This window comes from Aquarana catesbeiana, linkage group LG06, assembly GCF_042186555.1.
Source record: "Aquarana catesbeiana isolate 2022-GZ linkage group LG06, ASM4218655v1, whole genome shotgun sequence".
Lineage (NCBI taxonomy): Eukaryota > Metazoa > Chordata > Amphibia > Anura > Ranidae > Aquarana > Aquarana catesbeiana.
In genome coordinates, this window is record NC_133329.1 from 143,636,639 (window position 1) to 143,708,727 (window position 72,089).

The following is a 72,089-nucleotide window of genomic DNA, read 5'->3' on the forward strand; positions in this document are numbered from 1 at the left end:
AAAGTCTATGGGAGAAATCAAAAGTGCTAATTTTAAAGGCTTATATGCATGGTATTGTCACAAAAAGTGTTTGGGGACCTGAGTCCTGCCCCAAGCGATATGTGTCAATGCAAAAAAAGTTTTAAAAACGGCCGTTTTTTCGGGAGCAGTGATTTTAATAATGCTTAAAGTGAAACAATAAAACTGAAATATTCCTTTAAATTTCGTACCTGGGGGGTGTCTATAGTATGCCTGTAAAGTGGCGCATGTTTCCCGTGTTTAGAACAGTCCGAGAGCAAAATGACATTTCTAAAGGAAATAAAGTCATTTAAAAGTACTCGTGGCTATAATGAATTGTCGGTCCCGGCAATACACATAAAAGTCATTGAAAAAAATGGCATGGGATTCCCCCACAGTCCATTACCAGGTCCATTGGGTCTGGTATGAATATTAAGGGGAAACCTGAACCAAAAATTTTTAAAAAATTGCATGGGGGTCACCCCAAATTCCATACCAGGCCCTTCAGGTCTGGTATGGATATTAAGGGGAACCCCATGCCAAAATTAAAAGAAAAATGGCATGGGGTTCCCCCCAAAAATCCATACCAGACCCTTATCCGAGCACGCAACCTGGCAGAGGGGGGATGAGAGAGCACCCCCCCGAACGGTACCAGGCCACATGCCCTTAACACGGGGAGGGTGCTTTGGGGTAGCGGCCCCCCAAAGTACCTTGTCCCCATGTTGATGGGGACAAGGGCCTCATCCCCACAACCCTTGCCCGGTGGTTGTGGGGGTCTGCGGGCGGGGGGCTTATCGGAATCTGGAAGCCCTCTTTAACAAGGGGACCCCCAGATCCCGGCCTCCCCCCTGTGTGAAATGGTTACGGGGTACAAATGTACCCCTACCATTTCACAAACAAGTGTGAAAATGGTATGAACAACAATACATGCCTTGGGACAAGTCCTTTATTAAATAATAAAAATAATAAAAGTGTCCCACAAAGTCCATTCATCTTCTCTCGCTCCGACGGACCAAAAAAGAAAAAAAAAAAAGCCACACGCCGCCATGGATCTAATGACCGGCCTCTCAGGTGACAGCTCTTTTATAACTTAGGGCGGGGCCACATGATGACGTCGCGGGGTGACCCCGTCCCCCTCTGACACACGGGGACATCCCTATGGCCTATAGGGTCTGGAATGGATTTTGAGGTGGACCCCACGCCATTTTTTAAAACATTTTGGTTCGGGGTTCCCCTTAATATTCATACCAGACCCAAAGGGCCTGGTAATGGACTGTGGGGGAAACGCATGCCGTTTTTTTCAATGACTTTTATGTGTATTGCCGGGACCGACAATTCATTATAGCCGCAAGTACTTTTAAATGACTTATTTTTCTTAAGAAATGTCATTTTGCTCTCGGACTGTTCTAAACACGGGAAACGTGCCACTTTACAGGCATACTATAGACACCCCCAGGTATGAAATGTAAAGGAATATTTCACTTTTATTGTTTCTTTTTAAGCATTATTAAAATCGCTGCTCCAGAAAAAAACGTTTTTAAAACTTTTTTTTGCATTGATACATGCCCCCTGGGGCAGGACCCAGGTCCCCGACACTTTTTATGACAATAACTTGCATATAAGCCTTTAAAATTAGCACTTTTGATTATTCATGTTGGTGTCCCATAGACTTTAACGGCGTTCGCGTGTTCGAACAAATTTTTTGCCTGTTCGCATGTTCTGCTGCGAACCAAACCAGGGGGTGTTCGGCTCATCCCTACTCTAGAGTACATTGTCTGTATATTCATATGGATAATACATTAGAGGCTATTCATATAGACAAACACAGTATCACCATGGCTGTGTCATCAGCTCCTAGCAGAGCAGAAGGTGCCAAGGTCAAAGTTGAGGGGGAATTTGCCCACCAAAATAATGGTAAAAGCATAGCTACTCCTCTTAAATCGGGGGGAGGGGCGTAGAGTTATAGGTAAATGCACCAATTTCCTAAAGTTCTTCTTGTGTCTCTAACTTGACATTGATACATTGAATCATTTTGATTATGTGCCTTTTTATGCTCTTATAGTTAAAGTTCTATGTGCCTATTTTAAGAACATTGTATAAGTGGTGAAGCCAGTGACTGTAAAAGAGAGAATGTTATTCACACACTGAGCTATTCATTCAGTCCCGTGTTTATTCGCTTAACTGGCCAGGACTCTTTAACTGGGTGTTACCGTTCTTAGCCTATAAATAGCAATCACTATATCAATACACAAGCTGCGTGAATAGTAAATGACTCACTAACCACTTTTTGGGTTTATCACTGACCAAATAAGAATAAGACCCCAATGCAATTTAAAAAATGCAATTTAAAAGGCTAATATAACCAAGCCTGATATAGCCCATGGGTGTTATGATTTCTCATATTATACCAAAAAAATCAGAAGACTGTTTCCCCTTGTAAAGGCTGCTACTGATGTAAAGACACTTGCCACTGGAGTCCCTAAATGATATAAGGCCCTATTCACACTATGTACTGCTTTAAAGCACGTACTTTAAAATTTAAGTTTATTGATTTTTTTTTTTTTTAACAGAATGTGGGCAGAGCTTACTGCACCCATGTGGGGGACCCAGAATAACATTTGCTAGTGCCCTAAATGCAGACTGAGGCCAACATTCACACTGATACAGAGTTAAGGTGGCAGCCCATCTTAAAAGTAATGCTATTCCATTCAGTATATAACACTTTGTAATCCACAGCACAGTTCGTTATTCTCTCTATGCTCTGGGCAGTAGATTACTATGAATGGAGGATGGGGGGGATGAATGAAAAATCCACTTCCTCCAATAATGGAATGCTTTTCAGTGTGGGAACCGAAAGTACGACTTCTATGAATGGAGCGGGGGCTAAAAGGGCAATTTATCCCCCAGACGAAGCCAAGAGGTTGGTAGCATAATGCGTAGAGGTGGAGCATGACGATGGAATTATCTATACATTCATGAGATCTGCTGGATTATGTTTCTATGCTTTTTTAAATTAATTTAATGTGAGTGCATTGTATGAAGCTGGGGTGGTGAGGTTTGTTCTGATTAACACCCTGGTACTGCACTACTGGGAGCATTCTTGTCTTTTTATGTCATCTTGGAGCTGTCGGTGATCAGTGTGGAGCCACTTTTAAAGGGGAATTATACAGTGTTCTATGCTTACTTGACCCTGCTAGGGTCTAAGATGGAGGTGAGCCTTCATTGCATTCGGTGAAGGGGGCACAAAGCACGGAGTGGAATACATTGGGGTTTTTTTTACTAAAGGCAACTCCACTTTGCACTACAAGTACACTGCAAGTGCACTTGGAAGTGCAGTCGCTTTAGATCTGAGGGGAAGAGCTGAAATGAGGGGAAGCTCTGCTGATTTTATCATTCAATCATGTACAAGCAAAAATGCTGTTTTATTTTCCTTGTATGTCCCCCTCAGATCTACAGCGACTGTACTTCCAAGTGCCCTGCATGCAGTTTTATATAATAAAAACTGTTCTGCCTGGAAACTGGAGATTGTCCATAGCAACCAAAACCGTCCCTTTACATCAAAAGTGGTTTTAGACCAAAACAGCAATAATAATTTAGAATCACTTGCAGAAATTGAGCGATAGTGATTTGTGGGGAGATCCGTCATCAAACACTGAAAGTAATGACAGCGACAATTCTGCAACTGAGCAAATTTCAGTGCTTTTGATTTGATTACATTATTAAATAATTTTTATTATTATTATATTATTATTTGGTATAATTATTTATAGTTATTTATTATATTATAATTTATGATTTCGTGTTTCAAACTTTATCATACCCGGGATGTCTACTAGAATCTTGTTTGGACAGATTTAAGTGAGTTATTCCTAAGAATTACAGGCCTACAATATAAAACGCCAAATTTCCATGCAAAATAATGGTACCGCTTTCAGCATCAAAAATATGAAATAGTCATACTGCCAGGGAGGTTAAGAGAAAGTTTTCAGCTGTAAAAACGCTGAAAAAATGCAGCTATTCAGCATTTATCATCATTTTTGAGCTATAAGCTTTTGTGGGAGTATAGTTTTGCTAAAAAAAAAAGCTAAAAAATGCTACAGCTAAAAATCACTACTGCAAAAACGCTGCAAAACTCATTCTACAGCAACAGCTTTCTACAGCTAATGGCTAAATGCTAAAATGCTACTGGCATTTTTATAACGTCCAGTGTGCATGAGGCCTAATTCATTCCCATGGCCAGAATAAATTATTTTTGCTGACCAATTAAATTAATTAACTGCCTTAATGCCTGTAAAAGCTCCTAAAAGCTTGTAAAAGCTTTAGACCAAGGGTCTCAAACTGGCGGCCCTCCAGCTGTTGCCTCTGCCTGTGGGAGTCATGTTTGTAACTGTCAGCCTTGCAATGGCTCGTGGTAGAGCTGCACGATTAATCGTTAAGAATCGAAATTGCAATCTTTTTCCCTTCCCAATCTTCAAATCAGCATGTCACGATTCTTTTTAACAAGTGCAGAGAGTTCTCACAGCTGGGAAAAAAAAAAAAAATCCAGGCAGTCTGCCAAGTTTTATCACAATACTGGAATAAGTAGAAACAAAGGGGGCTATTTACGAAAGGCAAATCCACTTTGCACTGCAATGCAAACTACAAGTGCAAAGTGCACTTGAAATTGCACTGAAAGTGGACTTGGAAGTGCAGTCGCTGTAGATCTGAGGGAGACATGCAAGGAAAATAAAAAACAGCATTTTTAGCTTGCACATGCTTGGATGATAAAATCAGCAGAGTTTCCCCTCATTTCAGATCTACCCCTCAGATTTACAGAGACTGCACTTCTAAGTGCACTTTCAGTACAATTTCAATTGCACTTGTAGTGCAAAGTGGACTTGCCATTCGTAAATAAGCCCCAAAGTATCTTTTCATTCTTTTATCAAAGGAAAGAACTCCGGCGTGTAAAGGAAGGAAGTTTAACCATTTAAAGACCAAACCTTTTCTGACATTTATTGCTTACAAGTAAAAATCATTATTTTCTGCTAGAAAATTACTTGGAAGACCCAAACACGATATATAAATATATATATTTTAGCAGAGACCCTAGAGCAGTGGTCATCAACCCTGTCCTCAAGGCCCACTAACAGGCTAGATTTTATGTATTACCTTGGGGAGATGCAGACTAGAATACTGCAATCACTGAGCAGCAAATTGATATCACCTGTCATGTATTTCAGTTATCTTGCAAACCTGGCCTGTTAGGCTCGATTCACACCTATGCATGTTGCTTTTGAGCGTTTTTGGAGGTTTTTTTTTCATGCTTGGCACGTTTTTGAGCAGCGTTTTTGCCGTGTTTTTGCCGCGATTTGCGTTTTGCTTTTTTTTTTTCTTTTTTTTTTTACAGTCTTAAAAAAAAATTACAAAAAAAAAAAAAAAAAAAAAGGCAAAAACGCACCAAAAACGGTGCAAAAACGGTGCACTTGCGTTTTTGATGCTTGTCCATTGAAATCCATTACATGCAAAACGCTGCTTTTTGCATGAAAAAAAGTCCCCGACCTTTTCCAAAAACGCAGAGATACAAAAAAGCATTGGTGTGAACATGTTCCATAGGAACCCATGTTAAAAAATTCCCATGCATTTCTGCAAAATGCAAAATGCATCAAAAAACGCGCTAGTGTGAATGGAGCCTTAGTGGGCCCTGAGGACAGGGTTGATGACCACTGTCCTAGAGAATAAAATGGTTGTTGCAATATTTTATGTCACACCGTATTTGCACAGCGGTTTTTAAAACGCAATTTTAAAAAGAAATACACTTTAATGAATTAAAAGAAACTAAACAGTAAAGGCAGCCAAATTTTTTTAGTATAATGTAAAAGAAGATGTTACACTGCGAGAATCGTGAGAGAATCGTGATCTTTATTCTAAGCAAAAAAAATCGTGATTCTCATTTTAGCCAGAATCGTGCAGCTCTACCTCATTGGACTTTTTTTTTCTGCCAAAACCCTGCTGCCAAGTGGAAAGGCTTCTAGGAGAATTTGCAAAACGTTCAGTGTGCATGAGGCCTAAAAATCAAAACACCAATCGATTTTTAGACTCAAACATTGCATTTATATCCCAAGGTTTCTGTGGCAGTTTGTCAGGGTATGGAAGCAGCCAACATATCACTCAGATGCCCCATTGGAGGATTATCAGTACAGTTGTAGTAAAATTACTCTCAAGTACTAAAGCACCATCCACCCAACTTTTTTGTACAAGCAGAGCATTGCAACATACAGATATTTTACATGTGTGCGTTGCTGTGCGCTACAGCGCGAGTGTAATGTGCTGCACTAGATAGGTGCATTGGGGTAACACTCAAAATAAATGGTACCACAAAACACCTCATGTGTGTAAAGCGTTGTGATAATGTGATGGTGTGAATGGGCCCTGAGAAATGATCAGGTTATTAAACTTTACAGCATTTGACAAAAACAGTAAGCACTTCTCTTATCTTGTATGTTTGCTTTATTGTCAGTCAACATAATAAGGAAGGACAATATTTTCTATTGATCTTCTCTGTGTTTTCTGTCAACAGTCTATATTACCCTCTGTATAGCTGAAACTCTATGTGGTTGATTTACTAAAGGCAAATAGACTGTGCACAAAGTGCAGTTGCTCCAGAGCTTAGTAATTGAGCAAAAGCTCTCCTGACTTCCATCATCCAATCATGTGCAACAAAAATGCTGTTTTTTTATTTTCCTGGCATATGATTGGGTACTCTTTGCAAAGTGAAGCTTTACCTTATTTACTAAGCTCTGGAGCAACTGCAGTTTGCCTTTAGTATTTAGTAAATCAACCCCTATATCTCTCTAATCTGGAATTATAAACTGTGTTGCAATAACAACATTATCCCCAAGAAATAGATGCACAATTGTCCATCCCAACATACCTAAAGCAAACCTGTCATGAGAGAAGTAAAGAGCCTCCGTTGCTCACCTTCTTCCGGAGGTTTGCTTAGCCTTCTTACTGGACTTGGTACTTTTGAGTCACAGACTTCGAACAAGTATTGGGTGGACTATTCCTCTAAAAAAAGTGAAAGCTAACTGGTTTGTAAACCAATTACAATTTGTTTTATTATAGTCAGGAAGATTTAGAGGGAAACATACACATGATGTCCCTTATTAGTTTGGTCCATTTTAATTTTCAATATATAAATTTAAAGCATTACTGTGCATTCTTCTCCAGGACTCCCCTATCCCCAGCAGCAGGGGCGTTGCTAGGGGGTGGCTTTTGGGGCTATAGCCCCGAATCTAGGGCCAATAGCCCCGAGTCTCTGCAGGGGTCCCCAAAGGGGAGGGGAGGCTCTCTGGGGACCCTGATGCAAGGGAGAGGCTCTCTGGGGACCCTGATTTTAAAGCAGAGGCTCTCTAAGGACCCAGATTTAAGGGGGAGGCTCTCAGGGGACCCTAATGTAAGGAGGGGCTCTCTAGGAACCCTGATGTAAATGGGGGGCCCTCTGGGTACCCTGATGAAAGGGGGAGGCTCTTTGAGGACTCTGATGTAAGGAGGGGCTCTCTGGGGACCCTGATGTAAGGGGGCTCTCTGGGGACCCTGATGTAAGGGGGCTCTCTGGGGACCCTGATGTAAGGGGGCTCTCTGGGGACCCTGATGTAAGGGGGCTCTCTGGGGACCCTGATGTAAGGGGGCTCTCTGGGGACCCTGATGTAAGGGGGCTCTCTGGGGACCCTGATGTAAGGGGGCTCTCTGGGGACCCTGATGTAAGGGGGCTCTCTGGGGACCCTGATGTAAGGGGGCTCTCTGGGGACCCTGATGTAAGGGGGCTCTCTGGGGACCCTGATGTAAGGGGGCTCTCTGGGGACCCTGATGTAAGTGGGGGGCTCTCTGGGGATATATACACACACGTATATTACTGTATATACATGTGTATGCCCGCCCAAGCTTATGACTTTCTTTACTATGCTGCTATGGGCTCTAGCCCCAGATCTTTTGTAGACCTAGCAACGCCCCTGCCCAGCAGTATACTGTATACTCAGCTTTACCACTATGCAGCACAGGAACAGGAAAATTAAGAACATTTCAGGTACTTCCAGGTATGAAGGAGCATGTGACTCACTCTATGTGATAATACTGGGCACATTCACATTGGGGGAGATTTACTAAAACTGGTGCACACCGAATCTGGTGCAGCTTTGTATATTAACCAATCAGCTTCTAACTTCAGCTTTGACAATAAAAACCAGAAGCTGGTTACTGTGCACAGCTGCACCAGATTCTGTGTGCACCAGTTTTAGTGAGACTAGGGGGGGTATTATCCACTTTGCACTGCAAGTGCACTTGGAAGTGCAGTCGCTCTAAATCTAAGGGGAAGATCTGAAATGAGGGGAAGCTCTGCTGATTTTTTCATCCAATCATGTGCAAGCTAAAATGCTGTTTTTTATTTTCTTTGCATGTCCCCCTCGGATCTACAGCAACTTAATTCCAAGTGCACTTGCAGTGCAAAGTGGATTTGTCTTTAGTAAATATTATAGACATGTGCACACTGAAATATTTCGTTTCAGAATTTCTTTTTCGTCTGAAAAATAAATATGTTTAGTTACTCCCGAAATTCAAGAAAAAATGTAAAGAAAAAATTGGAGGGGTGTACGGGTAGTATGTCTGTCTGCATAGTATCCTGTGAAAAAAATCAAGCGATGTAAAAGGGTGAATATCTATCCTGTATCGGTGCAGTGTGTGCAGGGAACCAATAGGTATAATCCTCTTGCACACCTAGTGCTAATAAAGCTTGTGCAGATGAACCTTAAAGTGCTATAGTGTCACTGTGCAACCCGTATCACTAAAATGTAATCGTAAAACATGTGCAACAAATAATAAATATCACAGAAATAACATATGCAAAAAATAAAAATAAAATATATGGATAAAAAGAGTGCAAATTCTGCAAGGTGAATATAAATGGACACAAAGTGAAAAACTATACAGAATAAATATTGTGCAAAAAACTGTGCAAAAAACGCATCAGTGCAACATAGGTGTGTGGCATCACTCTATATGACCCAAGTAGAAAATGCCACTAGAAATAAAGCCACGTGAAGTCCAGACCAAATTATTTTGCAAGTACAATGAAGCATATGTGCCAGTGCAGACTCAAAAGGAGATATTCAGTGATCCTTTTAAAATCCAAATGTGCAACAAATAATCGGTGGGGTGCCGAAAGAGAGGGTGTAGGCACTGACACAGATCGGGTTTGACGAGCTCGCCGCTCGTAGGATATACATGTGATGTACATCTGCTCCATGTGAGTACATGCTGTTGACTTGAATAAAAGTATTATCTTGCTCAAAATACTACACTATCTGGCACCCCCTTTTTTTGTTCCTCCATATGCTGACTCTGCTATTGTTGATGCTGGTACTGAGGGATTAAAGCGCACCATCGGCTCTGGCCCCGGGGACCCCAAAGAGAGACCATCTCCTCCATTTACACTTTATGCGGTTGTCTCATTGCCGCAAGGTAAGGGGCCACTACCTATCTGCGTGTGTTTGAGCACGAAGAGGATAAACACCCTCTCTCTTTCGGCACCCCACCGATTATTTGTTGCACATTTGGATACAAATACTCCCGAAATTCGTTTTTATTTATTTCGTTTCGTTTAAAAAAATGCATTCGTCCGAAAATCCGATATAATTAAGTTCGAATCTGTCATTGAAGGCTTATGGTGTCTGTCGAATGTTCTAAGAAGATTCGATGGAGCAGCTAAACTGTGACGCCGCAATCGTACATTTCCGGTCGAATGTTCCGCCTACAAGCTATAGTAGAATTCTAATGTTGTATGACACTAGTAATAATTATATTTATTAATTATTATTACTAGTCAACCAACATTAGAATTCTTCTATAGCCTATGGGCGGAGCATTTGACCATAAATGTCCACTCGCGGCGACTGCTTCGTCGAATCTTTATGTTGATTCTTTTCTCTCTATGTTGAATAATCTTGGACTAATAGAGTTAGGTTAGGCACATTCGACCTTTTTTGCTATATTCTCTATAATGTCAAATCTTTTCTCTCTATGTCGAATCTTTTCTCTCTGTGTAGAATAATCTTGGACTAATAGAGCTAAGGTCAGGCACATTCGACCACAGGTTTGATGGACACAGATCGCTATTGTCAGCATCATGTCGAATCTCCTATCTATATCGAACTGTTGTTGCAACCAAAACGAAAATAAAGCATTTCTTTATGTCTGATGTTTTGGTTTTCGGATTCTGCACGTTCGTTACCGTTTGTTAAAACGATAACGAAAATACCCGAAATTCGGGCAAAAATGCATTCGGATGAAAACGAATGCACATGTCTAGTACATAACCCCCTAGGTTCACACCTAATGCCACGTACACACAATCGGATTTTCCGACAACAAATGTTGGATGTGAGCTTGTTGGCAGAAAGTCCGACCATGTGTATGCTCCATCGAACATTTGTTGTCGGACTTTCCGCCAACAAATGTTGGCTAGCAGGTTCTCAAATTTTTCTCCAGCAAATTTTTGTTGTCGGACTTTGATCGTGTGTACACAAGTCCGTCGCACAAAAGTCCACGCATGCTCAGAATCAATGCTCACCAAACACAACATTAGAAGAAGGAGCCCAAAGGGGTGGCGCATGACTATTGAACTTCCCTTTTATTGGCTCGCCGTACGTCACTACGTTCGTAATTGTTGGCTAACATTTGTGTGACCGTGTGTATGCAAGACAAGTTGGAGTCAACAACCTTTGAACAAAATTCCACGGTTTTGTTGTTGGAAAGTCCGATCGTGTGTACGAGTAATTAGTGTTTTTTGGGTTCTGCGTTGCATGCACCTTTTCAAAAACGCAGCCAGCAGGGAAATCGCACGGTCTTTTGTGACCCTGCAATTTCCCTGCACTTCCCATTCAAGCACTGCGATTCTACATGCGTGGGGGTGCCATTCAGAGATGTGAACGTAGGGTAAATCTCAGCCATAGAGTCCATATTCCTGTGTATGCTACAACTCTGGCTTCTTGTTGCTTAAACAGGGCTTTCCTTTTCCTTCCAGCAGCTGAACAGAGAAGCAGAAGAGTCAAAGGAAGGAAGGCATATGCGTTTGTGAAGGCCAACATGGAAGTGAACCTGTTGTTTTGCCCTACATGGGTAAAACACAGATTCACATTAAAGAGGAGCTCTATTCGTTTCTATGTTTATTAAAAGTCAGCAGCTACAAAAAGTGTAGCTGCTGACTCTTAAACACACACTCACCTGTCCCAGGATCCAGTGATATGCTCGCCAGAGCCATCGCTTGTCTCCCTCTTTCCTCCCATTGGCATTTCAACTGTGGGCACCCGGCTGTGACAGCTTGCGGCTTCACGGCTGAGTGTTCACTGGGCATGCGTGAGTTGCGCTCTATGTCCTGAATGGTTCGGCAGTCATCTGGGACCTGTGAATTGTCTCAGATGACTGCAGGGAGGGAGGAGGAGAGAAGAACTTCAGAAATGGGAGCAGGTACCTGTCAAAACTATAGGCTCTATACTGGCCTTGTGATGTCACATGACCTATGGCTATAGGCTCTGCATTGGTCTTGTGATGTCAGAAAACTTGGGATGGTCAGGGCTTAGGAGAAAAGAGGCTGTGGGTACCGGTCTTACAGGAGTTCATAGGGCAGAGCTATAGGCTCTACATTGATCTTGTGATGTCAGAAGACTTGCGATGGTCAGAGCTTAGGAGAGAAGAGGCTGTGGGGACTGGTCTCACAGTGCTTAGGAGCCTGCTGGAATGGAGGAAAAGTGATATTCTTGTTCCCCTAGACCTAGCTGAACTTTTAATCCTTGCACTACAGGGCAGCCCCACTGTAGGGGAGGAATTTTACTTTCTCTGAAGTCTAGCTTTATGAACAGTGAGTGTAAAAATATTGTATATTTCCTGCCTTTCAGATCCTTTCTTTAGGCTTTGTTCACACCAGTGAGATTTCAGAGGCGACTTGAGTCACACAAAATCACTTGATAATGGAAACAACATTGTTTCAATGGTGTCCATTCACATCAATGCAATTTAGCACAGCACAATATTTGGAAAAGGTTATTGCACTACTTTGTTTTGAGTACACACAATTTGGGCCTCATAAAATATGAAAACCCCATCCAAGTTGCATCATAATTGCACTACATAATCGCACTGAAAATCGAATCACAGCAGTGTGAACCTAACCTCAGAAAGTAATATCATCCTTTCTAATGGTGTTTTATTATGGTGTATTAATCATCACTTATCTGTAAATACTCTCTTCCTACACATGTCATTTCTTGTATCTGTATATTTCATAGGTGAGTCATGTGTGTTTTCTCCAATAGCCTTCTAGCTGTGATCTAACGGAGGTGTGTGATGACGTGTGACATTTGCTGTATAAACTCAGTCACAGAGTATGTAACCAGAGGCTTTCTCTGTCTGCTTCCCCCACCCCGATACACACGTCAGTCTCCTTAAAGAACAAGCTGCCCTTGTCCTCTGAAGTTTCTCTATCTCATTACTGCCCTAGATGTGAACCTGGAAACTTACTATAGAATATTGGCAACTTCTGGATTTATATGTCTATGATTCAGACACATAATGCATCAGCCCTCACTCTTCTCATCAGTCCTGCCTCTAATCTGGAGGCAGCCTGAGAACAATCAGGCTGGTTTCTTAACATTTTCCTAGTAGTAGTTTTGCTTTGTTACCGATGCCTTTAATGTGAATAGACTGGTCCTAAACTCTAAGTAACATTACTGTACAATTGTAGACACCTTGTATTGTTGCAAGTACAGTACATGTGATCAACTTAAAAACATGCTGGCATTCAACAGTCCAATGCCTGAGCCTCTACTGGCCATTGACATTCTAGCAGTGTCCGTTTGGTGTACAAGATATTTTTATTGAATTTTGAAAAATAGCAAAGCTAAGTACAGTAAAATCCAAAAAGAGCGGCAGGTTAAAGCAGTGAAGACAATAATAGTAATGGTACATTAGCAAAATGAAAAAAATTAGTTGTAAAAAAAGGTTGAACAATACAAATCATGAGTAGTTTTCCATCAGTTGGTGGGTGATCGGACAGGGCAAAAGGAGGGTGAATGAAAATCAAAATGTGGTCAAGTCAGCTGGGCCAGATGATGTAAAAGATATTAAAGTAAAGGAAAAGGGATAGAGAAAGAGAAAAAAAAAATATTATTTATGTATATTATACATAAGAAATGAGGGAGGGTGAGGGGAGAAGGTTGGGGTCATGTGGGGGAGGGGGGATGTTTTATTTTTATTTTTTATTTTTTAATAACAAACATGTTATCCTTACCTCCTCTGTGCAAGGGTTTTGCACAGAGCGGCCCTGATTCTCTTCTGGGGTCCTCCAGCGGCGCTCCTGGCTTTTGCTCTTCTCAAGTGCCCCCATGGAGAGCTGCTTTCCATGGGGGCACTCGTGCAGGTGCGCTCCCGAGTCCTGGTGCTGCAGTCCAAGTCCAGACCTAAATCCAATTGAGAATCTCTGGCAGGACGTGAAAATTGCTGTTCACAGACGCTCTCCATCCAATCTAACAGAGCTTGAGCTATTTTGCAAAGAAGAATGGGCAAAAATTCACTCTCTAGATGTGCAAAGTTGGTAGAGACATCCCCAAAAAGACTTGCAGCTGTAATTGCAGGGAAAGGTGGTTCTGCAAAGTATAAACTCAAGGGGGCTGAATACAAATGCACGCCACACTTTTCTTATACAAGTTTTTATTAGGTTTTGAAATACAGTGGAACCTTGGTTAATGAGTAACGCGGTTAACGAGTGTTTTGAAAGACGAGCAACTTTTTTTTTTTAAATCCTGACTCGGTTTGCGAGTGTTGTCTCACAAATCGAGCAGAATTCAAGCCAATGTGGTGTGCAGTATCGCATTTGGCCAGAGGTGCTGGGGCGCCGGTGACACTTGGAACGGTTCGGAGCCGTTTGGAAATACTCTGAAACACTCGTAAATACTCGGAAATACTCGGTTCCCGAGTGTTTCCGAGCCTTTCCGAGGGTTTCCGAGTTCAGCCGAGCTGTCCCCGAGTATTTCCAAGGCTCTCCAGCGCGCCCCCCACTTCTGGCCACATGTGGTATTGCATGCAATAGAAGTCAGTGTGGAACAAATTATCTTTGTTTACATTGACTTCTGTGGGGAACTCACTTTGATATGCGAGCGCTTTGGATTACAAGCATTCTCCTGGAACAGATTATGCTCGTAATCCAAGGTTCCACTGTACAATAGAAAGTTACTGACAGATCAATGACAGTTGTAAGAGAACGAAGGTTACAAATTTCGTATACAGTGTTGCCAGAGTACAGAGAAATTACGTATGCGTCTACCATTGGATCTGTTCCGTAATAAACATACAATCCTGAACATTTGCCTCAAGAGAGGGAAACATTGTGCAACAACAATGAAAAAAATTATAAAACATAGACAGTATATTTACTGTGTAAACAACCGTGGAGAAGGGAAGAGTTTTCACATTGCTATATAGATGCCTAGTGAGGGATAGTTGGGAGCGAATGTGCAAACCAACCCCAAGGCCAAGTTCCAGCTATGTGGCTTGGCACAGTCCTGGGGATGGATGACCGACCTAGTCTATCCCAAGGTGGTCCTGAAGCTGGTAGGTCACTCGATTTTATGACCATCTGATACTAAACAACCAAGTGCACATGACCCACGTAGCCACAGGGCGGGTGGGGAGGAAGGGAATGGGGTGCGGCAGATGGGTAGGGGGGGAATTAAAGGGCTGGCATGAGGGGGTAGGGGGGAATGGCAGAATGAGAGGTGATCTCTCCAGAGGGGATTGGAGGTTCAGTGAGTCAGCTGCAAATGAGGAGCCATGGTGTGGCAAGGGTCGAGTACCCTTAAAGCTTTAATAGTGAGTTGTTGAAGCCTGGAGGAAGGCCATGGTCGAACTCAAATTTAGACACTTTGTCTAGATAGATTGCTTCAGTTTTGACATGAATCATTGCCTGCGTAAATCTATTGGTTGTAGGTCAAGAACTTTTTCCCATTTGGTAGTGTAAGTTGGGGGGGATGAGGTGGTGTGTGAGAGCCGTTGCGCGTATCAGAGATGAGTCCCCGTTTATGCGGGTCAGATTTACAAGCATGTTGTAACGGCTTACCTTGGTTGTAGTCCATAGTGTAGAGATGCATGCTCACCCTTGCAAATACACACAGCCCACGGTAACTAGGAAAAAGTACCTGGGCTGTAAATCTGAGCATGGGGGCTTGACAGGGAATTTACCAAAGGATTGTTGAGGTGAAGTCCTAGTCAGGGATTCCAGAAGTCAGAGTTAACGATGAACAGAGCCAGGGTCAGAAGCCAGGGTCAGTCTTGGAACACTGAAACTTGAAAATAAGAACACAGGAACCTTTGGCAATACAAGAGACAATGAACTGACCCAGCCTTCAGGGTGAGGCAGTGTTTTATACCCAGCTGATTTGATAAACTGCCTCAGCTGAACCAGGAGTGACAGGCGCCATTTGCAAAGCAAGATCCAGAGTATAGCCCTCAGTGCTGCATGCAGGACAAGGCATAGCTGGAAACCAGGCTGAATAATGAACTGAGGTGTGGCTCAGAGGCAATACAGCAGGAGCAGTACACAGAAAGTCATGGGTTCAATACTTCCTTGAGCCACTTGAGGCGTGACCATGCCTGGCTGTTTGCATGGCACGGTAGGAACCGTGTCAGTTCCCCCCCCCTTAGAAATGCCCTCTGGGCATGAACAGGTAGTTCGTCATAGGCATCCATGCCATATGTACAGTTTTCATCTAGTTCACGAGGAAACAATGCACCAACAGTAGTGTTATGCCGCGTACACATGATCGCACATTCCTACAACAAAATCCATGTTTTTTTCCGACGGATGTTGGCTCAAACTTGTCTTGCATACACACGGTCACACAAAGTTGGTTGGATATTCCGAACGTCAAGAACGCGGTGACGTACAACACGTACGACAAGCCGAGAAAAATTAAGTTCAATAGCCAGTGCTGCTCTCCTGCTTGATTCCGAGCATGTGTGGCCCTTTGTGCATTGGAATTGTGTACACACGATCGGTATTTACGACAACAGATTTTGTTGTCTGAAAATTTGAGATCCAGATCTCAAACTTTGTGCAACGGAAATTCCGATGGAAAATGTCTGATGGAGCATACACACGGTCGGAATTTCCGACAAAAATCTCCCATCAAACATTTTCCGTCGGAAAATCCGACCGTGTGTACAAGGCATTCGAAGACCTTTCCTTATTCCCTTTGGGCATTGTTGCTTTTGAAGTTCTTGCAGGGGAGACATTTGTCGCTTGAAAAGCTTTTTCAAACATCTCCAGTTCCTGCTTACAGACTATGGTGCCATTCGAGGCATACGTGCAGTCAGGTGGTAGAACTTCCTTGGCAGGGCAGGATGATGTTACTGCACTTACCACTATGGAGCTTAGGATAACTAAGATGGTAAGATCTTCTCAGAAGTATTGGTTATGGGTCCTTGAGGGACACCGGTATCGTTAACCACTTGTGTCATTGAACATGGACAGGTCTTACAGCAACCTTGACAATTTATTTGCTAATAAGCAGGGGTAGCAGGATGGATCCTAATAGTACCCACTTGAAGAACCTTTGGCCGAGGTGGTCGAGTTGGGCAGAGAGAGATAAAGTGCCCTCTTTCTCCACAATAGAAACAAAGACCACAGCCTCTCCTCCGCTCTCTTTCACCTTTAGACAGCTTGGTCTGGAGGACCCCGATTTCCATGGGTAGGTGTGTATATATCCTCAGGAGCGTCTAGGCTTTGTGGCTTTAGAGCTTCATAGCTTGGCACATACTAGAATGGCTTAAAGTCGTATCTGCACAGGGTATTCCTGTCCCTGGGTCCCCTAGGCCACATGAACTTGGAGCAGACTTGGAAGCCCGGTTTTCTTTGAAACTGTAACGTGAGAGTCTAGGGCAAATATGAATGCTTCCCAGCTGTCCAAAACTGGACTCCTTTCCTGTAGTAGCTGATGAGCCCATGTTATGATTTTCCCAGTGAGCAGGTTGATGGTAGCGAGAACCTTTATATAATCGGTGGCATGTGACCTAGGCTTAAGAGCAAACAACAGTTCGCAATCCATCCTAAAACACAAGAAGGATACACGACTACAATCAAACCTCTCTGGCATCACAACAAATGGTTCAGGACATGCTGGTTCTGGGGCTGGGCGTACTGGTCTGGCCCAGGCTGCAGACTTGCTGAGCAAGGGAGGTGAGCATCTTGTACATCTCTGCGGACTCCATGAGGGTCAGTTCATTATGTAACGGCTTACCTTGGTTGGAGTCCATAGTGCAGAGATGTATGCTCACTCTTGCAAATACACACAGCCCACGGTAACTAGGTAAAAGGCTACCTGGGCTGTAAATCTGAGCATGGGGGCTTGACAGGGAATTTACCAAAGGATTGTCGAGGTGAAGCCGTAGTCAGGGATTCCAGAAGTCAGAGTTAACGATGAACAGAGCCAGGGTCAGAAGCCGGGGTCAGTCTTGGAACAATGAAACTTGAAAATAAGAACACAGGAAAACAGGAACCTTTGGCAATACAAGAGACAATGAACTCAGGGTGAGGCAGTGTTTTATACCCAGTTGATTTGATAAACTGCCTCAGCTGAACCAGGTGTGACAGGTGCTAATTGCAAAGCAAGATCCAGAGTATAGCCCTCAGTGCTGCATGCAGGACAAGACATAGCTGGAAACCAGGCTGAATAATGAACTGAGGTGTGGCTCAGAGACAATACAGCAGGAGCAGTACACAGAAAGGCATGGGTTCAATATCTCCTTGAGCCACTTTGGGCGTGACCACGCCTGGCCGTTTGCATCGCACGGTAGGAACTATGACACATGTTCAAAGGTGGAGAAGCTATGGGTAGTCGAATCTGGGGGTGTGGTTTGGGCCAGGAAATGTTTAATTTGTAGATATCTGAAGGTTTCTGTGGCTGGGAGGTTGTGCTGTTCACAAAGTGTGGGGAAGGGTGTGATGGTAGCTGATTTAAAGTGGTGCACACGGAACAGTCCTGCGTTGGACCAAGGTGAAAAGGAGGCTGTCCTGGCCAGGTACAAGGAGGGATTGCGGAGGAAAGAGAGAAGGAGGTTGTAGTGAGATTGGAGGCCAAAATGCGTCTTAAGTTAATCCCATTTGGTAAGACTGTGTTTGGTGATCGGGTTACGGATAGAGCGACATTGGGCTGGCGTGAGCCATAATAAGTTTGCTGTGGAGATGGGGTCACAGTCGACCATTTCAAGTGCCACCTATAGTGGGGTTTCCTTCATGGAATGGTACTTGGGCAGTTGTGCCAGCTGGGAAGCATAGTGATATTTTGCAAAGTTGGGCACGCTTAGTCCGCCCCGGATGCGTGGGGTGTATAAAGCGGTAAACGGGGTTTGAGTGTACCCCAAATAAATCAGGAAGCCCTACGCTGTAGGATGCATAGGTAATATGAGGGAACTCGTATTGGGAAAACTCTGAAGAGATAGAGGATTTTAGGGAGAATGGACATTTTGACCACCAAGATCCTGCCCATCCATGGCAATGGTAGGGGTGACCATTTAGTCATTAGATTGGTGAGTAGGATTGACATGTGGGGGTAATTAGCAGCATAGAGGTTAGCCGGATTCACAGTGAAGTTGATACCTAGGTAGGTGATGTGGGTCATTGTCCAGGTGAAAGGGAGGATGTCTTGTAATTGGGCCTGGAGGTTGGGGTATAAGGAAACATTTAGGGCTTTTGATTTGTGTGGGTTTATATGTAGGCCAGACAGATGTCCAAATTTGGAAAGCGTGTCCATAAGATTCCGTACCGAGATTCAGGGAGAAGTGAGGAATATCAGGATGTCATCAGCAAACATGTATAATTTATGCTGGTGGCCTCCAATTTCCAGTCCTTTTATGTCTGGGTTAGAGCGGATGAGCAGAGCCAGAAGTTTGATCGTTAGGGCGAAGAGGAGTGGGGAGAGGGGGCAGCCTTGACGGGCACCTCTTTCTGTAAGGATGGGGTCAGAGCGAAACCCTGTGTATGTTACATAAGCTTTCAGGTTGTGATATAAGGTATCGATCCAGCGTAGGAAATGTGTTCCAAACCCCCAGCGGTGAAAGATGAAGTTTAAGTAAGTCCTGGACAGTGATTCGAACGCCTTTCGGATATTGAGGGAAAGGAAGCAAGTAGGGATGTGGCGGGAATCGAGCCATGCGTACAAGGAGAGTGGGCCTCCTGCTTGTCTAAAGGGTATAAATCCCGTTTGATCCTTGTGGATTAAGGTTCCTATAATATGGTTTAGTCAGGTAGAAAGGATTTTTGTGAGTATTTTAATATCTAGATTGGGGATGGAGATCAGTCTGTAATTGGACCAGACTGTGTCATCTGTATTTGGTTTAGGGATCATGGAGATGGAGGCTGTTAAGGATTCCGGACGGTAGGAATGGCCTTTTAGGAGAGTTAAATGCTTCGACCATAACAGGTCTGCAAATCGTTTGTAGTAAGTGGCCGAGAAGCCATCGGGGCCGGGACATTTGCGAGGTTTCAATGTTTTTATTGTGGAGAGGATCTCAGCAGCAGTGATAGTTTTGTCTAGGATTTCTCGGTGGGAAGAGAAGAGAGAAGGGAGGTGAATAGAGGATAGGAGTGTATTAAAGCGAGTTTGGTCAAACTCATTAGGATCTCGGTATAGTTCAGCTAGTTTTCTATGAAATTCCTGTAAGATTTTCAGCGGGTTACTAGAATAAGTATCTTTTGTCTATTTGAGGCAAATGGGTTTCGGGATGTAATCAGCCTTGTGAAGAGCTAGGGCTAGAAACGTGGTTGGTTTATTTGCTTTCATATAGAGGGTATGTTTTGATTTGCGGAGAATTTCCTCTGCTGAGTCCGTCAAAAAGAGATCAAGTTCTAGTCGTGTTTTTTCAATGATTTGTTTGTTTGACGGAGAAGGCAAGGTCTGAAATGCCTCTGAAGCCTTGTAGAAGGAATATTCAAGGCATTTTTGTAGCTGGCGTTTCACCCTACGGTGGTGTGATGCCAGGCTGATATAAATTCCTCTGATGTAAGGTTTGTGGGCTTCCCACAGTGTCAAGGGATTCGTGTCTGTGGCTGCGTTGTTTGCTAGGTAGTCTTTTAACGCTGTTTCAATCTCTAGTCGGTGGGTAGGGTTGGCCAGTAGGCTATCATTTATGAACCAAGTGCATTGGTTTGGCTTTGGGACTAGGGATGAGAATATAGTCATGACCATATTGTGGTCTGACCAAGAGCATGGTATGATCTGTGAGTCAAGGGTGAGCGGAGAGGTTCCAATGCTCACGAGGAGGCGGTCTATGCGAGAGAACATTTTATGAGGGTTTGAGTAGTGTATGTATTGTCATCTGGCTGGGTGCTGTTCACGCCATGTGTCAAGAAGTGAGTGTTGGTTCAGGAGTTGTTGGTAGGAGAGGCAGTGAGCGGTAGTCGGAGCTGGGGATTTATCTAACAAGGGGTATAAAACTTGGTTAGAGTCGCCCCTGATGATAAACGTACCTAGTTTATGGGATTCTATAACTGTAAATAAGTGTGAGAGGAACGACAACGGGTTGGTGTTAGGGGCGTAATAAGATACTATGGTGACTTCACTGTCCAGCAGAAGGCCGGTGAGAATGAGGTAACGGCCCTCTGGGTCTCTGATCTCCGCCAGGAGAGTAAATGGTGTGGAGGAGTGGAAAGCGATCAAGACTCCACGTTGTTTAGTGGCAGCCGAGGCAGTGTAGACCTGGGGATATTGGCGACCAAAAGATTTGGGTGAGGATTGGGAGGAGAAGTGCGTCTCCTGCAAGCAAACCACATGAGCTGAAAGTTTGGAGAAGGAGCTGAAGGCTTTAGTGCGCTTTGGGGGGGGGGATTTAGGTCCTGCACATTGAGCGGTAAGACATTCAGTGCAGCCATCGGAGGGTGTTCGTGAGGACAGGAGGTATGGCAGCTGGTTGTCAGGAGGTTGGGCCACCCCTCTGGAGAGAGGGAGGAGAGAGAGAGGTGAATAAGAAGGTGGGGGGAGGGCTGCGGGAAGCGGCAGACTGCCACTGTGCTATTGTTGGATGTCCAGTGTGCTCCTGTTCCTTTAAGGGGGGTTGGGCTGCCTCCAGGCCAACCTGCCCCTCATCTATCCATTTAATGCATGTGCTTCCATTGTGGAGACGCTTATAAATTATTTCTTAAATAACATATCACCCTGGTAAGAAGTTCAGTACATCGTGTCTTCTGGAGCTGGGGAGGCGAAGCAACTCCTCTTGTGGATGCTGGAGTGGGCCTGGTGAGCTGGAGAGTCTTGCAGCTTTTTGGGGAAGCAGACTGCCGCCTGGCGCTTGGAGCCCTCTGCGGTGGCATCAGAAGTTGACAGGCGGAGATCTTGGAGGGTAGCAATGAGATTTTCTGCTGATTTGCATGCATAGGTGGATCCCTTGAGGGTTTCATTGCTTTTCTTCTGGCTAGAGTCTGCTGGGAGAGGGCCTGGTAGACTTGGTAGCGATGACCCTGGAATATCAGGGGGTCCTTGTTGCGGGCTGCTTCCAAAAGTTGTTCTTTGCTACAGAAGTAGTGCAGCTTAATAATGATGTCCCTGGGGGGGCCATCGTCTTTGCGGGGGGCCAGTGATCTGTGAACTCTGTCCATCTTTAGTCGCTCAATGGGGATTGATGGAGCTAAGTCCTGAAAGAGCGCAGTGATGGTGAAATACAGGTCCTCTATCACCTCAGGTATTCTGGCCCTATTTTCAAAGTCCTCCAGGCAGGCTTGGAGGGAAGTTTGGAGTTTTCATCCCTGAGGGTCTCCATTTCTTCTTCATGGTTAGTGGATATAATATGCAGTTCATCTACAATCTCCTCCAGGATAGAGGTGCGGTGGCCCAGCTCACAGATCTTCTGTGTGAGCTTGTCGGTTATGGTGTTCTGCAGGGCTTTCGGAAAGACACAATACACACTTTTCACATATTTATTTGTAAAAAATTTGGAAAACCATTTATCATTTTCCCTCCACTTTACAATTATGTGCCACTTTGTGTTTTTTTTTTTATGTGTCTATCACATAAAATCAGAATAAAATACATTTACGTTTTTGGTTGTAACATGACAAAATGTGAAAAATTTCAAGGGGGGGGGGCTAAACCTTTTCAAGGCACTGTATATTAAGTGTGAACATCTGGAGGTAGTTGACCAAATGGATTTCACCCATGACCTGTTGAATAGTGGGGTAGGCTTTAGCACCAAAAGAGGGTGGAGCGTAGTGTCAAACATGATGGGGCCCATTAATCAACCAGGGCCTTAAATCCAGGGGCTCTGCAAGGACATGTGATTGTCCCACGACGTACCTGCACTTAGAAAATATACATGGGGGTTATTTACTAAAGCTGGAGAGAGCGCAAAGTCTGGTTCAACTCTGCTCAGAAGCCAATCAGCTTCCAGGTTTTATTGTCAAAGCTTACTTGAACAAGCTGAAATTAGAAGCTGATTGGCTACCATGCACAGCTGCACCAGCTTCTCTATAGTCTCTTCTGGGACCCTGACACATTTATTTAAGCCCCCATCCACACCTGAACATTTTTGCACATGTTTTTGCAACTAAGCCCATGTACGTCAACACTCATTATTAGGGATCCCATTCTTTTCAATATAGACTGTTCATACCACTACACCTCTACATTTAGTTGTTGGAAGCTCAAAAGAGTACATTAGCTTTTTTTTGGAGCTGTGTTGCATGTTTTTGGCCCCCTAGGCTTAAAGTGATTCCGAAGGCTGAAGTTTTTTTTCTTTTTTACCTTGCATTCCAAAAAAACCCCAGTATGTAGCTCCCCACTCCCCTCAGCCCCCCCCCCCCCCTATATACTTACCTGGGCCCGATCTCCAGAAATGTGCACGAGAGCAGCTGCTCTCCTGGCCCTCTGCCTCCTCATTGGCTCAGAGACAGCAGCAGAAGCAATGCAGCAGAAGCCATTGGCTCCCATTGCTGTCAATCACAGCCAGTGATGACGGAGTAGGGGTGGAGCCAAGCCCCACTCTACAGCTTGCTATGGGGGCACTCGGCAGGGAGGAGGATTGGGGCTGTAAGTATGTAATGTTTGTACCTTTAGTATCACTTTAAATGAAAATGCCTCTTAATGCACGATACAAACATTTCCATGCCTGAACAACTATTCCCCACTGCTCTCTTTTTTTCTCTCCTCCCACCCAGGAGCTAGCATATGCATGCAAAAAGTTTATAAGACACTTAAAAAAAAACATACTCATATGCATGCAAAAATATGCAAACCAATGCCTGTATTTCCATAAACAGTTACTAGGTGTGAATAGAGGCTTAAACATAAGCAAATCTTTTTATTTTAATGCAACCCCTGTTTTTGCCCAATTTTGCCCCTTTTGGAATAAACCTGAAATCCGATAGTCATTTATTTTCTGCATATTCGGTGCAGCTATCTTCTGTCACAGGGTCAATAGAACATGCATTTTTCAGTCCCCTAGCACAAATAGGTCATTAAAGTGACCATATTGCAGATTTCAGCTTTGAAGGAAAGAAGCCCCTGTATAGAACAATGTGAATTCTGACCCCTCCTACTGCCCCCCCCCCCTTACTTCTCTTACTTCTTCTGCCCACATCTCCAAATGCTGCTCCTCTGGTTCTCCTGCTGTAGTAGTAGTAGTCTCGTTGAGGTCAAGAGGAGGAATCAGTCTGGTCGGGGACATGGGTAGTTGACCATGTTGGTTGTCCAACAAAATTCAGAAGTTCCTCTTTCAAGGAGAAGGATTTGGTGCCATGAGCAGCAGGAGAATTCAATATTTAGGTTCTTCTTTAGAGGGAATCCTATAGATGGATATCTTCATTTATTCAATGTCAAGATTGGCAATAGGGTCACGTTAAACAGTTTTTTATAGTAATAATTAATGATCCATGTTCTTTATTCTACTTCAAATTGATTATTTTAAAGCCCATCTGAAAAAGATTGCTTGCAGTGGGGCTGCACCCACGTTGCAAGGATTATTTTTTCATTCAGTCTAAATTCTGTGGACTATCCTTGAGGATCATCATGTCCAATGCAGGGCTTTTGGCATTGGTCTTGATGATGTCAGGAACTTAGACCGCTAGAGTGTACAGAAAAATGATGCATGGACCAGTCTAGCAGTGCAAGGCAGCAGAGGATTGAAAAAGTACATCTTCTGCAACAAGTCTCCTAGTCATAAACAAGCAATTAAGCCTTGCAGTATGGATGCCGTCCCATTGCAAGGGATAAGTTTCAAGTTTCCCAGAGTTGGGCTTTAAGCTCACTGATATCTCTAATCTTCATGAATTTACCTTTGACCCATATTTTACGGTTGCTTAAAGTCTTTTATCCTTTAACATAAATGTCTCTGGATTCACCTTTGCTCCCAGGAATTAGGCATAAACAGACTACTTCAAAGTGATCGCCGGTTAAAGTGCACCTGTGCTATATTTATGCTTAGTACACCAAATACAAACGCATTTCCATTGGTCATACCGTAGAAGTAATCCTTTGGAGCCAATCAGGGTTGTTTTTAACAACTTCCAATAATATTGTGGATCTTCCTTTGAGCCTGCACCTGCAGAGCTGACAGAATCTCTGCCCCAGTGTGGCTCCTGTCCCCTAAGCAGTAGTTTAACCTTAAAGCGGGGTTCCCATTAAAAAAAAAAATTAAAAGTCAGCAGCTACAAATACTGCGGGGGATTGAAGCCCCGCTCGTCCCCCCCTCCGCTCGGTGGCATTTTAACTGTGGGCGCCCGGCTGCGGCTTCACAGCCGAGCACCCACTGCGCATGCGCGAACCACGCCGTGCGCCGTCACTGGCCCCGCAATCTGGGACCAGTCACGTGTCCCAGATGATTGACAAGAGGGAGGGTGGAGAGGCGATGGTGGAGATGGCGGAGAGGCGATCTCCCTTCCTGCGCTGAGGGAAGTGACCAAAGGAGGCAGACTACGAGGGACCCCTAGCAACAGGCATTTAGAGGTGAGTAAAAAAAAAATTTCTCCAAATGTTATTTTTTATTTGTTTTAAGCACTTTACTGATTTTTTTTGGGGTGGAACTCCACTTTAAACTGCGTAGAGGGTTCTTTACTGTAAGAGTGGCAAGGATGTGAAATTCCTTTCCACAGGCGGTGGTCTCAGCAGGGGGCATCGATAGATGAATCTGAGAAGATTTTTTTTCCCTTTTTTTATTATAGTGTTGATGTAAATCATTGCTTGATAAACATATATTTACATAAATCTTTTTGGATAGTGCACTGTCATAAATTCCACTTCTACCTAGTGTAGAAATAATTATTCATTAATATCCTGCCTAGTCATATCAAGTAAATGATAATCAACATCAATTTGAAGAAGTATATTATTAAAGTGTATATGATTTTGCTTTTAAGTGAACATTTTAATGCTGATAAGTAAAAGTGCTGATTGCTGTACAGAGGTTTATCTTAATGCAAAGCACTGCGCCCCAAGCCTACCCACTTGTGTGATGTGTGCAGCGGTGGTTGGAGTGGAGAGGAGGAGTAGAGGAGCGGAGGAGGAGGCAGGGGGAGCTGGCGGCAGCCATTGAGAGTGCAGTCTCCGTCTGTGACATGTGCAGAGGCAGAGTTGCCCGAAGTCAGAGGAGGACTCCGGAGACACACTTGACTCCTCTCTGGTATATGGAGGTGACATAGAAAATATCTCTCCCATATAACACATAGCGATCTATTCTCCGATCCATGCTGAGCGATCCCCGATACTTTGTATCATGCGGATGGGAGGGGTGGGGTCAGGTGTGATGGGGGCAGAGGCAGACAAGTCACTTGTGGCTCAGGTGACGCAGCGGATCGAGCGGAGGCCGGGAGGGAGTCAGAGGAGTCGGTGAGCCGCGATCGTGGATGGGGTAAATGTGGACCAGTCGGCGGGGGGGTTGGTTTGCGCCCCCCCCCCAAAAAAAATGGAGCACCAGCCGCGATAGATAGATAGATAGATAGATAGATAGATAGATAGATAGATAGATAGATAGATAGATAGATAGATAGATAGATTTGGTGTTGGTTCATTGTGTTTGTGGAGCTGTGTTTTGGTAGATAAACTTAGTTGCCTTACTGTACCTAGTTTGGCTGTAATTTTTGTTAGGTAAATTTAGCTTCCCCACTGTAATCAGTGCAGCTGCATTCTGTTAGGTCTGCTCAGTATGCTCAGCTGCTGCCAACCTGATAGCTCCCTCGGTTTCCAGAGAGCATGAGAAGCTTCTGGATCATAGGTGTGGGGTTATGCAGATGGCAACATGAATATTGATACAGCCTTGGTCAATCCCAGAGAGGCAGGCTCTGGAGGCATGATGGGAGACTGTATATATTTTGTGAGCACACTGAGCTCGAGGTCTTGTCCTGGAGAGGATTAGTGCAGCCTGGAGGGTTGATGCTGCCCTCCAGGGCATTGCTGCCACATGTCTCCTGTTGCGGCCTTAGGTGGACGACCTGAGGGCCTGGATGCTGATACCCTGAAGCTAGAGAGAGCTGACTGAGGGGGCTGTCCACTGAAGATCTGGCCTGGTATCACCGGAGTAAAGTGTCGCTTGGACGTTGGAAGGAGGCAACCAGTTGTCCTTGGGCCTTGTGTGAGTACAGACGCTTCTGATAGATCTTGGGGACCTTTGTGCTGCTGGTGCTAGAGAGTCAGCTGTGAGTCTGTTTAAAGGGGACACTGGCTGGTGTTCTGAAGAGCTTAGTCCACCTAGTTCTCAGTAAATGGAACTCTGCCCTTGTTGCTCTAAAGGAAGGAGTTTGAAGTTTACTACTACTACTACTACTGCTACTACTATTATTAATATTATATAATTATTATTATATATTTATATTTAATTACATATTATATATTATTATTATATATTTACTACTACTACTTCAAGCTAAAGTCCACTGTTTGTTGCAAGCACAGGCTTTATTACAGCGTTTCCAGAAAGAATACCTAGTCCTCAACTTGTATATAGTTCCTCATTTTGGAGTACCCCATGTAATTCTCTCAACCCTATCCAACTTCTCCAAAAATAAAACAACAAAAACTGCACCCCAGACTGGTCATTGGAGTAGCGCTACATTCCTTTATTTCTAACTGTGATCTGGCAAGTAAGTCTGTGTTTCTTTAACAGACCAAGCTGTCCAGCAAAAGTTGCAATTAGGGGGTTGAGACAAACTATTTAATGCTTACAGTGGTCAGTCTTTACTCATCTATGTAAAAGCTGTATTTTAAACATTAACTGCTTGCCGACCAGCCACTGCAGTTATACTGCGAAGAATGGCACGGCTGGGCGAAACGACGTTACCTTACGTCGCTTCGCCATTTGGCCACTAGGAGCCAATCTGCCCGGAGCCGATGCGGGTGCCCGGTGGGCACGATGACCGCCGGGCACCCGTGATCGCTCGTGACAGAGCGAGAACCGGGATCTTTGTGTGTAAACACACAAATCCCGGTTATTTCAGGGGAGTAGAGACAGATTGTGTGTTCATACTAAGTATGAACACTGATCTCTCTCTCCTCCTAGACAGTCCAACCCCCCCTACAGTTAGAACACACCTAGGGAACACATTTAACCCCTTGATCGCCCCTAGTGTTAACCCCTTCCCTGCCAGTGACATTTATATAGTAATCAGAGCATTTTTATAGCACTGATCGCTGTATAATTGTCAATGGTCCCAAAAATGTGCAAAAGTGTCCAGTTTGTCCGCCACAACATTGCAATCCCGATAAAAAGCAGATCGCCTCCATTACTAGTAAAAAAAAAAAAAAAATCATAAAAATGCCAAAAATCTATCCCCTATTTTGTAGACGCTATAACTTTTGTGCAAACCAATCAATAAGCGCTTATTGTGATTTTTTTAACAAAAATATGTAGAAGAATACATTATTGGTCTAAACTGAGGGAAAAAATTGTTTTTTTTTTAATAAAAAAAGTGGGATATTTATTATAGTAAAAAGTAAAAGATATTGTGTTTTTTTTTCAAAATTGTCACTCTTCTTTTGTTTATAGCGCAAAAAATAAAAACCACAGAGGCGATGAAATACCACCAAAAGAAAGCTCTATTTGTGGGAAAAAAAGGACGTCAATTTTGTTTGGGTACAGTGTCACACGACCATGCAATTGTCAGTTAAAGCGACGCAGTGCCGTATCCCAAAAAATGGCCTGGTCACGGAGCAGCGAAATCTTCCGGGGCTGAAGTGGTTAAACTGTTTCTGTAGCTGTTAAAAAAAGTGTTAGGTAGAGTTTTAATTTGTTAGTTACTTATGTATCCTCTTCAGGTACTACCCTCTTCAGGCAAAGATGCTGTCCAAAGATGTCTCCATTGAGGATCCACCCTAATGGTGGCCAGACATGCATCACTATTTTTAATGTGATCAATGTGTGATTAAATCAAATAGCCATTACTTCCCTTCTGATTGATTTAGATTTCCGTTGGATTGGATCAAATTACTTTGTTTGGCCAGGGTGGAATATTAACAGTTTGTCACCATTGAGATACGTCGTTAATGAATATGGTCGTATTTGTATTATGGACTGTATCGTGAGCTTACATGGTGAAAACACAGATGTGATCCGTAATTTATAATAATAGGACCTATCAATCGCAATCTACTTCCCCGTGAATGGCATAACTATTAAATGGGTTGTCGACTGAAATCAAGTTTGTCGGAAGAAATCAATAGGAAAAAAATTTTATTATTTATCGAAGCATGTATGACCACCAAATGTGTTACTGGCTGGATCACCAATTGAAAAAAAAGGACAAAAAGCTTAGAAACAGAAAACAAAAACAGCCACACTGCCTAATCTGAAATTTTTTGGGTTTAAGCTAATTTAACAAGCTAACGTAAAACATCTGCATGTGAATGTGATCCTATTCCACTTAGAACCAAAATATCTGTTAATGATGCCCATGAGTCTCTGATAATACTCTTTTCCCTCGTATAGTTTTTCATGTAACAAACAGGCTGTAAAGGAGCAATTACTGAACAGTCTATAAGGAGGACAGGCGGGGGCGTGGCTTGGCAGCGGATGTAGTCAGTCGCACGTCTTGTGAGCTCCGCCGAAAATCCGCTTAAATATCCTGCAAATCATCGCTGACCGCCCGAACTTGGCACCAGATTCCCCCCCGGTACTCCAGCTACGCCCGCCTGCTCACAGCGATACTCTAGCATGGCTACAAAACAAACTAGACGCGGCTCCACAGCCCGCTCCGCTCCGGACCACGAGGCCCAAGATGGCGGCGTGGCATTAAAGTCGGCTGCAACAAAACACAGGGAGGCCGTGCAGAGGCTTTTCCCCCAGTCTGACATGTGGGACTTACCTGAGACGAACGGAAATGGAGCGGAGAGCCGCAGCGGCTCACAATCGGAGGCAGATGACACTGTTCCCCTGGAAGATCCGCACGCTGCGCTGCTACCCTGGGATACAGTGAGTAATCTACCTATGCCCCAAAGATCACATAAGGCCCAAACCTCAAGCTCGCCTGAACAAGAACCCACACTGAGGGATATCTTTTCCGCAGTTACATCATGTAATCTGTCTATTACTGCACTTGCACCAGAGGTTAAGGGGATGAAGGCAGAGATGTCTTTCCTGCGTCAGGATATGCAGAAATTAAGGGACCGGACCTCAGCCATTGAGGGACGTATTAGCACCATAGAGGATGAATGGGCCCCCATGCAAAGAGATACACATGCTCAACAGATAATTGTGGCTAAACATGCTGCAAAACTCGATGATTTAGAAAACAGACTTCGCAGAAACAACGTCAGAGCTGTTGGCATCCCTGAAAAAATGGAGGGCAGGAATCCGGTCTATTTTATTGAAAAGTGGCTGCTGGATAAATTTGGGAAAGACTCATTCTCCCCCATGTTTGCAGTGGAGCGGGCGCATCGGGTTCCGTCTAGGCCCTTGCCCCCAGGCAATCCTCCTAGAGCCTTTCTCTTTAAAATGCTCCATTATAGAGATAGAGACATAATTTTGTCAAAAGCCCGAACCTTGGGAGATACCCTGGTGATTGATAATTCCAAAATATCATTGTTTCCAGACTTTTCAGCTGATGTACAAAAGCAGCGGGCCCAGTTCAATAATATTAAGAAGAGACTCCGTTCTTTGGAACTACAATACTCCATGCTCTATCCGGCCCGTCTTCGAGTGGTAGCCAGGGATGAGGTACATTTCTTCGAGAGGCCTGCGATGGTGGTGCAGTGGCTGGACAGAGGGGAAAAATCCTTACGAGAAGATTTGGGCAGACGGCGCAGAAATACCTGAAGATCAACATTTTTCCGCCTTACCCTCAAATTTTCTTTTACTTCAGCAATAATGGTGCAACTATTATCCGTTTATAATAGTTCTGGTCATAAGATGGCAATCTTCCTTTTAAGGCGGAGGATACCGCTCGCAAAGATTGTCAGTGGCATTTACATTTATGCAAGTAAAACAAGGCCTGTTGCCTATTGGCTCTTCAAAGCCGGCTACTGAATTTAGCCCCCCAGTTGCGGGTCCTTCGTGGACACTACAGTTTCTATTTTTTTCGGTTGTTTTCTTTTTGCTTTTTGTTCCTTGGAACTCAGTTGACTCAATGGTCCTAGTACTGCCTAATCTATTCTCTTACAGATCTAAGAAGTTACACCAAAGACTGCCTAATGCTCATAGTCTTGTCACTCATTATAATCATGGCTCTCTGGAGTATTTTCTCTGTGCCTTTTACAGCTTCACTTCATTTATTTATGCTTTAATGTTTTATGGCTAGTCAGATAATGCTTACTAGTTGGAATGTTAGGGGTCTGGGAGACAGAGTGAAACGCCTAGCTGTACTTCATATGCTTCAACGTATGGGATCTTCAGTAGTGTGTCTTCAGGAACGCATATATCACCTAGTCAAGAATCCCCATTTTCTACCAAATTATTTAGCGTCCAGTTCCACTCTGTCTTCTCTTCCTATGCCAGGGGTGTTAGCATCCTGATAGGTTAAAATGTCAGCTTTACTCATACACTATCGGTTGTGGACCCTTATGGTCGCTATGTTTTTCTAGTATGCTCATTAGATGGTTTACAATGCATTATCGGAAATATATACATACCGCCCCCTTTTTCGATAGAGGTCATTAAGACACTGGCCTCCTTTCTCTCACAGCACCCGGGAATTCCAGCACTTATTGTTGGAGATTTTAATAATTATCTGGATGCTGAGCTAGATAAGATGGCCATGAAAATCCCTTCGGGTGGGATGAGAGGGGGACAAACTTCCTTTGCTCGCCTTATTATGGAGCTGGGATTGAGGGATGTTTGGAGAATGAGCCACACACAAGTAAAATGTTACTCATGTTTTTCTGCCACACACAAGGGCTTCTCCAGGATTGATCTCGGTCTGGGTAATGATTTGATGCTATCATTAGTAACCTCCACAAAATACGAAGCAAGAACTGTTTCAGATCATTCTCCCCTATGTATAGAGATTCTGACTTCGGGGGTCTCCAAGAGGAATTACTGGAAACTCAACCCGTTTTGGTCGTCATTGTTTCCTACGCCTGACCCTATTGTTGATACTTTAAAATCTTTTATTCGGTTTAATAAACCTTCATCTCGCCCTGGCGTTTTTTGGGACACATTAAAAGCATTCTTGAGAGGTCAATTTATTAAATCTATTAATGCCATTAAGACCGAGACCAAGAACTGGGAGCAAACGATTTTGAAAGAGGTTAAGAGGGCTGAATCTGCTTTTATTGATTTCCCCTTCAGAAAGCACCGAGAAAACTTTTCTTGAAGCTCAACATATGGCCAAACATCTAGTATTAACTACCGCGGAAAAGAAAAGGTTTTTTCTTCAACAAAAATATTTCAAAGAGGGAGAAACCACAGGTCATATGCTTGCCATGATGATACGCTCACAAAAAGGTTCATCCCACATAGAAGCAATCACTGGCTCATCAGGCACTTTGGTTTCTTCCCATGCAGAGATATTGTCCACGTTCAGGGATTTTTATGCTGATGTGTACTCTTCTAAGGTCAACCCCACCCTGACAGAAATTAACTCTTTTCTAGATCAATGCCAATTACCGCAGCTTCCGACTCAGGATGTGGCACAGTTGAACGCTCCCCTTAGGGCTGAGGAGTTCTTGGAGGCGCTGGCGCTTTCCTCTCCTGGTAAGTCTCCGGGTTCGGATGGCTTGCCGGCGGAGGTATACAAGCGCTACTCTGAAACTTTATTTCAGAGGGAAGTATTTGAAGATGCCAAAAAAATAGGAAGTTTACCTCAATCCATGAATGAAGCTATTATTGTCCTTCTTCTTAAACCTGGCAAAGAGGCCCATCTCCCGGACTCTTATAGGCCCACATCATTATTAACAACAGATGTAAAACTTCTGGCAAGGGTGCTGGCCACAAGATTAGCTAAAGTCATCCACAAGGTGGTCCATAAGGACCAATCCGGGTTTATTCCATCGAGATCCACAGCCCTTAACATAAGACGGCTTTTCCTCAACCTCCAGGTCCCTGTTGACAATCCAGGCAGAAGAGCGATATTGTCATTAGATGCTGCCAAAGCTTTTGACAGTGTTGAATGGCCTTATTTATGGGAAACTTTGAAGCGCTTTGGTTTGGGAGACAATTTCATTCAATGGGTTAAGTTGCTGTATTCGGCCCCAACGGCTAGAATTCGCGTAAATGGTGATCTTTCAGATTCATTTCCCCTTTTTAGGGGTACGAGACAGGGGTGACCACTTTCACCCCTGCTATTTGCATTAGCCCTTGAGCCACTGGCAGAGGTGGTAAGATCCTCACAGTCTATTGTGGGTTTTATTAGAGGACCAGTGTCTGATAAGATCTCCCTTTACACGGACGATACTTTACTTTACCTGGGGAACGTGGAGGCTTCACTTACAAATGTGATGCAGACAATACAGCACTTTGGTTCATTATCAGGATTCTCCATTAACTGGAGTAAATCCGTCATTCTTCCGGTGGATGAGCCAATGGTTACCCTCCCGGACAGCGCAAGGCTGCTTAAAGTGGTATCCTCATTTAAATATCTAGGGATACAAGTATCGGTTAACCCAAACAAATATTTAGAGGATAAATTACTACCCCTTTTTAAAAGACTTCAAATGACATGCAATACTTGGTGTAAACTCCCCTTATCAGTAATTGGTAGAATAAATTTAATGGTTTGGGGACCTCAACTTTTGTACATTATGCACAATTCTCCACAATGGATACCCCGTAGGTGGTTTAATCGTATTGAGACACTGTTTAGATCCCTAATATGGAGGAAAAAAGTTGCTAGAATAAGTCTTTCCACCTTGCAGTATGGTAAAGATTGGGGGGGAGCTGCGGTTCCCAACCCTAAACTATATTTTTATGCCTCTCAACTACAACACCTGAGTGGTCTTGGGTTGCTGAGTGATTTTGACTCGGTTGAAAGCATGCTGCGAACTGGAACACAAAATACATCAGTGCTGGCGAATCTGGAGGCAGGATTGGTACATTTGCCACAAACGGCCCCCACCATGGTTCTTCTCAAAAAAATTATGGACTACAGTCAAATCTAAATTAAAAATTCTGGGCTTTCTAGCAGAAACCCCTTTGTGGAACAATCCGAATTTAGCAGAAGTTTCTAAATTAGAGGGATTCCAAATATGGAGGAACGCCGGAATCCATACTATTGCTCAACTATTTCACCAGAACATTTTAAAATCTTTTATGGAGCTGCAATCGGAATTCGGGCTCCCTAGACATCAATTTTACCGGTACCTTCAGTTACGACATGCTCTCCAGATTCAAGGCAGGTCATCTGATCTCTCACTTGTCACTCATCCCCTCATAAAGGATATCTTCTTTGGGCAGGAAAAAAAGGGCCTAATATCTCACATTTACTCACATTTGCTTTCAGTCACACAAGACATTACAACATTGCCATGTAGACGTAGATGGATAGAGGACCTGGGGGAGGTGAGTGAAGATACTTGGGACATATGCCTTCAGACAGGGCCATTAACTTCTGTATCACAAACGCATAGACTTTCACATTTATTCTTGCTACATAGGGCTTATCGCACACCAGTACAACTTCATCGATGGGGTAGCAGAGATCCTCCCTTGTGTCCTAAACGTTGCGGAGAGGAGGGGTCACTGATCCATTTGATGTGGCGCTGCCCCAAGTTACATCGTTACTGGGGCAATGTTACCGAGACTATTTCATCGGTATTTCAAATTAGGGTCCCCCTGGATCCCCTGATATGCATCTTAGGAGCGATAGATGAAGAAACATACCCCCCTCCCATTAATATAGCAATAATCAGATTGTTATATTTGGCTCGCAAGCTGGTGGCCAGATTCTGGCTATCAGTAAATGTTCCAATCAAAAAACAATGGATAGAACAAGTAAATTATATCCTTATCAGAGAACATCTAACATATCAGCATAGAAATGCATCTCGGAAATGTAATTCCATATGGCAACCCTGGCTGGACTCCCCGGGATTTGCACCCCCACAACTGATAATGCAAAGGATACTTCAAGTTTAAGAGAATACTGTTTGTCTAACAGGTATAATAATTGGTGTATTCATAGTTTGTTTCCATGAGATTATACCTATTTGTGCAGACCAGGAACAAGGTTTACGGTTAGATGACCAGTTGGTCGTCTGATAGCTGTGTTGGGTTGGAGATCTTTTGTTCTCCTACACAACACGGTTTGTTGTTATATTAATGTAATATTTATTTAATGCCACTGTTGCAATAATCTTTACTTACTTTAAATACACATAGACAAGATGATATTTTTTTGTTCTGAGGTTATAATCCATACTATGTCATTTTTGATGATTGAATGTATGATGCATATTTTGTCTTTAAGTGACTCAATAAAAATTTTCTGATTTAAAAAAAAAAAAAGGAGGACAGGCACCAAAGTCTTGATAAAATGTTCAAAATTTGCCAATACATGTTTCTCTACTAATTATCTTTGGCAGAGTAAAAACTAAATCCTTGTAACCTAATCAGAGTTATAAAATGCAAGGAGATTTTATGGCCAATTAGGTCTAGGTAATTTCCTTAGAAATTGTTGCTCTTTAAATAAACACGCAGGAAGCTAATTACGGTACTTCACAATTACACGGCCAGTTGTATGCAGTAATAGTACAATCATTCCAGCAACTAACTTTGTTAAAGTGTTATTAAACCCAAGAACCTGCATTCACTATATCTGGTCTCCCACAGTACACAGAACATGGAAATGCAATTATTTAGCAAATATAAACTGCTAAATACCTTTTCTCGCCAGCAGTATATAGCAGATTTGTGACTTCTATCAGTGCCTGGTTAAAGCTTGTAGGAGGAGTTTTCATTTTCCCACGATTATCCTACCAGGCTGCAGGACTCCTGACCCTCTGTCTGGACAGTGCTGATTGGCCCTGTGCTGATCACGTGCACTCTCAGAAGAAAAAAAAACTCTCTAGCAATACATACCAAACTGAGCATGTGCAGCCTGACTCCAGTAACTCTGTCTTATCCAGACATGTTTTGGAGTAAGTGGAAGAAGAAGAAGTTCTGTGCATATGGGATCAAACTGCCTTTTTACACAATGCAGAGGATTAACCCCTTAGGCTCCCCAGTGAGTATAACAAGTATGCTTTACTGTATATATATATATATATACAGAATGATTTTACTGTTGTGGGTTGAGTAACACTTTAACGCTAAACCCAAGAAGTAGCTAACAACACAGATAAAAAACATATATGGGAGTTACTTTACCTGACAAAGAATTTACATTTCTGTCCATCCAGGAACATTACAGCTCTGCTCCACTGCACAATTCTGTCTGGCAGAGGAGGAGACTTGTTTTTTCTCCATACTGCAGTTGGACGGTTTTACAGACTCCTCTCCTGTACTAAAATTGCTTACCCTCATTTAGCTGTACACCATGAGCTTCTCCCAGCAGGTGATAGAAACTGCAGAAATTCAGATAGAGCCTGCCACATATCCTGGCTGGAGGACATCCAGCATCATCCCTTTAGTTTACGTTATGTTCATTAGTTTGGTTATAGAGGCTCAGCATCAAATTTGGGAGGTCACCAAGGATGGTCTGCATGCGTATACAGCCTTAGAAATGCCCATTCTTCCAGGCTGATACCCATCCATTAAGGCATTTTGATGTCTAAATAACTTTACCAAAAGCAAATGTTTGCAACAGGGCTAAGGGCTCTTCAGAGGGCTACCAAGGCAGGGTGCTGTGATGTTTTCAAGAAGCTATGTACAGCACCCTGCTGGCCCTTCCCACCAGCCATGATCTTCATGCATTTTATAGCAAAGCACAGGAATCTAGTAAATCATGTCACTGGTTCTAAAAATAAATGATGTAAAACACAAAGGTTACATTTAAAAATGCCATTACTATGTTGATGATGGGGAAGTGAAGAACCAAAGAGGTTGTAAGTAATACTTACAAGTCTTGTCATACCCCAGATTGAGATCTGCTTTACAGGGGATTTAAAAAGGCCGATCCAGGTACTTGCACTGCTTGCATAAAAAAAAAACAATGATTTCATGGTATATAATTGATTACAGAGCTGCATTATTTGTGAAGTTTATATCTGCCTAGCGTTCAGCTTTAAATTTTGTATATATGAGTTATCAAAATCAAGCAATCAAGACAGAAATGTGGGAGCACCCATCACCGACTTGTTATTAAAGGTTAAGGTACCGGAGCTGTCCTACTATTATTCATTGTTTCAATACCTAGTGAGCTACTTACTGACCTGGAACCAGAATGCAAACAGTGAAGTGCATCTGATTTGTATATACATATTCCAGGTTAGCGATTCATTAAGTAGTGAAGCCATAATGAACATTACAACTTCAAAGCTTGTACCTTCAAAAACAAATCAGCAGTGTCAGTTTTCATATTCTCATATAAACCTCATAGAAGTTCTCATATAAACCTGACAAGTTTATCCATCGAGTCAACTAATTGTGTGAAGGACATTAAAATTACACTCAGACCTGCTATTTGAATGGAATCCCAGACATAGTGAACAGTTTTTTTTATATATAGAAAATGTGTTTTACAATATGAAAGCCACATTTGCAGAATTTCGTTTGTTCGAGAAAAAAAATCTATCCTGTTCCTTCACATATGGGGGCTGTATTATGTGTGTGGTGGGAACCAGGGGTGTGGGCAGGTGGAAATAGTTAGTTACGTGCTTTCCCAGCCAGGTGAGTAGAAGTAAATGCTCCTACCGATTCATTGGTCTTTTTGTCAGGTTCTTGTCTGGGTCCGGCCCTTTTATCCTGTGACATATAAATTATAAATCAGAGAGTTCCGTCCGGAGTCCAGAGAATCCCCCTTGGAGAACCCTCAAGAGTAGAAGGGTGGGGGGGAGATCCCAAGGAGAGAACTGAGAGGAGCAGGACCAGCACCAGGTTCAAGATCCGTAAGGAATTGAGATGGAAGACAAGACTCGGAGGAGAAGCAGGATATCGTTCATAACCGCTTAATATAAAGTCATCCGAACTTGGGGTTTGCCCTGTAGACACCAGCACTAGCCTGTGCCTTGGAAGGACCTGAACCTACATAGAGAGGTGTGTAAATGACTTATCTACTTGAACTACACCTTAGTAGGTATGCCGGGGCAGCACTCAACCCTCTAGTTAGAGCTAGGGAACTAGGAATGAATAAGGCCTTGCCTGTTGGACTGTGAAATGTCCATTTTACACTTTCGCCAAGTAAAGTTTTGAAACGTTGTCCCTGACTGATCTGAAGTTACTGAAGAGGTGTATTGTAAGTAACCGGAACACATAGACAAATGGGTCTTAACACATTGGGGTAGGAGGGTATTGGTGTGGAATGGAGTAATGCGAAGACCCTCCTAAATGCAGATCACAGAGAAGGTGTGCATTGTCACAGGGAACTGAGAGTTAACCGGAAAACAGTTACGCTGTCAGTGTACATGGTGTACCTTCATCTCTAATGCCCTGTACACACGATCGGACATTCCGACAACAAAATCCATGGATTTTTTCCGATGGATGTTTGCTCAGACCTGTCTTGCATACACACGGTCACACAAATCTTGTCGGAAATACCGAACGTCAAGAATGCAGTGACGTACAACACGTATAACAAGCCGAGTTCAATAGCCAGTGTGGCTCCTCTGCTTGATTCTGAGCATGCATGGAACTTTGTGTGTCGGAATTGTGTACACACGATTGGGATTTACGAAAAGGATTTTGTTGTCGGAAAATTTGAGATCCAGATCTCAAATTTTGTGTGACGGAAATTCCGATGGAAAATGTCTGATGGAGCCTACACACGGTCGGAATTTACGACAACAAGCTCCCATCGAACATTTTCCGTTGGAAAATCCTACCGTGTGTACGGGGCATAAGAGTAGGAGCCCGTCTTAAGGTTGAGTTTTCCGCCCAGCAGCCTCAGCTTTTTCCCAGGGCATTGATGAAAATGGCACAAAGCAAAAGGTACCCCATGTGTATTGAAGTGACTAACGTAGCCCAGAAGAAACCACACAGGGTAGGTCTCTCATGTTACCCAGTGATTCGCCCCGAACGAGTTAATGGAAAAACATGGAGGACGTGTCCAACAACCACCCAAACCTCACCTAGGCCTTAGAGGGGGGCTGTATCATGTGTGAGGAGGGGGGCAGGGGAGCGTTATCATGTGTGAGGAGGGGGACAGGAGAGCTGTATTATGTGTAAAGAGGGAGGCGGGAGCTGTATTATGTATAAAGAGGGAGGCAGGGGGGCTGTATTATGTGTGAGGAGGGGGCAGAGGGCTGCATTCTGTGTGAGGAGAGTTGAAAGAGGGGCTGTATGGGGTTAATATTTTATTCATTGAGCCCAATTAAAAATATTTTCAGCCCATGACCAGTGGTCCAAGAGGGGCTGTTTATCTTTTAGATTTAAATCTGGCCCTGCCACCATTCTTGCCTAGACTGGACTGAGATGTCCCTGCTCCCTCAGCTTCTTGAGATATATACGTCACACAATAAAGAACGCTTAAGGGTTTTTTGGGGGTTTTTTGCACTTTTATTTTTTTTTATGGGGCTTTATTCATTTTGAGATTTATTTTTGCATTTTATATTTATGGGTTTCTTTTTGTAAAGTTTATGTCATGTCAGGTGCAACATGATCCCCAGCTGGTGACTCCCACCACAAAAAAGCCCTGGTTCTGGGATTTTAGAACATCAGTGTACCTCTACTGTCTCCCTATATGGAAGACAATTTAGAAAAACAGAGCAGTATAAAGTACACCAAAATTTGTAGACTTCATAAGCAGATACAGTAGCTAAAGTTAGTGTTGCAGCTTACTGAATAAAATAAAGGTCTTAAAATGTGTATATTATTGGGTGGTGTAAATATGCCACAGAATTCTGTGTACATGTACAAATGTGGGTGCATAGGTCTATTGCATTAGGGTGTGCACCCCAAAGCTCATACACATATGCGATTGGCATATTTACCGGCCTCTTCCCCGGTTTCCATCCTGAAACAACAGGAGGAAGGGGGAGCCAGGGAGCACATGGGGGACCTGGGCAACAGAAGGAAGAGGAACAGAAAAAGGAGGGGTGGGATATATTAGTACCAATCCCATATATATTCCTTCTGTGGCAGCTGAATGTTGACAAAAGGGAGAGGAGGAGAAGCCTAGCTTCAGATGCTGCAGGAGGAAAATACAGATCGGTTTCACTAAATTACACCCCGCCACCTCTCCAGTCCAGGTTCTGAGAGTTGGCAAGGAAGGATTGCGGTTTACCTGTCACCTGCTCACCACTGACAGGTTGCCAACCCAAGGATTAGTGTGTGCCCAGGCACACCTGGCACACCCCTTGCGCACTCCTATGTGTGGGTGTTATTTTTATGGGATGTGGTTAAACAGAGATTAACCCTCGTCAGACTAATCAACAGAATATCTGTGGGCAGATAAGTATATCTGCCCCCACTAACTATATAACACCCCTCTCTTCCCACAATCAACATTATATAACTTCCCCTAGAGGCCTCTGTGGAAGGTGTTGATGTTCTGGATTAACAGTGAGGGTTTGAGCAAATTGGCAAGGCATTCACCACTTGGCCCAACATAACCTTTGCCTTTGCAATAAAATAGGAACAAAACAGCAACAAAGTAGGAAGATATGATACATAAAGTCATGATACACAGTAATTAATATTAAAGCTGCACTCTGGGAACACACACATTTTGTTAAACATTTAGAGATATGTACTGTATATCTTTAAACCCCAAATCAAAAATGTAATATATTGCCATTTACCAATGCTCATTCTTCTGTTCTCTATCTAAGGAGAAGTGTTGTCACCCTAGGTTTCTCTCTCCTTTCTTCATCTCCATTACATAAGAAGGTGGTGTTTTGTAGTTTACAGAAGATAGCTGGAAAACATCAATATAGGGCCCTTTCACACGGGACAGATCCGTGATGATCCGCCCGTGAACATCCGCTGGCTCAGCGGGGATCGCTCCGTTGAGCCAGCGGATGACAGGGCGGTCCCTGCACACTGTGCAGGGACCGCCCTGTCAGATCTCTGCTTTCCCCTATGGGGGGATTGGATGAACACGGACCGTCTGTCCGTATTCATCCGATCCGCTCTGCAGACGGATAGAAAATTGAATTTTCCTCTGTCTGCAGAATCGGACCATAGCGGGGACGGATGATATCGGGTGTTAGCGGATGTTCATCTGCTGACACCCACTATCCCATAGGGATGCATGTATGTCCGTATTTCATCTGAAAACGGATGGATGAAATACGGACATACTGTCCGCACGTGTGAAAGGGGCCTAATGCTTTGATATATCAGTTTAGTGCACACAAAGTTACAAGGACTCGAGTTTCTGGTAAGTTCAATAAGTATTTTTTCTGTACTTTTATAAAATGTTTTTAGCTTGAAAAAAAAAAGATAGTATCTGGAAAATCATAGGCAACATGTCAGAATTTCTGTGTTAGTATTCCAAAATCCTGTGTTATTATCTCAGAACTCTGACGAATTATCTCAGAATTCAGAGAGGGGTATAGTACTACAAACTCAGCTGTGACAAGGGTAAAGGAAAAATGATTTGCTGGATAATGCTAAGGTAACTAACTTGGTGTAAACTGGGTATGTTTGTTTTTTAAAGTGTTTCTAAACCTAGGACTGTGCATTCACTATAACTGGTCTCTCACACTACACAGAACACGGAAATGCAATTATTTTAGTAAATATAAACTGCTAAATACCTTTTCTCATCAGCAGTATATAGCAGTCTTGTGACTTCTTTCAGTGAATGGTTAAAATTTGCAAGAGGAATTTTCATTCTACTTTGACTGTTCTATGAGGCTGCAGGACTCCTGACCCTCTGTCTTTACAGTGCTGATTGGCATACACTCTCCCGAGAAACAAAAAAACTCTCTAGCAATACACACCAAACTGCGCATGTTCAGCGTGACTCCATTTACTCTGTCTTATCCAGACATGTTTTGGGGCAAGCAAGAAGGGGAGGATCTGTGCATACAGACTCAAACAGCCTTTTTACACAATGCAGAGGATTAACCCCTTAGGTCCCACGGTGAGTATAACAAGCATGCTTTACTGCATATACAGGGTGATTTTACTGTTGTGGGTTCAGTAACACTTTAAGGTACTGAAGGACCCAAAACTTTCTGATGACTGTTGTAAATGGTGGATATATACATGCAAGATAAGATAACTGCATATAGTTTAGAGGAGAACTCAAGTACCTTTATTTCTGTTGTCATAGATGGAAGATGGAAGATTCTGAACCATGATCTTTATCAGAACCCAGCCAATCCCTGGGAAGTGGGCACCCAGCTGGGGCTGGGAGAGGGAATAAATGTTTGGATAGGACTGGGTAGGGTGTTCTTCCTCTGCCAGGAGGGTTTCTTCTCTCCTAGGGCTGCCACCCCTGGGAGGCAGCTAAGTATGAGACAGGAGTTGCAGTTTGGGCCTCAGCTGGTGTTGGGCTGAGGGCCTTGAGAAGATTGCTAAAATGACTTGCTTAAGGGTATTGCCTTGAGAGTCTTGGTCTGGAGAAGGGTCTTTTTGTCTCCTTCAATGTAGAATGTGACATGGAGGCTGGGTGCCAGACAACTCCTAGGTCATTGAGAGTAAAACCTGGGCTTAGATTCAGAGAGATAGATATATATATATATATATATATATATAGATATATATATATATATATATATATCTATATATAATTTATGGGTGTCCACCCCTGCGAGGGCTTTGCATGGTCTGTTGCTCTTTTTCAGTTTTTCAGATATACAGTATATTTCTTTTAAAAACCTGAGCCTGGGACTTTCCTGTGTGCCTGCTGCTATAGAATTTGTGCTAAAAAGTTTGTCCTCTTATGGATTTCAGATATCATTTTGTAGTATCCTGCACCTTTAATCTCTCCTGTTCAAGTTTTCTGCAAATAAAATCCACAAAAGACATCCCCTAGATTGAGCCTGAGTTGTCAGTGTGACTGTGGCTGGCAGTCTCTCTATTAGCATGGAAGACCTAGACATATTCTTAGTAGCCCCTCCTGGGGTAAGCGCTACACATGATTAGGTATTCAAAACAATCACAGCTTCAACTTATCTACCAACATCCTTATTGTGAATAGCCTCTACTTTTCAGTATTCCACCTCCTTTTGCATTTTCACTGCATCAGGCTTGATTGTAGTAAGGTCAAATCTAATGGAGTGGTTTAATTTATTTACCAGTAATGCGTAGCAATATACAGAAAACACCCTACAGAAAAATAGATAGTGGCATAAACTGTTGAGTGCTGTAGGCATTTGGAGCAAGTGCCAAGAAAGAAGACAGGCAAGTTGGGCATGTGCCCAGGGTTTATTGCAAATAGGACCACAAACTGCAACCAACACCGAGTCTATACGCCACAGTGTCTATATAACTTTCCAAATGACTATATCCCATATACTAAATGCAATAAGCACATTTCCCCTACTGTTCTGGCAACAGAGACGGCAAAGCAGCTCTGCTGACTTCTTTCTAATCTGCTTGCTGGGCTAGTCTATAAAACTCTCAAGCTTATCAGAAAGAAAGAGGAAATTCATGGATTAAAAACATGAGGACAGTTTTCACAGAAAAGGGAACGTACTGCAGGTGACTATGTTTCAAAACCAAGGAACAGGAAACTACTTTTAAATGTGCATGGTCATGTTTGTCATGGTTAACCAAAGGCTCGTCCAGTCAGTAATTAGCTAACAACACAGACAAGTGATGCTAAAGTAGAAAGTGACAATTGTACTTGACCAGAGGCGGCTCTAGACTTTGTGAGGCCTTAGGCAAAACTTAGACATGAGGCCCCACTCACTCCCATAATGGGAAAAAAAATTCAAGGGATGAAAATGAACTGTATTAGGAGGGTACAGTATAGGGGAGTGGACAGTACAGGGGGTAGGTGAGTGGGCATAATAAAGATATATTTTCCTCAAGCAGAGCTGCACAGGAAAGCTGCTCTCACAGATCCTACCTATTCTGGTAGGCTGTCAAAGGGGGATGGGTGGAGAAGGAAGGAAGGAAGGAAGGAAGGAAGGAAGGAAGGAAGGAAGGAAGGAAGAAAGGAAGAAAGAAAGAAAGAAAGAAAGAAAGAAAGAAAGAAAGAAAGAAAGAAAGAAAGAAAGAAAGAAAGAAAGAAAGAAAGAAAGAAAGAAAGAAAGAAAGAAAGAAAGAAAGGAACGGAAGAAAGAAAGGAACGGAAGAAAGAGAAAGAAAGATGGAAGGAAAGAAAGAAAGATGGAAGGAAAGAAAGAAAGATGGAAGGAAAGAAAGATAGATAGATAGATAGATAGATAGATAGATAGATAGATAGATAGATAGATAGATAGAAGGAAAGAAGGATGGAAAGAAAGATGGAAGGAAAGAAAGATGGAAGGAAAGAAAGATGGAAGGAAAGAAAGATAGATAGATAGATAGATAGATAGATAGATAGATAGATAGATAGATAGATAGATAGATAGATAGATAGATAGATAGAAGGAAAGAAAGAAAGAGAAGGGGGTGGAGACAGAAGGGAAGGAAGAACATCCCCTACATCAGTGTACTCACTGGGAGGCAGGAGGGACTGGATGGATGGATGGATGGATCAGACTCCCCTTTTCCTGAGCTCCAGCTTGAATCTTCCCGCCCACACATCCCCTTCTCTGAGGCAGAGCAGAGAACACTGCCGAGGAGAGTGGGCGGGGCAGACACAGGAGGAGAGGGCGGGAGGAGGAGGAGCAGAAGCTCTCTCTCCTCTTCTGTCTGGCTGTGCGGGCAGCAGGGGGAGGGGGGAGATCTGTCAGAGCTCTACTGAGCGGCTCTCTCTCCCTGTCTGTGATCCGGAGCTCCGATCACACATCTCACTCGCAGCCTGTATCTCTCCCTGTAGCAGAGCGAGGGGCTACGGGACTGTGTGATGGCAGAGATCTCTGCTGCTGGAAGGGGCGGCTCTCTAATTAGGTAAACTAGCCAGCTGTGCGAGGCCCCTATGACTGCGAGGCTTGAGGCCACCGCCTATTTCACCTAATTAGAGAGCCGCCTCTGTACTTGACCTTGCTGATATGGGAAAAGCTTAAGGCTCTGTTTCCACTACTGCGAGTTGTTTTGCGACTTGACACATGTCAAGTCGCATGACAAGTCAAAACCCATGTATTTCAATGGTCCCCGTTCTAATTGGTGTGACTCAAGTCGCAGCGACTCCAAAAAAGGTTCTTGCACTACTTTGTTCCGTCTTCAGTGCGACTTGTTCTCCATAGAAAGGTATTAAGTCGCAATGCAGTCGTATGTACATGTCTGACACCGCGACTTTGTTGCGACTTCCACGGAAGTCTACGGAAGCACATGATCTCTGCTCCTCCCAAATACATCACTTCCTATATTGATGTATGTGAGTGTGGAAGACAGCAGGAAGCATCCCTAGGGCTAGAAAGAACAAGCGACAAGTTCATGACAATGAGGAAATTATTCGGCTTGTCAGACAACGTCCGGCAATATATGACCTCAGAGATCCAGGTTACAAAGATCATGCAAAGAAGGAGAGAGCATGGTTGGAAGTGGCTCGCATATATCATGATACCTGGGACTCTTTATCAGCCACAGAACGGTCTTCAAAAAGTAAGTGGTTTATATGTGCTGCTTAGCACTTTGCGCCTTGCACCTATTTAAATATTCTGCAACCAATGGGTGTGTGTTAACAATGTGCACTGTGTTTTCTTGTTGGGGACCGCTTCTCCTGCCAGGAGATCACAATGGTTTGGCAGGAGGGAATCCCCTGTCAACCCTATCTGTGTTGATGGTGGAATTTATATAGTTACTTTCCTGTAACCTGTGGCTGCAGGAAAGTAAATCTGTGTGTGTGTGTGGGCCAGCAAATAATATTTGACCACGGTCCAAATAATATTAAATAATATTAAAGATGGCCCTGTCAGCATCCTTCAGCACATGGCAAATTATGCAGGTGTCATTGGTAATATATTTAGCGGTTGTTTTAACACCATCCATATTAATTATGCAGCCTAGCAAATGAATGACCTATAGGCAGTTAATAAAGATTTTTTTTTAAATTTATTATTTTATTTATATTTTGTAGTGCACTCGTTACAAACTCGATGGAGAAGTCTCAAAGACTGCTACAACCGGTACTTACGAAAATTAAAAGAAGGAAGGAGTGGTTCCGGCTCAAAAAAGATTAGCCCCATATGCCCATGCCAGGGATCTTGATTTTTTAAAACCAGTGTTGGAAATGCGAGAGTAAGTTATCAGCAGGCATACTGTATGTTATGAATTGTACATATCAAATTGTAATGCTTACTTTAAAAATATGTGATTTGTTTTTCAGAACCCAAGCAAGCTGGGAAGACAGCACACAGGGTTTGGCACCAGAAGATGAGTCAGAGGAAGCTGCGGAGGAGGAGGAGCAAGAACAATTCCAAGACAATGTTGACAAGGAACTGTTCGTAGATGAATCAAGGTCAACATCAAACTCAATGAATGAGGAGGATGCAGAACCAGGGTCTAGCAATGTCTCTAGGCCTTTGCGAAGATCTTCAAGGAGAAGTGCCCGGCCTGTGAAACCCATGGATAAAATTTTAGATGTAGTCAGTCAGATGTCCACTAAAATGGCTGAAAACCAGTGTGAAGACACAGCATTTCTCGCTGTAATTTTAGGCATATGTAAACAGGTACCCCCTGAGAAAAAATATTCACTCAGGATGGCTTTGATGTCAACTGCTCAATCCTTTGTGGGTGAGGGGCCAACAACATCCTCAGCATATATGCAACTCCCCTTTCCCCAATATCCCCCTCATCAACAATACCCTCACTTTCAAAGTACACAGTATGCTCCACCAATAAACCGTCCATACTGTGACCAGTATGGTAATATGCTGAATCCCTCAAGGCCACTCATGTTGCATCCAATTCCTGCCCCCCACTACCTCTACCCTTGGCCCCCCAACCACTCACCAACTTAGGCAGCCTACACCCAGTCAGGTTCCACCTTTTCTTAAAGGAAATATTACCCTGGTCCATCAGTGGATTTCCCTGGACCAACCAATAGTTCAGTTTCCGGGACCACTGAAAACAAAACATACGAGCAATTGTAATTTTCTATTATTTTTGCTGTGGGTTTAAGACTTGTTTTATTTTTTTTTGTTGGTTGTGGATGCTAAAACAACAACTGTAGAATTTTTGAGTTCATGGAACTTATTTCTTTTTTTTGCCTTCTTGCAAAAAGATTTTGCTTGTAAAAAAGATTCAGATTATATATTTTATTTTTTTTATGACTTTTATTTTTGTGTTGTTCAAAGTGAAATATTTTATTATTTTAATATTTGTTGTGCTTGTTTAAAAAAACAAAAACAAATGGTGTAGTTCACCAAAACAAAAAATAATTTTTGGTGCATTCTTGCACAAAATTCCGGAAAATAAAAACTATTCTGGTTACATTATGCATTTTCTACTTATCCTTTTTTCAAATTTGTGTAAAAGACCTGTTATTCTGCATTTGGATGCAATTAAACATCACAGAGATCTAAATAATATTAAAATAAAATGCATGACATACATTATGCAATGGCATCCTGCTGCCAGGGGACAGAACCAGCAGCAGACATAAAATACGACGAGAATCCCTCACGCACAGTGGCACCATTGGTGGTGCCCCTACTGGCACTCCATTGTGTACCTTCCAGATCGTGCATGAGAGAATCTTCAAAAAGATAGCCATCACGAATTCTAACAAAATTATGAAGCACACATGCTGCTTTTACTGAAGACATTGCATTCTCAAGTTTCAAATTAATCGGTGTGTGTGTGTAGCAAACACCACTTGTTTGCTAAAATGCCAAATGAACATTCTACCACTCGTCTTGCCCTCGTTAACCGGTAATTGAAGATTCGCTTCTCTTCACTCAGACACCTATTGGAATAAGGCCTTAATAGATGCTCACTGAGAGCAAAGGCCTCATCCCCAACATACACAAATGGCATTGGCGGCCCATTTGTTCCTGGCAACGGACAGTCCTGTGGCAGGTCCAGACCATTTTCCCTCAACATTCTTCCAAACGATGATCTTTGGAAAATACTGGAGTCTGAGCTGCTGCCATACGATCCTATGTCTATATAACTAAAACAATAATTGGCATCAGCCACTGCTAGTAATACAAAAGAAAAATATTTTTTGTAGTTAAAGTATTTGGTTCCACTGCCGATGAGCATCACTACCCTCATATGTTTTCCGTCAATTGCCCCGAGACAATTCGGGAAATTGCAACGATCCCAGAAAACTTCCGCTATCTTGCACCAATCTTCGCAAGTGGGCTTCTTCAGGACCAAATCCCTAAGGACATTCCAGATGTCTCTGCAGGTATCGTGGACAATATTGCTGACAGTCTTTTTGCCAACCAAAAACTCATAATGCAAACTTGCAAACGAATGTCCAGTTGCCAGGTACCTAAAATGGAACAGTACATACAGTTTATTATAATGAAACATATTTACAATAAGCTACTTCAATAAAATAACAAAAAATGAGCTAGGAAGGAGGTGCCTGAGGAAGTGAAGGAAGAAGAGGAGCAGGAGAAAGACACTGGTGATGTAGAGGGAAAGTTAATATTGTAAAAACAATCTCACCCACAATTACATGCTAGTATTTATTTTTTTACTTCATGTAAAGAGGATGAAAGAATGATGTGGATATCCAAATGCCACATATAAGTTAAGAAGAAGAAAAAGTAGGTATGAAAAGTTACCTCAATGTTATAATGAGTCTTTCAACAGCTGGAATACTCCTTCGGAAACTTGTGTTTTGTCGCTCTAGACGGCTAGAGAGCAAAGCCAACAATTCATCAAAACTGTAAAGAGAAAAATATGGCTATTATCTAAATTGACCATGTAAAAATCAAACATTTAAAAATCGAGTTCCATTTTTTTAACAATTTGATCAGGTTATAGTTAACACTTCTAGCTATTCAAACCTAAAAATTATAAAAAGAGTCATACTGACCAGGCATATACACACTTTCATAAATATATCTTGCAGCATTTGCAAGTTGACATCAAAAAATGTTCTCACCTTCTAATTGACATCCTTGTGTAGTTGAAGAATTTGTCTTCATGAGCACGGAGGTCGTTGTAAAGGACCCCAAACTGGCCTCTCACTTTCCTTTGGGCGATGATGGGATGGATCCAAAACCTATGCCTTCTCCTCCTCTGGTTATCCTCCTCTTCTTCATCTATAAATGCTGCTACAGCAGCCAAAATGACTGCTGACCCAACATATTGCATAGCCAACATGCTTGCTAACCAACATACAACACGTGACAATGAAAGAGGAAGGGGAAATAACTAAGCAGGATAAGGAATTACATCACTATGACTAAATCGCAGAATATCCAAGTTGCACAAAGTCGTTTTTAAAGTCGCAACAAATCGCACCACAAATCACATCGCAAAGTCGCAGTGTAAATCTTTGGGGACGCACTAATGGAAACAGAGCCTTAGTCTGTGTTGCCTTCATTGTTTCTGATAGAAGCGGCGATAAACCTTCATGCTCTGTACTGCTAATTCTGTGAACTGTGGATCACCAACAGCAATGGAGACAATCCACATACTCAAACATTACCAATGGGTAATAAACTGTGGTGCACCAATACTCTAATGCCGCGTACACACGACCGCACATTCCAACAACAAAATCCATGTTTTTTTTCCGACGGATGTTGGCTCAAACTTGTCTTGCATACATACGGTTACACAAATTCCAAACGTCAAGAATGCGGTGACGTACAACACGTACGACGGCACTAGAAAAGGGAAGTTCAATAGCCAGTGCACCACCCTTTGGGCTCCTTCTGCTAATCTCGTGCTAATCTCGTGTTAGTAGAAGTTTGGTGAGAGACGATTCGCGCTTTTCAGCCTCGTGCTTTTCCGATGGTTACTGCTCCCCAGTTTTGCTTGTGGATTCGTATCTGGTAGTCAGTTCGCATTTGTTTTTCAGTGCCTATTATTATGGTACGTATTTGATTTTCAGTGCGTTCTTGTCCGCTCATTTCTGATTTTTAGCTCGCTCTTCTCAGGCTTTTCTGATTTTCAGTGCATTTTGTTAGTTCGTTCTAACCAGCTAACCATTTTGAAGCCATGTTGCGGGTACTTACTCGTTGTAGAGTTCGTGCTGTGCAGGGGGGTTCTTATTTTGTGTGTTGGGGTTCTTACTTTGATCCAAGCCCAGTCCATGAACAGGGCAGGGAGGAGTTCATGGATGAAGAATTGGTTACTCCAGCGTGACCAATTCTCTCATATGCCTTTGTTGCAAAAGATCCGTCAGAATAATCCTGATGATTTCAGAAATTATCTCCGGATGACGGACCCCATTTTTCGCTTGTTGGCTTTGCTGTCCCCTTATAGTAGCAGGCAGGACACCTGCATGCGCCAAGCCATCACTCCCGAGCAGAGGCTAGTCACCATGTTGCGGTACTTGGAGACAGGGGGAAGTTTGCAGGACATCAAGTTCTCGACATGCATCTCCCCCCAGGCTCTGGGGATCATTATTCCATTATTCTTTTTTTCATAACTTAGTGGGTTATTTTCCCTGCAAAAAATGCACTGTATGTCAATGCAATTCCTGTGGTAGACGTAAAAGCCTCGAGTTTAAATCGAACACTACAAACTGTACATATTTCACCACTTAAGGACCAGCCTCGTTTTGGATTTTAGGTGTTTACATGTTTAAAACAGGTTTTTCTGCTAGAAAATTACTTAGAACCCCCAAACATTATACATGGTTTTTCTTCTAACACCCTAGAGAATACAATGGCGGTCATTGCAATACTTTTTTTTGCACCGTATTTGCGCAGCGGTTTTATAAGCGCACTTTTTTTCGAAAAAATTCACTTTTTTGAATAAAAAAATAAAACAACAGTAAAGTTATCCCAATTTTTTTTTATATTGTGAAATATAATGTTACGCCAAGTAAATTGATACCCAACATGTCATGCTTGAAAATTGCGCCCGCTCGTGGAATGGCGTCAAACTTTTACCCTCAAAAATCTCCATAGGCGACGTTTAAAAAATTCTACAGGTTGCATATTTTGCGCTACAGAGGAGGTCTAGGGCTAGAATTATTGCTCTTGCTCTACCGGTCCCTGTGATACCTCACATGTGTGGTTTGACCACCGTTTTCATATGCGGGCGCTACTCGCGAGCTCGTCGGGACAGGGGGGTTTTAAAAATTTTTTTTATTTTTATTATTTATTTTAAAATATTTTATTTATTTTTACACTGTTTAAAAAAAAAAAAAATTGTGTCACTTTTATTCCTATTACAAGGAATGTAAACATCCCTTGTAATAGAAAAAAGCATGGCAGGACCTCTTAAATATGAGATCTGGGGTCAAAAAGACCTCAGATCTCATATTTACACTAAAATGCAATAAAAAAAAAAAAAAAGTCATTTAGAAAAATGACATTTGAAAAAATATGCCTTTAAGAGGCGTGGACGGAAGTGACGTTTTGACGTCGCTTCCGCCCAGCAGTATCATGGAGACGAGTGAGCGCCATCTTGGCCTCACTCGTCTCCAGACACACCACGCAGAAGGACGCGATCGCCTCCGCCGCTACCGACGGCTCCGGTAAGCGGCGGAGGGCACCGGATCGCGGCGGGAGGGGGGGGGGGCCTCTCCCGCCACTGATAAAAGTGATCTTGCGGCGAATCCGCCGCAGGGACCACTTTTATCTGAAAGCCGGCCGCCGCACAAAAACGGGGATACCGGGGTTATGGCAGCTAGCTGCTGCCATAACAACGATATCCCCGTTCAAACTTAGGACGTATATAGTCGTGCGGCGGTCGGGAAGTGGTTAAAACATTCTGCTACCACACATGTTGTTTATCTGATTACCTGATTATGTGGGCCGTACAATTCAAGCTTTCTCTGTTAGAGTCAGCGAGCATATCGCTAAAATAAAAAGTGGTGACGTCAAACAATGTGCCTCGACATGATAGAGAGTTTCACAGACAAGACCCTATTGGTTCTCAATTTCTTGTCATAGATAAATATACGCCTCCTTGGAGGGGAGGAGCTAAAACAAGAGGAGTCTCTCGCTTGGAGACTTATTGGATTCACCAATTGCAGACCTACTCCCCTTTTGGGTTGAACATAGAATGGGACATCAGTGCTTTTATCAACCAAGCATGATGCCTTTTCTCTATTTCTGGTACTTTAGGATCCAGTTGGTACCTATTAGAATATGTTTTATGAGAGTTTTTTTATAAGGGTTTTTAAATGTTTTGTGAGGGTATTTTTATTAATTTTTCTGATAACATATATTTTAGAATGTATTTTGGATTTCTTATACTTTTTTATTTGAATATATACTGGTTTGGTCCCTATCACAAATATCAGCTCGATCCAACCAATAACGTGTCCTTTTTGAGGGGTGCCATCATTTGTCACACCTTACTATCATATATTTTTTATATATATTACATAATTTTGTATAATTTTTTTTTTTTTACCCCCACATGGAATCTCAGGATGTGAGCCAGCAACCCTTTTGCTGCTGGGTGAGAGTGCTGACCACTACACCACTGTGCTGCCCATGTTTAGGCTAGAGCAATGTTTGGATGTATTGTATTGTTTTCCATTTTTTCTGCCATAAGGGCGATACCTTGTGACTTAGTGTATTAATATACTTGTCCTTATGACAAACGGCGCCATGTTGTAGGTTATATACACCTGACATTGCGCCATTTTAAGCCACATCCGCTCCTATATGTCCCCCGGAATAACGGTGCCATGTTTTTGGCTGTTTAAACCAGTCACTGTTCCACATGATGTCACATCCTCTTTCACATGTTAAAATGAGGCTTGGAACTCTTGTTCGGGCGCCATTTTGGCAGAACCAGGAAGTAACCCTCCTCTGCATATGAAAACAAAGCTTGGAATGCAAGCCCGGGCGCCATTTTGGAGGAACCAGGACGTAATCTCCATAATTTGCACTTTCAATCAGACGGAGCTGCCACTTGTTATGGGGGTAACCAGTATCTATAAATACTTAGCCAGTACAGTGGTCCAGCACCCCAGATGATGACTTCTAAGTCGAAATGCGTCGGGAGGATATGCTGAGACCACTGTCTTCTTTTATACATGCGCTTGATTTTACTGCTAAACACGTGAGTGTATTTCCTTTGCTTTTCATGTATTAAAATTTCCATACGGAGTTACGCTATATGCCTTCCTCTTTCTTTTAATGGTGGGGCTGACTGCCTATATCTACTGAGTTCATCCATTCCTTACACCAGTTCGGAGGTCCATCTGGAGGTATTATTTGGATAGAGCATCTGATCCCCTTGGTATATTATACCACAAAGCTTGATTGACTCATTAGGTGTACACCTATTTGAGTTCAGTCCCTCTGGTAAGCAGCTTCTGGTGTCTTTGGTGGTGGATCTACTATCAACTGATATTACATCATACATATTTGAAGTTAAAGACTGTCACTATATCATATCCACATGTGGTTGAGGATTATCATCACACATGATTGAAGTTTGTCACTGACTTTTTTTGGACATCACATGTCCAAGTTCCTCTATTTATAGACATCATAATAGAGTACTGCTTGGAGTATTTTTGAGCACATCATCTATTATTCATGTTTTTTTTGTACTCATATTATCTGTTATGGTTTATATGATCACATAAGCGCTGCACATTTCACCCAATTTGTCATTTTTGCAACTTTATCCACTGCTGTGCTGGCTGCTTTAGTTTTTTCAATTTTTGTTTGATTTCTTTTATAGACAGTGCAGTATATATGTGTTTATAATTTACATTCCAGAGACCTGTTCTGCCATCATTCAGGTCCTGCAGAAGGACTATATTAGGATAAGTTTTCTCCCTTAACATCACATTCTATGTATTTAATGTTTGCTAATGTATTGTATTTCTTTCATCATTCCCTAATTACCATGATTGTAATATGCTGTGAATGTCCCCTTTGTTCTCATGCATGCTTGAATTTTTTAAACTTCCTATTTTGTCCTTCATGCATATTTGCCTTCACTAACCTCCCCAGCATGCTATCCTGGGCCCATACACACCTAGCCTAGTCACTTAACAATGTATTTTGTCAGCTCCATAGTAGTGCTTTACCCTAAACACCTCCTAAAATGTGTACAAATGTTATTTGTGTCCTTAAATTCATGCAGAGTGACAGAGGCTTTTTTTTGGGGTCCCAAAATCATTTGGAACCCCCCCCCCCAACCGCTAAGTCAACCGATACCAATCCTCTATCTGCTGACTTTGCCAAACCCATACACACTATACCTACCTCTTTTGTGGTCAGATTTCTGGATGAATTCTCCAAAGCATGTAGTGAATGGGCCTGCCAGAATACTTTCAAATGTTACTGTTTAAAGTTTTGTTCTCCTATTATCTTGATAGGTAATTGCAGAATGTAAAAAAGTGCTTCAATTTGTACAGTGTGTATTTATATTTTTGTATTATGACACTTCTTACCTGTCCAGTGGGCTGCCAATAGTGTAAGTAAGGAGGGGCTGGCCAAAGTAAAACACATTATTTATGCATTCAGCTCACAATGAAGTGGAGATGGTTAACTGTCCAAAATATAGCCCCCCCCCCCCCCCCCCCGCCTAAAATGTTTACAATGGGCCATCAGAGAGGGTGAGGAATCTGATAAATGGACCTTATATTTTTGTCTTTAGATACCCCTTAACCACGTACCCACTGGGCACTTAGACCCCCTTCCTAACAAGACTAATTTTCAGCTTTCAGTGCCTTCACATTTTGAATGACAATTACTCCGTCATGCAACACTGTACCCATATGACATTTTTGTCCTTTTGTTTACACAAATAGAGCTTTCTTTTGGTGGTATTTGATCACCTCTGGGTTTTTTATTTTCTGTGCCATAAATGAAAAAAGACTGAAAATTTTGTAAAAAAAAAATGAATTTTTCTTCATTTCTATTATAAAATTTTGCAAATAAGTAATTTTTCTTCATAAATTTGGGCCAAAATTTATACTGCTACATATATTTGGTAAAAATAACCCAAATTAGTGGATATTATTTAGTCTGTGTGAAAGTTATAGAGTCTACAAGCTATGGTGCCAATCACTGAAAATTGATCACACCTGATGTATTGAGGCCTATCTCATTTCTTGAGACCCTAACAAGCCAGGAAAGCACAAATAACCCCAAAATGACCCCAAAATGAAGATATATATATATATTTTTTTTTCAAACCAAATTGTCATTATAACTGGTAATTTCTCTCACATGGCATGTACATTCCACAAATGACACCCCAAAATATATTCTGCTACTCCTCCTGAGTATACCACATGTGTGAGACTTTTACACAGCCTGGCCACATACAGAGGCCTAACATTGAAGTAGCACATTCAGGCATTCTAGGAACATAAATTACACATCTAATTTCCTTACAATCTATAACATTTTTGAAGGCCCTTCATATTTCTAACACATAGCATGAACATACCAAAAATTACACCCTAAAATACATTCTGCTGAGCAAAGGGTAACAAAAGATTACCTGTGGTTTTAGTAGTGCAGTTGTCCACAGGAGGAGAGCCCTGATCCAGGCAGCAGGCAGGGACGTGGTCAGCGACAGTGAATGCAATTGTCCAGACAGCAGGCAGGAATATTGTCCATAGTCAGTACAGGCAGGGATACTGTCCATATACAGTCCAGGGTCAGTGCAAGTAGAGACATTGCCAGCAGTGCCAAAATATTGGTCCTGGTAGTAAGCAGGAACATGGTCCAAGTAGCAGGCCAGGAAAGAATGGGGACAGGGGTAGAGGCTTCTCCCACCCAAATCTCTTTGAAGCATCCGAGTCTGCAGACCCAGTTTAGCGTTAGGCAGAAGCTTGGTCATATAACAGGCCAGGGTCAGTTCCGGAGAAGGCAGAGGTATGTTTATCGTTAGGCAGAAGCTTGGTCGTATAACAGGCCAGGGTCGGTTCCAGAGAAGGCAGAGGTATGTACAGTTCAGTGCAGTGGAATAAGGGGTGTAGTGGAAAATGACAGCAAATGAGAATTACGTTTACCATACTTCCCTAATAGTGTGGAAAAGTGTGGTAACTGCGGTAACATTCACCTATACAGAGGCCTGGTTGGGAAGGACATTGGGGACAATAATACGTGGTGTCTCTTCTAACTCCTCCTCTGGAGCACACCCGGCATTTCTTCTGACGTCTGTGGCCTGTTTCATGGGGGGGGGATTTTCTCAGGAAAGTGGCGTTTGTGGAGTCTGCTCACGGAATCAGAGCAAATATTTTTTGGTGGGCTTTCAGGGTACAAAAGGGCGGAGATTACTTGTTAAAAACAAAAACTAGGAAAGGGGTAATACCTATAAATAAAAATTCCAGGATGGGTAATGAGTGTAGATACGTGTAACACATCAAATCACAAACCCATAACTGGAAACAAAGCCAAATACCTGCTATCAATAAACATTTGGGCAGGTGCGTTCCTCTAGACCATAGCATAAATGAGAAAAAAAGGGTACCAGAGGGTCAAGGGACAGGGTCAATCAATGAGGAACAGACTGGCTATTAATATTATTAGAAACAATTTATTGCCAAATATATAATAAAAAAGTTTCCACCCACATAGTAGAAAATAGAACTAACCTCCACCACTAAGAAAGTGACAATGCAGAAAGACAGATACACCACCTGGTAACCACTACATACATGTCAAATATCCCCATACAAATCAATAGTAAGCAGCGTCCAGCTGAACCCACTCCTGGGAACAGTATAGTAACCTATAGGGGACAACAAACTAATCAGTAGGTCAATGGTAAGAACAATGCTGGGAGATAAAAATGGAATCACTGTTACAGATTAGCCTGTATGGAACCTGCCGGTCCTAAGGACAAGGATGAAAAATCACTGGGAGCAAAAGTAATGAAGTTCATATGGATATTCCTGTAGAGGATGCACCTAAAAACAGTTCTGTGATCTGCCGCACTTACATAGATATGTAATAGTCAAATTAGAAAGATGTAAAAAGCTGCTTGTATGGAACAGATGAAGTGCAGCCAGGCACGTACCTTCCGTCCTCTACCCTCTCAGCAAAGCAGTATGGAGGAGGGGGGGAGGAAAACAGATGATCTCAGGATGTGAGCGGTAGCCGGCTGAGGCATACAGATGGTTTCCTTCAGTGTAGGGGCCGCCCCCGACCCGATCCCAGGGTCCGTGGTGATCAGCACTTGAAAGGAAATATAACTGTAGGGTCCCAGTAGCTTATCAACTAGTGTATCGTCGAAGTCGCCAGGCACCACAGCCGTACGGCGTTGTAAGCAGTAAACAACACTAGCTACACACAGCTCAGATGGGACGCTCCGCAAACCAGCTCGGCTAGATGTGTAGGTAATCAGATGGTGGAGTCTCTGATAGGATCACGGCTGGGAAGGGCGTGGAGAAACAGGAAGACTAGCGTTACCCAGTGTAAGCAAACATCCTTATGTAGCGCTGGTAGATTTTTCAATCTACCGCTTATAGGTAAATTTAGTGGGTTACCTGTTCATACATAGTCAGATTTAGCCTCTGTTCCAGTTTGGCTGTGTTGCATGTAGTTTCACACTGTGCCTGTGGGTGTCATTGTTGCCATGGGTCGGTGTTGGAAAGGCAACACGTTAAAGTGTATAAGTGCTCCTCTGAGATAACTCGGTGGAGGTGGTCCTCCGAGTTGCATTCTGGGAGAGGGTATTTATGGGACAGACGCCATCTTTTAGGGGTGTTTCGTTCCACCTGCTGGCCCTCCTGGCCGACAGGTATGTGTTAGGAGTACTACCTCCTGGTCCTCCGACCAGGAGGACCACGTTGCTGCAGCGTGTGGGTGGGCCCAGAAGCCTGTCTGGGGCCAACCACAGCAGCGAAGGAATGGTCCTGTGCTGTCTGTCCTACGCGGGAAGAAGCTGGACAACTGAGAAGATCCCAGGGGAGGACCCATCATGGAAGGATCATGCAGAGTGCTGGTCTGGAGAGGGGCCTGGTGACTCAGTTGGAGGACGCATCCTAAAGTTAACCTACCACATAGTACTGTCGGGTCGGCTTAAAGGTTCTAGTGCTGTGTTTGCTATTCATCGTAAGCCATTACATCCTGTGGCAGAGGATCGTACGGGTTTCTATTACATTCAAGTCTGTGGCAGAGACTTTTGTTCGTGCTGCGTATCAGCTGCTAGGTTAATGAGAGAAACCTATCCGGGTGGGCAAAGATTCAACTCTAAAAGGAGAGTACATTTATCTACAAGATTCCAATTCCTAATACTACACTAAGAAAAGATATTTGAACTTCCCTGCAACTCTTCTTCTACCTCTTTCCTGCTACTTCCTTCAGTTACTCTGTATTAAAACCTTGGAAAAGATACTCAAGTGTCCAGTGCCTACATTGTCTGGTATTAAGCTCAACGGGACCCTAGACCCGGTTCTGGTGAAATTGAGGTAACGAAGGTGATGGTAACAGCCTGCTTTAAACCAGCAGCTCCACCGTGAGTTATTGCTACACTTAGAAAGTTTTCCAAACAGCATGTATTTGGGGGAGCAAGAGCACACCTTGAATTAAGTAGGGGATGATGAATACAATCCAGGTGGTGCCTGTCAAAGAGTGGGGGCGTCTAGCTGACGTGTTTCAATCGGTTGACCGATTTTCTTCAGAGCTAGAGACATAATGAAGGACATGAAGCTAAATAGTGAAAGATTTTGTCTAATTGGCTAACATGTAATCCACACGGACTGCCCCCTCAGAAAACATTAACCCTAAAGCACTCAATAAAAGTGTGCACCTGACATTGCCAATAAAAAACATCACACATACTGAGAACAAGTAAGTGAAAATAAAATAAAAAGGTAGAGTGTGAAATATAAGAAATAAAAACTGAAAAGGAAGAGGAGAAAAAAGGGGGGGGGGGATGGGGGGGTGGAGGAAAAAGGGGGGGGGATGGGGTGATGAAAGGGGGTATAGCATTTATGTACATATTGGTAAATATTGTTCATCAAGTTTAGCGGAGATCTGGCAGAGTTGTAATTAGTATCGTCATGAGTCGCACAATAGATATGGCTCACAAGGGGGAGGGGGGGGAGGGGGCCCTTTCACAAACCAGTACTATTAGTTTGGATAGTGAGCATGGGACCCAAGGGGAGGGTCACGCTCTACCTCGTAAAGATCGAAGCATCTGAGGTTACATGCTCCCACATTGGGGGCGGGTAATGTTCCAAAAACACTGCTAGATTACATTCATTGTTCAAGCCTAAAGGCTGGAGGCGATAAATCCACATTTTTTCCTTTTGATATAAAAGATTTAGTCTGTAAATACCCTTCACATGAAGGCCTCTTGGGTCCCCACCATGTGCAGTCAGGAAGTGTAATGGTCGCTCATCATCCTTTTTAAGGATGCTCTGGATGTGTTCGCTGACTCTAATTTTAAGTTATCTTTCAGTTTTACCTATATAGATCTTACCACAAGGACAGGTGATCATATAGATCACCCGTGTGGTAGAGCAGTTAATGAAGTCTCTAATCTTAAAATATTCATGACCCATATAGTCAGCGAACACATCCGTCTTGTCAACATGACTACAGATGGAGCATTTACCACAGGGGAAACTTCCATACTGGGTGACCTAATGTATTCAGAGTGGGATAAAATGTCCCCCACATTCTGGGCCCTCCGTGCGGTCATCATGGGTCGATCCTCTATGAATTTCCCCAAGATGGGTGCCTGAGATAAAATGCTCCAATGTTTGGTGAGGATTTCCTTGACCTGGTCCCATTGGGCCCCAAATTTAGTAATGAGTCTAATTGGGTCCTGAGAACTACCTTTCTTATTGTCCTCAGGTGTGTCTGTCAAGAGGTCCTCTCTGTTCGTGTTGAGGGCTCTCTTCTTGGCCCTTCTAACGGATCTGTGGGAGTAACCTCTCTCTCTAAAGCGTGTATAGAGGTTGGAGGCCTCCTTATGAAAGACAACATCCGAGGAACAGTTTCATCTGATCCTCGGGAACTGACCGATTTGAATCCCCTGGATCAAAGAAAAAGGGTGGTGGCTGGACGCCTGTAAAAGAGTGTTTGCAGCTGTTTCTTTGCAAAATGTCCTAGTCACCAGTCTGTCATCCTGTATGGTGATTTGTAGATCCAAGAAGGAAATCGTGTTTGGATGGTCTGTATATGTGAACCACAGATTGCGGTCATTTGTATTAAGCTGTTGCATGAAGCTATCCAGCTGTAATACAGTGCCCTCCCACACCATAAAAACATCATCAATGTACCTCAGCCACAATGTACCTCAGCTGAGGTACAAAGGCAACACATAAATCTCCTCCTCCCAAAGACCCAGATGAAGGCACGCGAAGGAAGGGGCCCAAGGAGCTCCCATAGAGGTGCCCCTCCTTTGTTGAAAGAAAGAGCCCAAAAATTGAAAACAATTATTAGACAACATGAACTCCAAGAGTTCAAGGATAAATTCATTTTGGGCCGCTAGAAGTGGGTAACTCCTATCCAGGAAGTGACTCACCGCGCGGAGGCCCCACTCATGGGGCATCGACCTGCATAGGGATTCCACTTCGATCCCAACGAGGAGAGCCCCCACGGGGCAGCCCACTCCTTGGATACGTTTCAAGACATCCCTCGTGTCCCTGACAAAGGATGGCAGGTCACTCACAAGTGTCTTAATCATAGCATCAACATATTTGCCTATCTGCTCCAGGGGTCCTTTTATAGCAGATACAATGGGTCTACCTGGAGGGTCTGTGAGAGATTTGTGTAGCTTGGGGATAATATAGAAAATTGGCGTGTTATATTCCCTTACTGTTAAGAAAAGAAGTTCTTTTTTGGTGATAAGATTACATTCTGAGGTGAACGATAATTTCTCATTGAGGATCTGCACAATCTTGGGGAAAGGGATGTCTTTAAGTTTGCTATATGTGGTAACGTCATTTAATTGACGCATTACTTCTTTCTCATAGTTGTCTCCTCATAACAGGACTATATTTCCTCCTTTATCACTACCTTTAAGTACTATGTTAGATGCCTCATGAAGTTCCTTCAGGGCCTGTCTCTCCCTTTTTTTTAAGTTATCCATTCCTCTCCACTCCCAGTTAATCTTCCCCAGATCTTTTTGTACTAGGTCCAAAAACAGTTTGATCCATTTGTTTTTGGAAATGGGGGGCATCTTTAGGGATTTCATTTTTAAATTTGAGGGTCTGTTCATTATATCTGTATGAATGGGGGCCTCCTGGTCACTGTCAGAGTCTGGGTTTTCATTTAATAACGCTATAAGGTTATCGAGTGCTTCTTGTTCTTCTTGATTTTCTGAGATTGTATTTTGGGTATTTCCACAGGTGGAGTGCCAGGACCTGAATATCACTTTCTGCAAAAAGGTATGTACAGTTCAGTGCAGTGGAATAAGGGGTGTGGCGGAAAAATGACAGGAAATGAGAATTACGTTTAACATACTTCCCTAATAATGTAGAGAAGTATGGTAACGGCGGTAACATTCACCTATACAGAGGCCTGGTTGGGAAGGACATTGGGGAAAATAATACGTGGTGTCTCTTCTAACTCCTCCTCTGGAACACACCCGGCATTTCTTCTGACGTCTGTGGCCTGTTTCATGGGGGGGGGATTTTCTCAGGAAAGGGGCGTTTGTGGAGTCTGCGGAATCAGAGCAAATATTTGTTGGTGGGCTTTCAGGGTATAAAAGGGCGTAGATTACTTGTTCCTGGTAGTGCAGATAGGATACGGGGGTCTCAGTAGATTTTTGGTAAATAACATAAGTGTTATACATGGCCAAACTGAAAAAATAAATGGACACTTTTTTATACCAATAACGGGATTTTCTTGTGGGAAGGTAGGGTTCAATCATCTGATCATTGAAGTCCACTCCCCCCATAAACAAATTATAGTCATAGATACAAGCTGGTTTCTGGATTGGGCCGTTTCTTCTGGAGACTTCCACGTAGGTGTCATTATGGATTGTCGTGAGCATGTGGACGTTTTGTCTGTCCCTCCACTTGACAGCCAATAGCTCCTGGTTCCGCAAAAACGCCATCTCCCCTCGTTGTAGTCTTTCATTGATGAGTTTTTGTGGGAAGCCCTTTCTATTGGCTCTTACTGTACCACATGCTGGGGTGTTTCTCCGGTGAAGATTGCGGAAGAGGGGCAAGCTTGTATAAAAATTATCCACATAAAGATGGTATCCCTTTCCAAGGTGTAGATAGACAACCTCCCAGACAACTTTGCCGCTGGCTCCAATATACTCTGGACATTCAGGGGGATGCAGTTGGGAGTCCTTCCCTTAGTACACCCGGAAGGTGTAAATGTACCCCGTGGCTTGCTCACAAAGTTTGTGCATTTTTACCCCATATCGGGCCCTTTTGCTGGGAATAAATTGTTTGATGCCCAGCCTGCCTGAGAATTTTACAAGGGACTCATCCACGGATATATTCTGTTCGGGGGTATATAACTGGGGGAATTTTTCAGAGAAATAATTTAGGAGTGGCCAAATTTTAAATAATTTGTCAAAAGCTGGGTCATTTCAGGGAGGGCACTGGATGTTGTCATTATGGTGGAGGAACCGCAAAATCATAAGGTATCTTGATCTTGGCATAATCGATGAGAAGAGTGACATGTGGTGGATGGGGTTCGTAGACCAATAAGAGTACAATTCGTTTTTTTTTCTTGTGAGTCCCATAGTAAAAGTTAGGCCTAAGAAAATTTTGAATTCCTCTAGGGTAAGTTCCCTCCACTCAAAGGGAAAGGCATAACTAGAGCCAGGGTCTATGTCTATGTCTATGTACTGCTGTGCATAGAGGTTGCACTGGGCCACAATGGACGATAGTAAGTCTTCGGTGAAAATCAAATGAAAAAAACCAAGCATGACAAAATCATCGGTGTTCACCTGGACACCTGGCTGGGCGGTAAAAGCGGAGATATGCTCCGGAATTAGGGGGAAGCCACAGGGGGTTTTGAAGGGCATAGGGAAGGCTGGCATTGCCCCTATCCCTTTGGGGCTGAGATGACACCCTACTGGTGCCTGGCCTTTGTTGCAGTGGCACTGCGCTTGAGGTGAACGGCACTGCTCTCGAGGTGGACGGCACTGCTCTCGAGGTGGACGGCATTGCGCTCGAGGTGGATGGCCCTGCACTGCTGGTAGTAGGCTGCTGCTACACACCAGATTGCCTTCTTTGCGCGGGAACACATTCCTCTTTTCCGATTCTATATCAGACCTACTGCTTGTCACGGGTTCATAGGCCGAATCCGAATCGGACTGAGACTCAGAGAGCTCCCCGCTGCTCTCATCGGTCATGCTTAGACGCTGGTAGGCCTCCTCGCTAGTAAAATATTTTTTTTGCCATACTGGTGAGGCTGCACTGCAGAGTACTGATATGCACTGTTGGGCACTGTAGTGGGACTAATGAGTTGCACTGATGGCACGGTAGTGGCAAAGATGGGCACTGATTGTACTGTAGTGGCACTGATTGTACTGTAGTGACACTGATGGTACAGATGAGCATTGTGGTGGCACTGGTGGACACAGGTGGCACTGGTGGGCACAGGCAGCACAGGTGGGCACAAGTGGCACAGGTGGGCACAGGCAGCACTGGTGGGCATAGGCGGCACTGATGTGGCACTGCAGTGACGCAGATGAGCACTGATGGGCACAGGTCGCACTGGTGTGGCACTGGTGTGCACTGTAGTGGCACTGGTGTGGCTCTGGTTGCACTGGTGTGGCTCTGGTGGCACAGAGGTGGCACTGGTGGGCACAGGCGGCACTGGTGGGCACAGGCGGCACTGATGTGGCACTGCAGTGGCGCAAATGAGCACTGATGGGCACAGGTGGCACTGGTGTGGCACTGGTGTGGCTCTGGTTGCACTGGTGTGGCTCTGGTGGCACAAAGGTAGCACAGGTGGAACAGATGGCACACATGTGGCACAGATGACACAGATGTGGCACAGATGGCACTGTTGTGGCACTGTTGGGCACTGCTGGGCACTGATATAAATAAAATAACTCACAGTTGGGCACACGATAGCTCTCCTCCCCTCTAACGCTGCATCGATGTGAGGAGAGGAGAGCGATGAACTCCTGATGACCCTGTTTCCCTTTATTATTTACATTTCTGATCGCTCTGTCATTGGACGGAGCGATCACGTGGTAAAGGTCTGCTGTCATTGGCCCTTTACCGCGATCCGTGTTGCGCTGGGGCCACGAGCACAGATGTTCCCATGTGTGCGCCCCAGGGGGACGCACGGGAGTGGTTTTCTGGGAGGACGTCAGTGTATGCCCTCCCAGAGTTTTCAAACCGCCCTGTAGCCATCATTCGGCTATGGGCCGGTTGGTAACTGGTTAAAATAAATGTTATACTGATGTTGACCAAGAATGTTTGTGTCTAATATGCTTGCAATGTTTATGTGCAAAATTACTAAGTTTGTTTTTCTTGTTTGACTCCACAGTTTCCTTCAACGCCACAGGAATGGCAGACTGTGGCTTCCCAATTTCCCCAGTGGTGGGACTTTCCCAACTGCTGAGGGGCAATTCATGGGAAACAAGTCCACATCGTGCCACCCCCCAACTCGGGGTCATACTATTATAATTACAAGGGGTTTATTAGTATTGTGATGTTGGCGGTGGTGTCGGCGACATATGAGTTTCTCTATGTGGACGTGGGGAAGAATGGCCGGATGGCGGAGTCATCGCCCAGACAGAGTTCTACACAAGGCTCCAGAATGGTGGTTTGGGATTGCCACCTGCTGAAGAGAATGTGGAAGGACTCCCATTTGTCTTTGTCGGTGATGAAGCGTTTGGGCTGGGTGATCACCTGATGCGGCTGTTCCCGATGAGGACCCTCACCCCGGACCAGAGGGTTTTTAACTACCGACTGGCCAGAGCCAGAAGAGTGGTGGAGAATGCTTTCGGGATAATGGCCAGCCTGTTCCGCCTATTCCTTATGGAAATCAACATGGTGGAATATAAACTTATGTGAAAATGTCCTTTGCGCTGATCTGAGTAAATAAAAATGTGTCAAATGACAAGGGTGTATGAATATAATGTGCAAGACCAGCAGCAAAACAGTGTTCACAATACACACAACTGAAAAGGGATCTCGCGTGGTCCTATAGAATCCTCAATATGTAAATAATATAAGTGCTAATGAATACACAATGTGAATAATACAATATAAAACACAATAAAAAATAAAAATAAAATAAAAATAAACATGACCATAAAGTGCAAAGTGGAATAACTCCAAGGGGATATATACTCTAACAAGTCTCTACAGCTATAGTGGTGAACTGTAAAGAGGTGAAATCCGAGGCTAATGGGTGGGGACAGTGAAAAAATAGTCCTTCCAAGAGACTGAAGTTCAAAAAAAGGGTGCTGTGCAAAAGGTGGCAGAGATGGTGAAAGATGAAAAGTTCCCGGGCAACTCCACCGGTGAGCTCCTAGTGGCAGTGGTCTCTCAGAACTCTCACCTCATGTATATTAAGAAATTAGCATCAACAGATGTCTCCCGGTAAGTGGGTCGTTTTGCAGCATCAAGATAGAACCCAGTCAGATTTTCATACATAGACCATGGCTCTAACAGCTTCTCCTCAATCTCTGTAAATTTCCATATTTCTGTCCTAATAGACTCCGGTATATTACAGGTAATGCAATGATATAGAGAAGAGAGAAAAGCTTCCAACAGTGTAGTATGTTAAAATAACCTGGGGTTTCATTTATTAAAACACTGTAAAATGGACTCTTACATTTTAAAACAATCAAAAAGGCAAATAAACAGAAGGATCAGCGTTCAGAGCACCTTCTCATGTTGTTTCTGGTATATGTCTGCTTACGGCCACGCCCTACGCGTTATGTCACCTCACATGACTTTTTCTGGGGAACCGGATTGGCTGAAAAGCTAATCCTTATGTTGAAAAAACAGAAGTTAAATCGCGGCCATTTTCTTGTGGTCCGCTCTTATGTTAGCACCACGGCCATTTTATTGGTTGTCTGACGGCGCCGATAGCAGCCATTTTCTTGTAGTCAGATACGGTATAAGTAAATATTTGTATAGGTCCGTGATAATCTAGAGATGCATCAAAAAATTGAAACGCAGTGTAGAATACATATATTGTTATAGAAATTGGCTCTAGATAAATAAAAACGTTTGCATCAATAAGGGTAGGTATATAAAAACCATTACTCGTGGATAAAATGATTATACTGGGCCAAGCAGTCATACATCAAAGTACGTAAAAGGGCACCGTTATCATACATGATATAAGAAATATATAAATTACATATATATACAGCCCAAGTTATATGCATATAAATGCGTATATAAAAATATGTAAATGTAAAAATACAGTACAAGTGTGAAAATTCAGGTATAAAAATAAACATACAAATAAAAATAAAGATGAAAATGAAAAAGGAAAATGAAAATAAAATAAAAATAAATAATTTTAAAAAATTTAAATAAAAATCCAAATAAAAATAAAAAATAAAAAATAAAAATAGAATAAGAACAAAAATAAAAATGAAAATAGAAATAAAAATAAAGATGAAAATAAAAATAGAAAAGAAAATGGCTGCTATCGGCGCCGTCAGACAACCAATAAAATGGCCGTGGTGCTAACATAAGAGCGGACCACAAGAAAATGGCAATGATTTAACTTTCGTTTTTTCAACATATAAGGAATAGTTTTTCAGCCAATCCGGTTCCCCAGATGAAATTACGTGATGTGACGTAACGCGTAGGGAGTGGCCGTAAGCAGACGTATACCGGAAACAACATGAGAAGGCGCTCTGAACGCCGATCCTTCTGTTTATTTACCTTTTTGATTGTTTTTAAATGTCAGAGTCCATTTTACAGCGTTTTAATAAATGAAACCCTAGGTTATTTTAACATACTACACTATTGGAAGCTTTTCTCTCTTCTCTATATCATTGCATTACCTGTAATATACCAGAGTCTATTAGGACAGAAATATGCAAATTTACAGAGATTGAGGAGAAGCCGTTAGAGCCATGGTCTATGTATGAAAATCTGACTGGTTTCTATCTTGATGCTGCAAAAAGACCCACTTACCGGGAGATATCTGTTGATGCTGATTTCTTCATATACATGAGGTGAGAGTTCTGAGAGACCTCTACCACTATTTGATCACCCAGAAACTTTTTTCTTTCACCATCTCTGCACTTAGCCACCTGTTGCACACCCCCCTTATGTTGCCTCAGTTGGGCCTGAGGCCGGACTTAACGAAAAAACCCTGATGGCGCTTGAAGCTGGCCGTCCTGGATTGCCCCCCACAAAGCGCCTGCAAGGTCCGTATCAAATATATGGAGTACTTTGCGGGTAGGGGGCCATTGATATGCCAGAAAATCTTTCATAAACATTTAAAAAAAAACATTTTTTAGTTAAATTGAAATCAGATTTCCTTTGATTTACTGCTTGTGTTTCTTTTAGCTGTCTCCTAGGTTATCCAATGGGCTTTTCTTTTTGGCCATTTTCTTCAACAGTGCAAACGTAATTTATTTGATACACGAGGTGACAATCTCTTCTTCAGCAAACTATTATTTTGTGGGTCTGCTACACACACACCTTGTTTTTATTGTTAATGTATGTAATGCATTAATGATAAAAATATTCATAATTTTCAGCACCATTAATTAATTTTGTGAGTCACGAAAATGGCCTGATTGTGGCAAATGTTAAAGCACTGTGGGAGTTATTTACTAAGGCAAATCCACTTTGCACTACAAGTGCGCTGCAAAAGTCCACTTGAAAGTGCACTGAAACTGCACTGAAAGTGCACTTGTAGTGCAAAGTGGATTTGGCTTTAGTAAATAACCCCCATTGTCACTGTAAACACCAACTTACTTAAAAAAATGCTATTTAGCATTGAAAGAAGAAGCCACACATTGTTGATTACAAAAATTTTTACTCGGTGCACATTCACATGTGCGTTAGAAAAGGGTTTTTGAACAAACCAACATATTTTTTTAAATAACATTTTGGCGTTTGACATTACAAAATAGCCTTTTTTGTGGTAAACAGGCATGTTTAAAACCATAAAACAATACACAACTCAGGAACTTACAAAGTTCAACTTTGATAAATTGAAGGCAATATCAGACATTAGTTAGTATGTCTAAACTGTGTTGATCTTGCCTTCATCAGATGGGGTGATGTCACCCCTGTGAAAGCCAAATTTTGAAGATGCACACAAATTGGGAGTCAAAATGGGGATTTCCCTCCTGATCCCATGCCTAATGTCAACATGTGCTAGCTCCCATCATGGGGCATCAATGGACGTGTTTCAGGGGTGCAACCCCTTCCTCTCAGCTACTTCAGTTGCACCCACAAAACGCATGCATTGCTATCCCGTGATGGCAGATAGCACATGTTGACACACTGTGTGCATCTTCAAAAATTGGCTTTCAATATACTTCCAAAAAGTTTTAAAAATATTCAAAATAACATCAAATTGAAGAAATTAGGTTTGTTTTATATTCTGCCTAAAACATCAATGATGTTTTTGAGTCTTTTTTCAACGTCATTGATGTCTTCCTTGATCTTCTGTAAGTCACGATTGCACACCATGATCTCCCCGATGAGGATCTGTGCACTTGCACTTGTGAAATGAGTTTCTTCTTCCACAACATCCACATCACCTAAAATTCAAAAACACAACATGTATTATAAATATGCAGGCATACATCTATTACCTGAAGCTGTGGTCTCAGACACTCACCTGTTGTGGTCACTATTTCACCCACTTCATAAACCTCTCCTTCCTCAACAATCTTCTGGTTGTGGTGTGGGGATTTGCTTTTCTTTAGGAGGTGCTGAGTGTCCTCTCCTTACACTGAATCAAGTTTGCATTTCATTCTAGTACAAACCCATCTAGAGAACAATGTCATAAACTTCTTTTAATACAAATAGGCCTGAACAAATGTATTTAACCTGGATCTGACAAAAACATTGTATTAGTGGGCGAACGAACGATGGTCACTATTTCGCCCACTTCATAAACCTCTCCTTCCTCAACACCTTCTGGTTGTGGTGTGGGAATTTGCTTTTCTTTAAGAATTGGGGGGTCCCTGGTGTCCTCAGATGTCCCAAGTCTTTTCTACCCTATGTGAATCAAAAAAAGGTATACTTAGCACACGGATATTTGAGGCAACAAATAGTAATATGAAACATTGCTTGGAAGTGACGTACAATTGTCTTTTTTGGCAGAGTTCCAAGCTGAAGACATTATTTATTCCCCTTTATAAAGATGAAATACTTACCTTTTTTGTACAATTTTCACACATTGAGACACCCCTAGTATCCACTGGAGCACCTGTGTGGGACACCCTAAAAAGGGTGTTCTGGTGTCCCACATTAGTGCTCCTGCATCCAGATGTGTAAACAGCTGCTGAGTGTCCTCTCCTTACACTGAATCAAGTTTGCATTTCATTCTAGTACAAACCCATCTAGAGAACAATGTCATAAACTTCTTTTAATACAAATAGGCCTGAACAAATGTATTTAACCTGGATCTGACAAAAACATTGTATTAGTGGGCGAACAGACGATGTTTACTACGAACGATTACTGTGCATACGAACCTGAAAGTTGCCATTTTAAACTGTACAACAGTAAATAAAAGCACATGGAGCAGCATGCAAGTAATAATAATAATAGGAACACACATCAACTACTTACTTTTTTTAAGAGCTCTCTTGATCTTTCTGTACTGATCCTTCTCCCTCAATTTCAGGTCTGACCAGCGTTTCCTCAATTGATCCTTGGATCGTCGTACCCCAAAATTCCTGTGCAGACTTTTCACAACTTTAGCCATGATCTTGGCCTTTCTGGCATTTGGGTTTGGGTAAGGTCCATGCTTCCCATCATAGTCGGCCCTCTTCAAGATGTCCACATCTCCACCATCTCTATAAAGGACATATTTGAGGCCTTAAATCTCCTCCGGGATCGGGACGTTCGTGGCTCCAGCCTTTCATCATTGTTGCTGCTGCTGTCTGCATGCACTTGCTCTTTCTCCGCCATGTGCTCTCCCACTGCGGCAAAAGACAAGGGGCGGGTAATAGACTAGAAAGAACATCAGGGGCGGGCGGAGTTTCACGCATGCGCAGTGTATATAAAGCCTAACACGCGTGCGTCGTACATACGATCTGTGAGCGGAGAAAGGAGTAGCGGAAGCGCCGATCGTTCTAACGATCGGCGCTTCCGCTACTTGGTGCATCAGTGGCTTATACTGCTTCTAGATTGAGGCCTATATTGGGACAAGATTAGGAGAGTTTAGCTTGACATTAGGGTTTGTCTTGTGTTGTGTCTTGCAATGAAAATGGATGGCTTCAATGATCACAACTTCCTCCCCCTATTCATAGACAAGTACAGGGAGCTGCTCTGTTTGTGGCAGGTGAAACATACGCATTATAATCATAAACAAAAGAGGCAGGGAGCGCTGGAGAAACTGCTGGAGTTGGTGAAGCCGCAGATCCCCACGGCAACCATCCCCTATTTGAAGGCAAATATTGGTGGGCTGAGGAGCACTTATAATAGGGAGCGCAATAAGGTCCAGGATTCCATGAGATCAGGAGAAGCAGCAAATGCCATTTATGTCCCCAGGCTGTGGTACTATGATAGAATGTGTTTTCTGTCAGACCAGACTGAAGTCAGGCAATCACATTCAAACCTTCCTTCCACTCTTCCTTCCACGCTTCCTTCCACCCCTGCTGAGGCTTCCGACGTCCAACCTGGGCCTTCCAGCCAGGAAGAAGTGGAGGAGCCCAGCTTGAGCCAGGTATAGCATTGTTCTACATATTTCTTGTCATAAAATGAATGATGTTAACTAGACGTTATTATTGATCACTAATTGCTGATTTAATAAAGTGTTTTACATATCAATAGACAGTAGTGGCCAAAAATGTTTGGGTCAAGAATGAAAAATGCTGGGGTCAGAATGATAGTCTTTTTTATTTGTTAACATTCAATTTGCAACAGTCATGAGCTGAAAATTGTGTGTGATTGATGAATAAAAAACTAAAACTATGTCCCTTTTTCATACACAGGAAAGCCTAAGCCAGGAGGAGGGCGTGGAATGTGGCAGCCAGGAGGAGGCTGTGGAATATGGCAGCCAGGAGGTGGCGGGGGACAGTGTTAGCCAGGAGGTGGCGGGGGAAAGTGGCAGCCAGGAGGTGGCGGGGGTAAGTGGCAGCCAGGAGGTGGCCCAACCCAGTAGCCTGACCAAATTCCAGGTCCCTCCCCTCTGCCTTCCAACCAAAAGGCCCAGGAAGGGGAGAAACGTGGAGGAGGCAGCTCTTGGGCTAATTCTGGAGGCTAATGCTGCCCTCAGAGCCACCCCCACTCTTCAAGAGGCCTTTGCCTTCATGGCTGCATGCAAAATGCAGGAAATGGAGGAGGGCCAATGCCTCATCTGTGAGGAAATTATGTATCTGTCCCTAAATAAGGGGTTGAGGGGCCAACTCATACCCAAAACCCACCTGTGTGAATTCGACCATCCTCCTCCTCCTCCTCCACCTCCTGCCACAACTCCAAAACCACAGCCTGGAAGCAAGCCTGGAAGGAAGAGTGAAAGGAAGACAAGAGTGTGATGGCCTGGGTTCAGTCTGGTCTGACAAAAGACGCAGGCTGTTGTATGACCACAGCCTGGGGACATATATACGTCATCTGCTGCTGTTCCTGATCTCTTGAAGTCCTGGACCAGATTGTGCACACTATTATATGGACTCCTCATGCTACCAATTTTGGCTGTAAAATAGTTGTTGTGTGCCCTGGGGTACAAAGGCTTCGCCAATTTCACAAGTTTCTTCAGCGTTGCCTTCCTCTTTATTTTATTATGACCCATAATAAATGGATTCACAAATACTTGCCTATGTGTTTTACATAAAAAAAGGACAGTTTGTTTGTGAGTAGGCAGGTACATTTCCTAAATACAATGTCAAATTAACAAGGGACACCAACACCAACCAACCTACTTGATTATTAAATACAATATAATAATGGTGTTGTGGTAACTTGACATACAAAATGAAAAACAATATTATGGAGAGCACTAGAAATTTTTTTTAAAAAAAGCAGATCTTGATAAAAAAAAAAAAAAACAACCACTATAAACAAAAATTAAAAACATTATTATGGAGATCTGCCGAAAAAAAAAATATTCAGGAGATCACAAGAAATAATAAAGACATTTTTTTTCAGAACTCTGTGTGAATATCAGCAGCAAAACAACTTCATTATTCTAGCATTATAAAGAAGAAGAGAATGCGCTGCATTAAAAGATTTAAAAATTTGCAGCGTGATAAATGTGTTATCTCCATTACGAGAGCTAGTTTTACCAGACCGAGCGCTTCTGTCTCGTAATTGATTCAGAGCATGCGTGGAACTTTGTACATCGGAATTGTGTACACACGATCGGAATTTACAAGAACAGATTTTGTTGTCGGAAAATTTGAGATCCAGATCTCAAATTTTG